The following is a 70,429-nucleotide window of genomic DNA, read 5'->3' as shown; positions in this document are numbered from 1 at the left end:
CTCTCTGCATGCTCTCTATAATCTCCAAACAGATCTTTTGGTGGGGGTAAGACAGTATCAAATTGACCAGTCTGTGGGGAAATGGTTACAGACTGGCCAATTTGATACTGTCTTACCCCCACCAAAAGATCTGCTTGGAGATTATGCTCGCTACTAAATCAGGTGAAGTGAAAAAAAGTACATGTATAGCTAACCTCCCCAGGGCCGATGGTGCACTCATACGGCTTGTCTGACTCCTCCAGCTGTGGATACTTCTCCAGTAACCACTGCAGGGTGGTGCGGTTAGGGTTAAACTCAGGCTGCTGCTCAGGGGGATACAAGAACCATCTCTGGAGAGGAAAAGACCAAATAAGGAACAGTGGAAAAATTATGATTTACAGGATCTTATCATTAGAGAACAACTATAACCAAGGAGATTAAATAGAAGGGGTTAAATACAAGGGGTTAAATACAAGCCTTGAATTTAACCTCCTGCTATAACCCTTGAAATCTTATCTCTTCACACTTTTAAAGCATTCAGAAAGTTCACCAACAAAAATCTTTCAAACTTTGCTGGGCTCATCCTTACAAGTTCCCAGCTCAGGGATATAAATACTGTAGTCTAGATCAAATTTGAGAAAAATTACTTCTCTGTTGTCTGAACTACAGCCAGTTCTCTGCTCTAATTGTATGTCAAAAGGGACTCCGGACAGATTTGAGTGCACTTTTTTTGTATTATTACAGTTAACATGTATTAAGCTGCTATATTTTAAAATTCCATACCTTTCTACCATAGATGACCTCACCAAAGCCTGGTCCATGGAAATGGAAGGGCACTCCTGTACCTGCACCTGAAGAACAGAATATTGACATTCTTAACATTTTCCATTTTATAAATTCTCTACAGTTTTTTTGTCCATGTTTAGAGAGTTGATGAACCCAGGATCAATGAATAAAATTCATAGAGAAAACAAAAAAAGTGCATTTAGTTCTAGCAAAAGTTCTATGTTTACTTTCTAGGACACTATCAAATTCCATGTGACTGAGAGATTCTGATCAGTAAAGACAGAGTCTTACCCCATAACAATCTGACAGGAAAGTGGAAGAAGTATAAAGAAGGAGTGGTCTGGTGGAGAAAACATAAAGAGATGGAAAGGACTGTGCGGCCACATAACAGGCAATCAAAGGAAAATGTTGGTGTCTTCTTATAAGTATTATTAACCTTACCACATTCACTTAGTCACTTATTCACCCATCCTCTCATCCACATACAACCCACTCACTATTGATGATTATGATACAAATTATATGCACTACTATGGAAGGCAAATATGTTCCAAGTGTACAAAATAGTCAATACAACAATTATGCCATAGCAAAATCATACAAACACATTGTGTAATCCAACAAAAACTTTTAATTAACACATTTTTGTTCATCACTACTGTTAGCAACTATGGAAAATATTCCTAATGTTGATACGTGTACTATATTGACCCACCTGCTAGTCCAAAGCTGAGAGCACCCGTGTGTCCAGGTAGGTAGTAGGGAGGCTGTATGTACTCATCTAGCAGTGGTTTCCACTCGGTGTAGTTCTGGTCTCCAAACAGGTACAGAGTTTCTGACAGGTGTAGGTGAAAATAAAAACATTAGTCATCATCATAGTATATTAGATAACCCTAATATGACCCCATCAGGGATAAAGTATGGGGAACAGAGGTGCTGGGGTAGGGCAGGCAAGCCTACAACCTGTGTGTATAAAATCAACCAATCAATCAATCAATCGAAAATCAATCAATCAATCAATCGACTTAATTGCTCAACAACTGTAACTGGTACAATGTATGGCAAAGAAGAAACAACAGGGGTAGATACATGAACTATGCTAAAATAGAATTCTGTCAGAGCTAGTCTATAGTGATACTAAAGCTAATCTATTGTGTTTTCGTTAGAAGAGTATTATTAAATTTTGTGATTCAGGAGATATGTCAGTTTGTCATAATATGGTGTCGCTTTTGTAGTGATTCAGATATGAATCAGTACAAAAGCGACACCGAATTAATGAGTACAAATTGTCAAGAGTAAATTATAAGTCACCTTGCAGCTTGCTTTCAATATAGCAATGACCATATGTATGTCAATCATTCTTATCATCAACCTTACCATTGCCGAGTGTGTTGGCATCCTGAGGTTGTAGAATCTCCTCCACATAATGCTGGAAACTGACTGGCACTGGGGAGAGGCAAAAATACATACATGTAAGTTCATCTGCAACAGTATTATTATTACTTAATAACATTAAGTGTTCTAAATTTCAGACTAGTCAAAGTTCTATCTCAAGTGCTCAAGTTATAAGTAGTTGCACTGGTTATTACTAATTATTCTATTTGTTTTCATTATTGCTTCTGCATTGATTCAAAAATCATAGAAACCAACATTATGCAATGTACATTGTACATTGATTGCCTTAATTCATGTTAAGGAAATCTTTTGTTTGTACATGTATATGAAATGTAATGTTCACCTTTTGTGTAGGAATAAGTGTTTGCAGAGCTGAGAATGACTTCCTTGCTTCCATAGTTTTCTACTAACAAAGACTTGGAGCACAGTTTTCTGAAATTCTGAGAAAAGATGAAAGTTATTTTCAAATCAGACTAAGTGTAAAAAAATTGGAAAGTCGAATCTGACCCCCAAACTCATTATATTCAAATGTATGTATTCTGGATTTCTTGGTTTTTATCTTGAGTTTATTATAGATACTTACGGAGTTGTCTGTGACACTTCTGAATATGACAGGTGCTTTTTCAGCATATCTGAAAGTTGGAAATACATACATAACATCATGCTATGATAAAAGCAATAGATCTAGGATTATGTCTTTTCTATACTGATCTACTACCGTATTGATAGCTGTGTAGTACACAGTATGAATGTACATGATCTTAATTATATACATGTATTGCAATTACCTACTTCTCTATGAAGTCTCCCTGTGTGAGAGAGTTGTCCCTGATGTCGATGTTGCAGGGTCCAGGCTGGGCGATCAGGTTCTCTGTGTCCGTATACCTGGCAGAGGGGAGGAGAATAATGTCAACATGTAAACAATTGTTGTCTAGACCATTGCTTGATACCATATCGATGTAGATGTAGATGTAGATTCCTTCAGGCCAGGTAGGAATATCTTCCAGTTTGGGCCGCTCTTGACTTCAGCCGACAGTCATCTCAGGTCGCATGGGATGATCCAGGGCTCTGTAGTTGTATACTACTGGGTGTAGTCTCATATGTTTATCAAATCTGGTTTTGAAACAGTTCACGCTGGGAGCTGTAATCACTTCTTCCGGTATTCTATTCCACCAGCATACTGTTCCTATGGTGAAGAAATAAAGGTGGTGAAGAAATATCGAGGTGTGTTTCAGGTTATGTCAGGGGACTTCAACTTTAAAATTGACGTATTATCTTCAATGCCTCCCGCTCATGCGTTTGCACATACAACCTTCGAACCGTACTTGTAGTATATCTTCAAGCTGGAGATTTTAAGGTGTTACTTCTCCTTCTTTTGTTAAGAGGCGGCGGCGCCTTCACAACCGAATTATTGAAGATTCTGCCGCCTATGCTCTGTTGGCCATGGTGCTTCGCTGGGAAGCAAATTTCTTAATATTGTCTCAGTGGAACTGAGCTGGATTCAAAACAACAACAGAGAATACATCATTCTGTATTTTAAAACATCATCGTGCATTATAATTAAGGATACTGCGTGTTCACACACATACGGCACAAGCCAATGGGGCAAAGGTTAGTAATAGCGCAGGCGCAGAGGGCCCAGTTTTAGTATATAGAGATGGCAATGTAATGTAGAGTGTAAAGAAGTCTTTTTCTAGGGAAATGTTGTTGTTTTGGACTTGGATGTTATAGGTAAGGGTTGTAGTATTTTAATTTTGGTGAAAAAACAGACTTGCAGCCATGTTTGTGTTGTCTGGCTGGCTGAAGAAGATATAGGTTTACATGCGGTCATCAGCTGTCCAGAGAGGTCAGGGGTCACTTCTCAATGTTTGGGTAGAATTCTCGCATGGTTTAGGTGCGTAGGATTTTGTCATTTTTTGGGAATGGAGACTTGAAAGGTTGGCCTACCCTGCCAATGTATGTTCTTCAAGGTCTAAAACTCAGGTATATGAATGTTGACCACGTTGTTTTGACATAATTCCCATATATTAACATAGGAAAGCCCTATTACTGTGCTGTGCCCAATGGGAAGACCGCACGTGTGTTTGTGTACTGTGGGCAAACCCGGAAGTAAGTTATAACGACACATGTTCGCTTAGGTCTCCTATTTCTACCGTTCTAACCGGTATATTGTAACAATAAAACGTTCCTCACCATCCTCCGTTCGAGTATAAAAGTTTGTGTGCGTCCGCGTCCTCTGACCTCACGCAAAACTGGACGGAAATCACGAAAAACGCTTCGAACCACCGGCAGAAAAACTTCACGTCCGCCATGTTGTTTACATCAGCAACTACACGTTTTGCCGCAAGACGTAAAATATTGGTTTTGAACTCTCGTCTCTTAATTTCTACCGAATTGCAGTCATTTTAACCATCACAAAATTAAATCTACAATCTGTCATCATTTGTTGCAGATAAAACAGGAAAAAACACGCTGAAATCGTTCACATACGAACGATATTTTACGACAGAAGTGTTGTGACGTTTTCCGGCTGAGGTCAGAGTTCATTTCTTAAGGCGCGTGCAGGAAGAAATCCCAACCAAACGTGCGGCATGTTTACGCTGGTAGAAATGACTGATACTGTCAGGATACCGCCTCATCTCTTCCACATCAAACTTAACGACGCAGTCATTGAGGAGCTCAACAACAAATTTGCAAACAAGGTGTTGGTTGCGCTGTTGCTTGATTGCTTTCTTGCTTGCTTCTTTCGTTGGTTGGTATAAACTCCTTGGTTGGTTGCTTGATTTGTTTGGTTGTTTTCTTGCTTGACTGCATGCTTGATTTGTTAGTTGGAAGGTTGGTTGCTGAATTTTTTTATTCTTTGATTGTTGCCTAAATGAAAAATTTTTGACAGGACCATCCTGTCAATAACAGAAGAAAATGCATGATACAATGTAGGATGGTCCTGTCAATAGACACTTCCTTGGTTGGTTGTTTGGTTGGTTGGCTGGCTTTCTGGTTGGTTACTTGGTTCTTTGGTTTGTTGCTTGATTGATAGCTGCATCTATTTGATTTTAGGAGATATATAAATTATATAGTATTATATAGCATAGTATTATTAATACATATAAATGTTTGTTTAGCCTGCTACACCTGTGTGTTATTTCCCCATGCCCAGGTTGTGTACAATGTGGGCTTGTGCATAGCTCTGTTTGACATCACAAAGCTGGAAGATTCTTTCATTTTCCCAGGAGACGGGGCATCTCACACAAGAGGTAAGTGACATGTAGCCTCCATAGCAGGCTTATAGAACTGGGGGTTTGGTGGTCTTTGGCTGTAAATGGAGGTAATTAAACCAGGCCGGCTATGTTGTCTATATGCAATCAGAAAATAGCACATAAAAGTTCCCAAAGACCATGAAGACCCCCAAAACCCCCAGTTTTTGATTGCTATATATGGAGGCAAGGTGACATAATGGTGGACCATGAATATGAAAATGTAGTTAGTAATTAGTCTCAGCACTAATCCTACATAATGTTATAAAGGACCACCCCTTAGACTATAGCTAGTATACTCACTCTGTGGATTATAGAGAAAATGTCATCTTTGGGGGTTAAGGCAGCCAACATCAACTTGCCAATGACTCTGCCAGTACACTGGTGATTTGAAATGAATCGCCAAGTCTGGACTGTAGAGTTTGGACCATCACACACTGCACTGCCTCAACTCCACACTTTTTCAAAAGGTGTGGTGGGTTCTTAAACGTGCGTGGGGTGTGGCTCTCCCCAACACGGGACCTTCACTTAACGTCCTATCCGAGGGATGTCCCTAACCTAATGTTTTATTTTTTTGTTCCAGTGCATTTCAGATACGTGGTGTTTCGACCCTTCATGGATGAGATCCTACAGGGTAGAATACGGAGCTGTAGTAGGGAAGGTGTTCACGGTAAGTAGACTAGACTAGACCAATTCTATTTACCTTTGAAAATACACATTGCTTTTTGGTCTGTTTCTTCTTCTTTGGTTGAAACATCACTGTTTTCATACTGTTTTATAAGATGACTAGCCTGGGTACCATCCTGGTTAGTTTACGTCCACCAACGTTTGTAGGAGCAACTGTGGGAGAGGACATTAACTAACCAGGATGGTACCCAGGCTACAAGCTACAAGATGACACCATGACTCTTTTATATTCCCCAGTGTCTCTAGGTTTCTTTGATGACATCCTGATCCCACCCGATGCCCTCCAGCAACCGTCCAAGTTGTATCCTTGTCTGTATTATAACAAGGGGCTTTAAATACACTAGCGTATGTCAAACGATGCTGTAGCTTGAGTACCAGTCTTGTTTGTTTATATTCACATGTGTCTCTATCCTGTGTATGCCTAGGATATAGAGGCAAATGGCAGGCTGCCATCAAGACTCAGCATCAGTATGCAAGCATGTCTAACCCTCGGGAGATGGGGAACAACTGTGTTAAACTGCATCTGGGTAGTAAGTGTGAGTGATACACCAACAAATCACATAAAGTGTGCTGTAAGGTTTACACAAAGTATCCATAAATTGTTTTAGACAATATGTGTCAGGTACATACTTAGTAGCTACCTTATTGTGCAATAAAGCAATAAGGTAGCAATATGAAGCAATAAGAAGAGCTAGAAAAGCTCAGCAACAAAAGGACGGACTGATTACACTGGAGACTCGCCATACTCTTCTCTGCAAGTGGCTGTCCACATCACACATGTAATGTGTACAACACCGGCAGTATTTGCCTTAACTGGTGCTCAGTGATGAAAGTGAGCAGGTGTGGGTGTGGGAGTACGAGACAGAGGAGGGAACACACGACCTCTTCATGGACATCAATGAGGAGATTCGCTTCCGGGTCGTGGACGAAGTGTTCGTAGACACGACCCCTACGGGGCCAAAGGTCAGCGAGGCAGCCGAGTCTGACAAAGAGGCGAAGAAGTCGCCATATTCACTGGTGGTACGTTTCAAAATATTTCTTTTTAGCTCATCTTTTCTCATATTCATACCAGTCACCCTGGTCTTCTTTAGTAGACTGACCCAGTGAGGCTTGTCACATGGCTTCTTTGACGTGTGACATCAACACTGGGTCAAAGGTATCTGGTGGAATGCTCTAGGTGAGAGAACTTCTTTGTGTTGGATCAAAAGTTTTAACTTTGAATATGTAACTACCAACACAGATGAACTTTCATGATAGTAGTAAAATCAGTTTGCAATGAAGCACTGCTTATCCTTGACTTGAAAATCTTTAATTTAAAACACCTCAATTGAAATGGCACAGTCTGAACCATGGTTTCTCATTGGTGGGGTTGTTGAAGCTTGGGACTTTCCATTCTCTATATTGAGGATGTTTCTTTCGATAAAAACACCTCAATCAAAATGGTACAGTCTAAATCATGGCCTCTGATTGGTGAGAAGTTAAAGCTTGTTGGGACTTTCCATTCTATATATTGGGGATGTTTCTTGTTTTATTTTGCAGGGCACCATCAGTGAGCCAGGCCTGGGACTACTGAGCTGGTGGAACAGTGTTGGATAAAGGCCTTTGTCTATTTACTTGTTTGTTTGTTTGTTTGTTTGTTCAAATTGATATGTAAAGATTGTGGATATGTTTTATGTATGCTTAAAGTTGTTCTGAGAAAAGAAACAGTTTCTAGTTCAGTTCAGTTTGTTTGTTTGGTTTGTTCAGTTATTGACATTGTTTGTATTAGGGTCAGTTTATTGGTTATTAGCCTGGTTACCAAAACTATTTTAGCTGCCAGTGATAAAATAGGTTTGTAACCAGGCTAGATTTTGGTTGGGGAGGTAAAAGTTGGTGGAAGGAGAGGGATGGGCTCCACCCTCCAATACGGTACAGTGGATGAACAACCCACTTTTCAACCCTGAAAAAGGCTATGGGACTACTAGTATGTTTACCTACATGTACCTCTATAAGAGGCCATAAGATATCTTATAAGATATCTATAAATATTCTGGAAACTTCATGCTTCTACAACTAATTTAGTGCGAATTAACTCTGGGACCATAAATTCACAGGTGCAAAAGTAGGTAAAGAGGCCCCTAGTCTAAAACCTCCATATAACTCTTACTAACACGTCTGTCTCTAGTGAGCTGACCCCTTTCTGATTGATTAGCCCTGTGAGGAACAAATTAATTAACAAGGCCAATTAATCAGGAAAAAAATGCAAGCTTTAAAGGCCAATTATCAGTCAGGGCAAGGTAAGACAAGATAAGATCTCTGTAGAAAATACGTGCCGAAAATGCCTTAATCTGAATTGATTTTCGTTGAAGCCGGAAGACTTTCAGCTTTAAGTTGATACATGTATTTAGAGCCACAAGGTGCTTCCATGGACGGAAAGAAACGGTGTCATGTCATGTTTTTGCAGAGTCATCGTCAGCAGAAATAATACATCGTATCATGCATAACTGCATTGCGCTCACAATGTTTGTGGGATGTCGCATAATTTTGATGCCCCAGAACTTTCAAACAGGAAACAACAGAATCAACAATGCAACCAATTTTTACAATCTTATTTATTTCTAAACACATTTTTTTTTAACAAGGGATAGCCTCGAGTCCTGAGATATTTTACAATCACTGTAAACGTCTCAGTATATACAACATACCTATCGTCCCATCTATATACCGGTACCTATATTAACGACTCTGGTCATTCATTCGTCCGTCAGCATAATGACCCTACAACATATGTATACAATAGTCACTGTTGTATAGTTCTGACTATTAACTCCCTGATTATATATTGGACATAAAACACGCACTTAAGATAGTTTAATGATTAATATTACCTTTCAAGAAGGCAAGGATCTGAAGTCATCGAACGACAATCCATAAATCTACAAACAGTACGTTTGCCCCTGAAGTCCCTGAGATGGCTTGGAGCCTATTTTCATTTTGATTCAATAAAAACATTGTGCGTGTTATAGATATGATGTAACCTACATATTGCCATTGATAATCTTACGTGAGTTATTCCTCACTTCAAAACGTTCTGAGGATAATGTTGTTCCTGTTCCTATGATTCATTTCCTGTGACATTCTCGGACATACACATTACATACTAGACGTACTGTGACTAATATCAAATTACTAGATTGGACACCAAACGTCATGTAATAACGCGTGATTAATACAAACTATGATTCACCTAAAATATGACTATTTTCCGAAATAAATGTCCTATCTTAAAGACCCTTGTTACTACAGGAGCCTGATTATGCAAAAATATTATCATTTGCATACTTTATTCTATCTCACTCTACGTTTCGTTTCGTGCATGCTACATGTATATCTATGTATATACGCATACACTTGATGAAACATATTTGCAAAGTGTTCTATTATAGCATTAAACACGTATCTTTCCATCTATAACTTCATGGCTAAATCCTGACTTCAAAGTGTGTTACTATGTATAGTAACTGTCATCTTTGATGGCTTTCTTGGGCAATGTTACGGCTTTGGTGGTTAAGTTTACGTACGGTGCGTGACCATAAAATCACTGAACATCAAAGGCTCTTCAACGGCCGTGAATGACAGTGGATAACTTCAAAGGAGGCCAAGCTTTAGATTTTTACGTCCATGTCTTTAGGGGAAATCATTTAAGAGTGCCACAGTATACGAACAGTGATTTGATCGAACTTTCGTAACCTCATTGAATCTTTCATCCTGAACTTATATATTACTGATTAACCACCATATTTGTAGCTTAACACACCTGTACTGTTCAAATTCGTAGAGTTGTTTGGTAGATTCAATAAGAAATTGCCTTGGTACACTGTATAGATAAAAGCTTCCTGTGTTACTCAGAGTAGGTAAGCTGGTGTGTTACGCCGAAAGGCGGTTATACCGGCTATACAGATACAGAGTCATCACACTGATGCGTGCCCAATGCCCACTTTATTCGAGAGGTATGACGGATTTAACGAATTGTTTGTTTCAACGTACGTAACTGCCCTCCTCAAGCTAGGCTCTGCATCTTCCGACTCACTGGCATTATTAATATTCCTGTTAAAAGACTGCAGCGCTACCACATACACGTTCCTCGTGCTTGTAGGCCCCTTTCTCATGCTGAACGCCGTTGGCCCAGCTTCTCTGATCTTGCGAAACGTTCTACAGATCTGTTCCCTCACTTTTCTGTCCGTCAGAGCGTAGATGACGCCGTTCATGCTGCTGCTCGAGTGCGCGATCACTAAGCTTGAAAAATGAACCCCACCGGGCCATCTGTCGTCGTAATCGGCCAACACAATCACGGCGTATTGCAGCCAGCACACTACGAAGTAGATGCACAGTACGCTGAGCGATCGTAGCGCCTTCGTGCCTTGTCTTGCTTGCGGTGGCGTCCTGTCTTGGAGGTATCTTCTCAGGTTGTTCTTGATCTTCACGACGTTGAGGTACAGGGCCGTGTTGAAGGCGAACACCGTCAGAGTCGGGAGAAGGTGTCCGACGAGTAGAAACACCAGAGTGTAGGAGGTCTTGGTTCGATCGTACGCGCAGTTCATGGTCTTATGGTCGTAGCGAAAGCTGCCCCAACCAAACCACAACGGTAACACGAACCCGAGCCCGTAGGTCCACATGCCCACCACGATAACCGCAGCGCCTCTCTTGGTGAAGACGTCGTCGTGCGTTTGCCGTTTGCAGATGAAGAGGTACCGGTTGACGGAGATGACGGCGGTGATGGCTAGTGAGATGACGCAACCGGCAACGCACAGGCTACCTGTTGTTGTTTATTATATATATATTGAAGTTTATTGCAAATTCATGCCCGGGGGGCTAATTGCAGATTACAAACAGAAAAGAACAATGAAACGTAGTATAGAATAACTAAAATCTACATTAAAAGGTAGTTGTCTAGAGCTATAGCTATGTCTATAACTATGTCTAAGGGGGTTGACTTCTCTTTTATAGGAACTTCCAATTAGTGACAATGCACCACTACTCTTCCTGGAATCCTCTTTCATTCTAAGATACAAACATATAACTAGCCTCCGTAGCATGCCAAAAACTATGGGGTTTGGGTCTTCAGGGAGATTTTATGTGCTATTTTCTGATTGCATATAGACAACATAGCCGGCCTGGTTGAATTACCCCCGTTACTAGAACTGGGCTAATCAGAAAACAGCCGAAGAACACCCCCCCCCCCAGTTCTATAAGCCTGCTACGGAGGCTACACTATTTACATTCGCCATCTAATAACAAGCAATGCTAATGATATACAATAAACGTCTTTAAAACCACATTAAACAATATCACATAAAATGTTAGCCTTGATTATCATTTGCTAGGTTTTGAACAGTAACCTACTCATTTAGCACCAATGAATAGCATCAAGCAATTTTACATTATACAAGTTAACCAAAAATTTGTCATGTTGTACCTGTGATGTCACAGACCGTTGAGTTTGAATTCTGTGCGTCCGGTCGGTAGAACTCCGGCCAGGCGATCCCCAGGACATGTAGTGTGTCCACTACAGTGGTCACTAGCAGGTCCACCGCTGTCAGGTTGACCACGTACACGGTAGCGGACGTTCGGATGTCCTTCCGTCGGTAGAGAACCCACAAAAGTAAGAGGTTTGTGGCTGTACCGAATATTCCTAGACATCCAACCAGCATCGCAAGACCCATACGAACGTTTGTAGAATACATTCTCAGGTCCATTTCCATGGTTAATCGTAAAGTTCTGTATCAAACTGTTGCGACAATGTAGATGCACCCTCAGTTGAACGGAGCGATCGCACGTGGAATTACAACTTAAGACGGAAGGACTAGCGTATAAATACGGTTAGCTTATTGACAGTCATTGCGCACGGCCTTCGCTAATTATACAATAAATTATTCAAGAGGCGTTACCCGAGAACTGGAATAACTTTACGGATGAATCAAATAAGCAAAAGGACGTGGCGTGAGTTGTAAGTGGACATTAGCAGGTGTCAAAGTTTTCTTGCAGGTCTTTGAAACTTTGAAACTTTATTGGAATAACCATTAGCGGTGGACCCTAGGGTCCACCGCTAGTCTTCCTGGTATTCATACATGTACATACAGACGATACATTATACAAACATAGTGGACAACTGGACAAGTCACAAACACATCTAAATCAATAACATATTTACAATATACATAATTTTAAAAAACTGACAATCCTGTCGAACAGTGCTTGTGACCTACTGATGGAGGTATTTGTGCAAACCCTCCTTAAAGACTCTCAGGGATTGTGTGGACTGCATAACAATTGGAAGGTTATTCCACACACTAACAGCCCTGTACATGAAACACTTCTTCCGTGCGTTAGTTCTAGGTTTGTCTAACAGAAAAGACTGTTTAGCAGCAAAACGGGTTCTATAGCTATGCAAGTTGTTGACCGAACGCAGTTGCCTACTGATACAAATGGGTTCGTTAGTGAGTGTTATCCTTTTAAATGTTGTCATGGTGTTTATTAACAATCTCGTGTGCACAGGTTTCCACTGTGGCTTCGACTGAAACAGACGAGTTGCCTTGTTCTGCATTCGTTGTAGAAGGTCTCGCTATTGATGACTGATGGAGCTATGTTTGCTAATAAGGTGCTTGCACTTTTCCTGGCACGGATTCTTTACATGAACCCCGTCTTGCATTAAATCTTCTAGCAATGGCTGTGCGAATTGGGGCGGATTAGCATATATGTAGTACCACCGCATCCTGGATCTCAGCAGGTTTAAGGTATGGACTTAAGCGGTTTTGACGTCCCCGCTAATGCGATTGGTACATGGGATAATGTATCTATAATTCATAGCCACGTGCAGGGTTTTCCTGTTCTTGGAACATGGTGCTTTTTGTCGTCATCACGGGATTTAATGTGTGAATACGACCGTTAACGTCATACGTGTACGTAAGTTCATTGACATCTAGAAGGGTGAAGGCAATTGCAACGTTCTTTTGACCAACACAATACGTTACCGAGTCGGGGCTCGAAATATACTGTACTGTATATCTGTAGCGTGTGCTCCATAAGATGCCATGCCTATAGTATATACGGATTTTAGTTTGACAAATTCAAGTTGCACATATTTTCTGTTGCAAACTGACTGATTTTAAAGCAAATTTAATCTGAGTATTGCCCTCCAAGTGTTCTAACTGAAGTTCCTGATAGTTGAAAGTACCTTTCCTATTTTGGTCAACAGATAGCAGCCCACCCATATGTTGACATCCACAATAGGACTTTGGGTAAGGCTCAGTAATGTTATGCATGTACTAGCCTTCTGGCTTCAGGAAGAGAAGAAAGTGACCAAACAGATTATGCTGTGAGGGGAAAACCGTTCTTTTTTTTTCTTAAACTTTTGTAACGAATTACCTCATATATAGATAAGGGCCTGACAAGAACAACAGTGAGACACACAAGATGCAACGCAACGCAATAGTGGTACAGTGTTACATGTATTTTATTTTTACGACAGGACCATCTATATTCTTCCTCCTTCTCACTTCAACTCCTTCACAGCCAGACCTGCAGAAAGAAAACAGGAAATATTTTAAAGACACAGACCAAAAATTAAAAGGACCATAAAAATTAACAGAAAACATACATGAAAAGCATAGTACTAGGCTATGCTATAAATGTAAAGGATTGTTTCAAAATGCAAGAGAAAAACTTAGCCCTAAATAGCAATTCAATAAACTCAATGACAGAGCATTAGTTACTAGAAAGGGAGATATCAAAAGAGAAAGTCAATAGCAATTATCATCCTGCAATATTCTCACCAACTCCCATCAGAAATACCTGGAACACTTCAATTTTACCTGCATATATTATATTTCACACCCTGTCCCTCCAAGTGACCTAAATTCTTCATACTATCATAGATTGTTCCTTGTTTATACAACTGACCTGGTGGCAGAGACCGAGTTTGCCAGCCTTTTTGTAATTTAAAAGTTTGAACTATCCTAAATGCTTCAGTTTCCCCCATTTTTACTCCCTCCCCAATCCTTAAGATTTGTTCCTTGTGTCTTGTGCTTCTTCTACTGTTCCTTATGTCTTCTACTGATTTGTTCCTAATGTCTTATGACTTCTTAATGCACAGTTAAGTTCCCAATGCCTGTGGACGATTGATTTCCTTCTACTGACCTGGTGGCAGGGACTGCTTGAGTTTGTCAGCCTTTTCCTTGTCGGTGATGACCAGCGTGTACAGGTACCGGCTGCACCTCACCTTGAACTTCACATTGTCCTTGTTCTTCTTGATCTTCACGGCTGTAGGAGGAAAGTACTGAACTTAAGCAGCCGTATAGCTAAAACTAGACTTCTTATGTCAATAAAGGTTAGATATTATGGTCATGAGATACACATAGAAACTGTTAGTGTTACTCAAGCTTCCTTCAAGATTCCTATAGTTACTGAGGAAAAGAATTGGATGTAGTATTATATCTTTATAAATATATATTTTGGTTCGAACTTTGATGGTGGCACTTATATAACTTATTATAAGTGTAATTAACTTGAGTGCGTCGCCATCACAGTCTTGTATTTTCTTTTATGTGCTTCAATAAATAAAAAAAAGTTGAAGCATCTGACAGTTTTCAAAATCTATCCAGTTGCTTGAGAAACTGTTTCCATGTTATTGTATAACTAGACTTCTTGTTACATGAACACGAGGTAAAACAACAGGTGCTCAGACACAGCCAAGAGATAGATGGCTTCATTAGGAAATCAGGAAACCACTTTTGTTCTCCATCATTGCACCAGTCATTAGGACATGGTCTGGTTAGGATTATAATGATTGTGATCATTGATCAACAATGCAATTCAAGCATCATGTAATGGTTGATAGAGAAAGTGAGGGCTATGAGTATGAAATACATACACACAAACTCATTCTTTCACACACAACCATACACATACATACACAATTCACAATGCAAATATGCATCTTTCTGTCAGTTTTGAATACAACATGCACATTGATACAGTTTCTTTGAAATATTTTAAGTTTGAAGCAAGCTTTCCTGTATATAATACCGGTATATGTATATGTGGTGACAAAGTGTAAACTCTCAGACCATGTTTAGCTCACACTACGATGTTTCTATACTCACACTTGGCATCTTTTCTCCTGGCCGTGAGGAGAAAGTCCTTGATCTCGTGGATCTGCTTAGGCTGTGGGAAAAATAGAAACATTAAGTTTCCATTTGAATTTTTACATCTACATTCCTACCCTTTCCTGCAAGAATTTGTACTTCACTGCCTTACCTATATGTAGATTCTTATATGTACATTACACTGTGGCATGCATATTAGCAGGGTGACGCTTTATAATCAAGGGTACTGTAAATCACGATTTTCCGTGGTAGTTTTTTTATACGCAGTTTTCGCAACCACTTCTGTGCCGCAAACTTATCATAACTGCGAACAAGTAATTCGCAAAGTTTCTTTTCCAGCACCTGATGCCACTGTGAACGTATGTATAGTTCTGCGAGCATGTCCATTTTTCTCAGACCGCAAACTTTTGCTTTCGCAAACATACAGTGATTTACAGTATATTAGATATATATTACAGTATTAGATATTACAGTATCAATCAATAGTTTGTGCTTATAAACCTGCATTTCTCCTCTGGTCAGTCTCTCAGTCACTGACGAAAGGTAGTGGATACTTGCTGAAACGTCTGACCGTTTCCAAAATCATATCCAGTTGCTTGAATAACTGCTTTTTGGCGATTTACAGTACTATTACATTATAATATAAAGTGTGTCCCCACCGCCAGCCTACCCAGTACAGTGAAGCAGTAGGGGAGAGCCCTTCCGAGCTGTACTGGGGTTTGAGGCTAACAGTGGAGGTGTACTGCTCTCACACACCCATGACTCAGGCACTCCCGACGGTACAACGCGGCAACGTTGCTGGACCGACTCGGCCCCAGGAGTGGATCTAAGGAAGTGTGTACAGAAGCGCCCCCTGGCTTTCAAACACCAGTATTGCAGGCATATGACCGAAGCTACTAGTATGTTATTATTGAACACTGAGTGACTCCACACTAAATCAATGCTACATATGGTGTATGTAATAAAATTTACATATATCCAAATTAGCATTTCTTTGGATATACGTACAGTCAAAACCCCTACCAGATCTAAACCATATCAAGATTCGCTCTAGTGTTAGGAACCAAAACATGTACATGGACTTGATAGAAGGTAAAGAAATTAGCAAAAGTAAGTACTGTATACATAGATATGTAAAATATTCTGTTCTGGACTCACCATGTTTTCTGAGGAACCAGTCTTCGAAAGGAAGACGAAATATAGCTGGCAACCTGAAGGAAAAGCAGAAAATTTTGTTGTGTTAAAGTTGTAGTTCTGGTAAGTGAAAAACGTTGGTACTGTAAGGGTGCGTTGCGATACATGATTTTTAGGATACCGAATGCCCCCCTCCCACACTTTTGGTGTCAAGATGGTCTCCTCTATCATTCACGTACTACAAGAAGTAAACTCACAGTTGCGTTCCAAGTAAACATATAAGGAAAAAACTATCTATTCATGGCTGTTGTTGGATAACATGTTGGCAAACACTCGAGGTGGTGTGGTAGTTCGAAGCTGCATCGAAAATCTGCAAATCGCAGTACAAAACGCCTACTATAACCACCGCAAGTCTACATGCTGAAATCTATCGCCAAATTGTACTGTTCTGGGAATGGCAGAAGCGAAATATGAGTACTAAAGGGAACGAAAGGACCTTATATCCGTTTCTAATGCTAAAAACTACCCCATGATGTCTCACACAGGAAGGATTACGACTGATTGTGAGAGAGAATTTTACCTTGATCTTTTTTTCAAGATGGCTGCCTGGAAAGAGAGCGAACCTCGTTTTCGTGCCGTGTTTGCTGTTTGCAGTGGCGACACCTACCGGTACTGCGCTGTATTACAGCACAAATATCATGGATACAGACTGGCCAATTTGATACTGTCTTACCCCACCAAAAGATCTACTTGGAGATTAACTGTCTTGTACATGTATATGTATGCTTAATGATGAAATACCTTTATTGTAGATTCATGCCACGACGGGCTAGGTACAGGTCAAGATATAACAGACACATAACAAACGTATATAGAAAATTGGAGACAAAAGATGCACTATTTGACTTAGACATACATACATAAGGAACATATGTGAATCCCAACAAAGACAAAGTCAACGAGCCGTGGATCTTTGGGCAAACAGGTTTTATTCTCATGATCACGCACAGGCCATCCAGTGAACGGATGCACCGTACAGCACCGTATCCGCGTATGTGCCAATGCGAATAACCACACCGGTGGTTGACACGGAGCGCACATGTAGGGTGACTCTGGTTCCCGTGTGGCCTTGGTCCAGGTTTCCCAGCCCCACTGTCACCACCGGAGTTGTAAAGAAGGACCGGCTGAACAGTGCCGTCAGGTCCTGTGTGCGCACCCCGGACCCGTACATGGAATGGGTGGTATGGACTGTTCCGGTCTCACCTAATGCATAGGGGATAGAATGTTGGAAACATGTTGTTTCGTCGTAATCTCCAAAGTCCAAGCACTTTTTTGGCGGCGCAAAGACAGAATCAAAATTGGCAAGACTGTATTCGTTGGCATTCCATTCGCCACAGTTACCATTTCGGTGGCGAATGGAATGGCCAAGGACATTATACTGTGTAATTATACTGTGTATTATGCCCTTGGAATGGCCATTAAAAGATCTGCTTGGAGATTAGCCCGGGCCCGTCAGTATGTTCAAGCATTTACATTTATAATTGATGGCTTTGACGTGACCAAATCCAGACCGGAAGCGAAGATGATCTCTAAAATTGGTATATGTTAACAAGCCATTTTCGAAGCAAAGGACAAGATTTAAATTTACAATAGTACGTCTAGATCTAGAAATGGGTACTTACATCGCCCCACGTAACCCGTGCCGGTAGGGTCTCTCTCCTGGTTCTGTAGTACTCTAATGGATACTTACATCGCCCCACGTAACCCGTGCCAGTAGGGTCTCTTTCCTGGTTCTGTAGTACTCTAATGGATACTTACATCGCCCCACGTAACCCGTGCCAGTAGGGTCTCTTTCCTGGTTCTGTAGTACTCTAATGGATACTTACATCGCCCCACGTAACCCGTGCCAGTAGGGTCTCTTTCCTGGTTCTGTAGTACTCTAATGGATACTTACATCGCCCCACGTAACCCGTGCCAGTAGGGTCTCTTTCCTGGTTCTGCAGTACCCTGGTCTGGAGCTCCTGAACTTCACGCTTCAAGTCCTGCAGTTGTTTCTCCAAGGTTTTAGCCTGGGAGTTGGGAGCTGGGATAGAATATGATCAAGATCAGTCTGTTTCAATAGCACTTCTAAACCGCTTTCTTTGACAGGATGAATGTTTAAATGTCTAGAGCTTTCGACCAGTCCCTCTGGTCTTCCTCGGTAGACTGACCCAGTGGGACTTGTCACGTGGCTTCTTTGAAGTATGACGTGTGAAGAAGACCAGAGTGACTGCTCGAAAGCTCTACGTGAGAGTTTTTGTGTGTTGGATCTTAAGTAACTATCAACACAGATGAGCTTTCATGATAGTATAAGACAGGATGAATGTACCCGGGCCCTTACCTGCTACAACCCCAGTAGCTACAGAGGCTGCTATCATCACGTACAGGAGGCAGAGACAGATGCGAGCTGAGGATGACTTCATCTTGGACTGACTGCGACGCTTTCGGTTCCACAAGTTGGCTTTCTGGTGTCCTCTTTCTTCTTTTCTGATGTACAGGCGGTATTACTGGGCTATTTATCCCGTCAAAGCTAGCTAAAGTAAACGTTACGACTACCTGTTTGCGTACGTTCATCCGCTGATAACGTACTCAAACATACATATCACCCTGAACTGTACATAAAGGCATACACTTTTTGGTAACATTACCCGGAAAAACGTCGCTTAGGCATAAGAAAAACATGATGTGTTTCTGGTTCCAGCCTTGAAAAAATTGTGCTGGCGGGTAGAGATTCTCCTCTTTTTTACTTTTTTCTTATTAGATTTAGGCTGAGGTGATGCAACAAATACAGTTCAACATTGTAAAACTGAACTGCCTGAGGATCAGGCCTGTCTCTAGGAGAATTTGCACGTGGGGAAGAGACTATATACTAATATTTCAACTGATTTATAATTACTCAATGAAAATTTTACTTTTGATCACGCTTTTAATAACGTTTCCAATGGTACTCTCAAAGCAGAGGTTGGTGGGAAAGATTGTGACCTTTCTATCATATATGCCCCAAGCGATATTGCGTATCATGATTGTGACGTTACCCATCTTATTTGACAGGCTTTTAAAACTCTAAACGGGAACTATGCGGCTCCAGATGTCTTACTGAGGGACGACTGCGTGTGCGAGATGCCGGTTAGCTTGAAGAATGAATCCCCTCTGCTATATATTACCCATCTTAGAAGTTATGTAGCATTACCCTTACTGGTAATTACATTTTTGTTAATACGTTGCCTGAAATTGTCAGATGTCGTTGTGAACATTATGCATTATATACTTCCCGGAGGTTTGGCATCTCAGAGTTCTTGTTTTTGTGGTAACTTTTTGAAAACATGTTTTTCCGATCATATGCGAAACTGAACATGTGGGCCGGATTGGGAGCATGTGACCGGAGCTTAAGTTGCGCAGTAGTAATTTCATGCTAGTATTTCTGTCACAAATAGTCACTTTTTTCCCCGAATGTATCGATTCATTCCTGGATCCAATGTATGTGGCCGGAGATGAAGTTGCGCAGCAGTAAGTTTCGTGACAGTATTTCTTGCACAATGATTCAGTTTTCCCCGAAATATTGATTGAATTTCGGAAGCAACAACAACTTTAAATAGAAATTCCTGGAATCAATGTATGTGACCGGACAAGAAGTTACGCAGTAGTAATGTAATGCAAGTATTTCTGTCACAAACAGTCAATTTTTCCTGGAAAGTATTGAATAAATTTCTGTATCTCAATACAGGGAAGGAAGCCATAACTATCTTTAAACAGAAATTCCTGGAATCAGCGTATGTGACAGTGGCCGGACCATAAGTTGCGTAGCAGTTATTTCGTACTCGTAATATATAGCATTTCTGTCACAGTGAGTCACCTTTCCACGAAATATTGAATTTTTGCGAATTTCTGTATGTCAATAATCTTTCCAACAGAAAATCCGAAGCAGCTGTGACAATACAAAAAGTACCCATGCTATTCAAACAAAAATATTTTCGCATATTTTCAGGTCGCTAAGAAAAATCCGTCCATCCGGGGTCTGTATCTGGTGTAACACACCAGCTTCTGTATCTGTATAGCCAGAATAACTGCCCTTCGGCATAACACACCAGTTTCTGTATGTGTATCTGTATAGCCGGTATAACTGCCCTTCGGCGTAACAAACCAGCTTCGCAGGCACGCGGCGCGGCGGCAGCTAGCTACATTACACCGAACGACTTGTTACACTTAGCCTTTGAACATCTAGATCAAAACATTGTTTAAAGCTATCTAATGATAATGCCCCTATCCTACTGTACTGGGTCGATCAACTCTGTCCTAACGTTAAACTGCCCACCCAAGTGTTTGTGAGAAACCCTCACCTACTAGATGTGCACTTTAGCTGTACATCATGTATCTATGGCAACCGTTGTTATGACAACGCTGCTTGAAGTGTAGCCACAGTCAAAACAATACACATTGATATATCGATCCTAAGGACGTATTCCCATGCCACCCACCGCTGGTAGCCTCCACCAGGCCTTTCTACGGGAATGCGGATCGTAGAATTCAGCAAAAAGGAGAGTAAAATTGGCCAAGAGAGTCCCAACCGCGGAAGGTTGTTTTTTCCCTCGGCCAGTCAAACCTACAAGGCAGCCAAAGTCCCCTGGTATTATATTCTCCTATATATAGCCAGCGTAGTTAGTCTGGTAGAGACTACACTGCTGAAAGGTTTTACTGTTGTGAACGACTTTCTCGTGTTTGTGTACACGTCTGTCAAGTAGTCCCTAATGTCGAAATGGACATGATTTATGTTGATCCTCACAATGGGAGCACAAATAAAACGTTTTTAGTTTATTACATCCGTCAACATAAGTAATTACATTGTAAATACCGTAGTATGTGATAGTATTAGTAGAATGAATGGGGGGGGGGGTAGTGTCTATTTTTCAGCCTCAAGTTGTGTTACAGCTACAGTCAAAACTGTACAAGCTAAGTGACCACCTCTTCATAAGGACCACCTGTCCAATGCGACCACTTTTTGGTCCCTTAGATAAGATTCCCATTGGCACACATGTAGTCATTGAGAGCCCTGTCTGAAGTGACGATCTGTCCACATGCACGACTGTGTCGGTCTATGAGCAGTGTTCTTGGGCAGGTTTGACTGTACATATTTGTAGTCTCCACAGCATGCCAAAAACTGGGAGTTTTGGGGGTCTTCAGGATCTTTGGGAGCTTTTATGTGCTATTTTCTGATTGTATATAGACAACATAGCCGGCCTGGTTGAATTACCCCCGTTTAGAACTGGGCTAATCAGAAAACAGCCGAAGACCACAAAACCCCCAGTTCTATAAGCCTGCTACGGAGGCTAGAACTGGGCTAATCTGTAATCAGAAAGCGTCGGTTGACAAAGAGTCGCACGTCGACCAACGAAACTGCCCGTGAATTTTGCGGGACCCAGAGAGACTCAAACAAATCGGCTCAGTTTTGGGACTGAAAAATATAGCTATGGACTTGGCCGGTAAAACACCCCAATACCGAGCCCGTGGGATGGTCGTATGTTATAACCAGTAAAAAAGAGTACACCATGGCTGTAACCTTATGGACTTTGCCTTTGGGATCGTTACGTTTTTGCTAGCCTCTACCAGGCTTCGGGAGGCGGCTGGAAAGTCTAGTCCTTCCAGCCGCCTCCCGAAGCCTGCTAGAGGCTACGTTTTTTCGACGACTCGAGCATTGGGCCTGTCTGAAAACAGAGTTCCCTGTCCTCTCAACGTTCCACCGCCAGTTCTAAAGGCAAGTGCAAGGGGTGACTCACAAAGTAACAAAGACCGTCGGAGTGTTTGCCTTACGACGGCTGCCTGCGAGCCAGCCTTTTCAGCAGCAGTCGGGTGTTACGGCGAAATAACTCGGGTGTCCCGTTTCTATACAGCCGCGCGAGTTTACTCCGTTCTACCCGAGTTTCCACCTTTTTACGGGAGGTTTCAGTCGTAATAGAGAAGTTCAGGGACGACGCGATACTCGTGCCTGAAACCCAACCCGTCTCCGGCGCGTAAAAAATACTCTGACAATATTTTGACGACCGCTGTTGAAAGGAGAGGTGCTCAACATACAACATGACTAAACAAAGGCCCGGCAACAATTATGTTCGCCGCGACAACTACATATACGAGTGTTTCTCTCGAAAAGTTGGAAAACCTGGGCGGTCTTTTGTGAGCGGGAGGGTTTTGAGGGTCTGGGAGTGGGGTTGACATCCCACGGGCGTTGTTACGGCGACCACGGAGCTTCAATACTCCAGGTTGTCACCGGTCATTGGTAGTGTCAATAGCGCGCCTTCCGTAAAGGGACTTGTCTCATTGACATGTCGCCACAAAAGCCGCTACAGTTTTTACACCACACAACCCGCATTCAGCGCCCGTCGACCACGACTGCTCTATTCAAACAGCCACACAATCGGCCAGGATTGCTCACGGCTCTATATATAGACGATATAGTTGGTGTTTAATCATTAACACACGAACGTCTCTCTGTGGTAGCGTAGCAGAGCTAGGGGGAAAATCCGCTTGAGCTGAGTGTACTGAGCCGTGGTCAGATGGTCGCAGAGTAGCAACCGAGCAAACAGAACACTTGTAGCGAGCCGTGAGCACTTCAATATGGATTACCATTAGGACATCTGGGCCACAACAGTGCAGGGAAAAGTACCGTGGGCATGGCAACATCGTCTTGAAGTATTCTTGGGGACTTGAGAGTGTCTGTGCGCGCCCACAAACAACCGGCGGGGAAGGAGAGAGACGTGGAAAGTGTCCACAGCCACAGCCGTCTCTCACGGGGTCTGACGGTGTGCGTGTGTGTGCGGCGATCTTTTGGAGTGCGTTCGTGAGGTTTCGTGGATACTATCGTCAATGTACGCCCATAAAACTAACCGGGGTGTAACGAAGCATCTATCAACCTACGTTTGTTCAACAAGGAAGTACTAGTATACAACTGCTTCGGAAGTTTCTTGTCTTGTGAGATGGAAAAAAGGAACCTTGGCGACGGTGGAACTGCTGTAAGTGAACTGTTGAAATTCAAAACTCAAGGTGACCGATCGTCGCTTCTTGTTAGAGCTACAATCTCGGTGTTTTTAAATACTGAGGACCTTCTTTTATAACCTGATCGGGACAATTTTGGAAAAATGGCGGCGGGAAAAGTTGCGGGGCCCGAACTTGACATCCACCGCCTGTACATGGCGCAGAAGAACAAAATGGAGTTCTGCATGTCAGCCAGACAGAAGGCTTCAGACTCTAACGTGCAAACAGGAGGGGGAGGGACAACCGTCTGGAACCAACACATTCTGCGAAACGTGCCGACGAAACCCGCCCTACAGCAGGGGATAAATCGGCTGAACTCGTCTGCCTTCGGTCGCCTTCGGCCGAGTCCGCTGGGCGGGGGTACGAGAGCAGCCCGTCCCCTCGGCACGTCTCGCAGCATGTCGGCCGCCTCGCGCGGGAAAAGATTCCACCAACTCCAAGACTTTCTCCTGGGGGAGGATTTCTTCCAAGACGACGACGAGTTGGCGTTGACGTGTATGAAGCTTCACGAGGTCGTGGTGGTCGGAACCGCGTCAAAAATGAGCCCCAGAGACGCAGCAAAGCCCGAGGAAAAACCACAACAAAACGTCGTGTCGACTACGTCAGTCTACCCCGTACAGTTACCGGCTATAGAACGGCAGAAGTCTCTGATTGAGCCAGCGGTACAAGAGGAGGCTACAGTCAAACGTGCTACTAGCAGGACAGCAAAACACCTGAGCAACAAACTTGCGCGCAGGCAGGCGCGAAAAACGTCCTCCTCACGGGCATGGGAGCAGCCGAGACCAAAGTCGGTGTGTAGCGAGACTGAGTCCTCCAATTCAGATCTAGACCTCGACTCAAACTCAACACCTGAATCCCAACCGCAGAAAATTGAGAGAGTCACCGACGTCCCCCGACCCAGAAGCGTCGGATTTCTGAAACCCAGAGGAGACCCACAATGTACAGACGACGCTTCGACGGAAGTTTTGACAACTACCAAGTCTCTCTCGGCGCGCACAAACCGAGTGACGCCACCCGTGTTAAAACTGAGCCCGCTGACATATTTCGAAGTGGACAGAAACAACCTGTTCATATCTGACACTCTCAGCACCACACAGGGGGTGACACACAGGCAACCGGCTTTCCCTAACCGTACAAGAAGGGTGTCGGAGCCGGTTATCTCGGTGGCAGCGCCCCCGGAGCCGCGGGCAGAGTCCCCGAGGAAGTCCATCATACGGTCGCGCAGCACCGACGCGTCGTGCGACAGTTCTTCGGAGAGCGACGGGGGCAGGCCCGAGACCAAGCGGTGCGCCAGGACGGTCAGGTTCATGGGGATGGAGGTTAAGATTTACGCACCTGACGCACCCGTTATCGAAATCAGCCATAAGGGGTAGCCTCCATAGCATGTCAAAAACTGGGGGTTTGGGGGGGGGGGTCTTCAGGGTGTTTGGGAGCTTTTATATGCTATTTTCTGATTGCATATAGACAACATAGCCGGCCTGGTTGAATTACCACCGTTTTTTTAACTGGGCTAATCAGAAAACAGCCGAAGACCACCGAACCCCCAGTTCTATAAGCCTGTTACGGAGGCTACATAAGGGGTGAGACAGAACTCTATACTAGCCTGGATGCCAGACCCCGGCTCAACACATTTGGCTGGAGGAATCCACAAGCCCCGATTTTGGGGGTCTAACTTATCTCTCGAGCTCAGAGTCTATCTGAGGCGGTGTCTAAAGTAAAAAAAAACGGAGCCAAGGAGCTAGCCTCTACACTGTCCCTTGGCAACAGTCTGGCACCCAGGCTAAACTCTACTTGGTCTTATTTGTAAATTTCTGGACATGCATAAGAACCTTGCCGCGTTACTACACAACTCGTCAGTGCTTGTGTACGTTTGTCTACTGTATCGACCAGCAAAACGACAGTACTTTTTGAAGTATTCCTGATAGCTAGATATCAATTGTTTGGCAACCGTCATTGGCTTTATTTAATAGATAGAGTGTTTCATAAAAGAAATTTGATAGTATTATATTATAGATGCCACCGACAAAGTCAACCATGTATGATGGAACGACTGCCGGCATGCGCAGATAGTGCGTTTTGTGCAAGTAACTTATTGTAAAAAGTGACATACAAGGACTGTAATGTTTTAATCTATGTATGATTATTCGCCATTAATTCGGGAAAATTGTCCTGTGGACATTGTTGCAATCTGAAATATACAATGACATTTTGAATGTCTAAAATCGCATAGTTGAATAGGCAATGGGTATCTATAAGTTATAAGTTACGTGATAGAGAAGTGTTGTCATATGAGAAGAGTTATGTACAAGTATTTGAAGTAATATTAACTGTTAAGATACGTGAAAGTCGTTTGGCGGGTCCTATAAACATCAGTAGTATTCAAAACGTGTTTAGTGCCCAACCCCTACTTACTCAATGAATTGAGAGTCTCCCAGCGAGGTTTGGGGGGTTCGAAAAATATTTGTTCTCGCCTAAAAGGGACGGATGTTGTCAAACAAATTAAAACCGTGAACAAAAATTGTCTGTTTGCGAGTCTTCCTTTCCCAGTCGCCTTCAGTTTGACGAACAGAGTCTTAGCAAACACTAAGCGATCTAATTTGAGACGCTAAGCGACCTTAAAAGGACAAGATGTCAAATCGGTCTATTGTTAGAGAATAAGAGGGAGACAAGGTTGAATAGAGATAACTTAAGATTCTCTTGTTGTTAAAGTGGCGATCATCAATTTGTCGTTTTGTTGTTGACTCTTTGCTGTTTACCTTTTGTTGTGTGAAGCTAGTCCTTTCAGTTTGAAGCCCTTTGGTAGAGTCCGTTTGGTAGAGTCGCTGTAGAAGTCTCAATGTGGAGCATAGACAAGACACGGTACAACTGACAGGGGTCTAATTAATGAATAAATGAAGACCTTTATTGTACACACATACCCGCTGGGTTAAGTACAGGTCACAACAAAAGAGTGGAATACAGATAACGTTACGTTGTATTTTCCATTAACTACAATTAAGTTAATTTGGATGGTTAAAATGGTAAAAAGGTAAGAACATGTATGCTTCATAATCGAATGTTGCCTGAAGAGAAAGAGACGAGAGTTTGACAACGGAGGATACATGTTGCTGGGTATGACGTCAGTTTGACAAGATTGTCTGGTTTTGTTTCAACAAAGCGCCTCAGCCTTTTACATACAGACGACAGCAACGATTAGTCAATGTTGAACAACAAATTAGGTCTTACAGACTAACTGTAACCTGTACAAAAGAGCTATGGACAAGGGTGTTTTTGTAGAAAGGTGTTCCAAATTGTATGTTTCTTCATACCATTGTAGAGTAGAATCTGTGCTACCACTTGTGAGTTCAACACGCCCGTTTTTCCAGTGTTAGAGTTTGTCAAACATAGCAAAACCGTTGTAAAGATCCGTTTGACCAGGTATTTCAAGGGTTAGGCACTAAAGAAACACAAGAGAAGAACATGCAACACGTTAAGTCCACAACGATTTCATAATCTCAAAACGCAGGCTCCAAAGAAGAAAGATAACATCATAGCAACGACTTGGATCTTTGAGACTACCTTGTAAAGGTACACAACTACAGATCATCTCTTTGGCAACTAAATAGACTGAGTGATTTTGCTTTGTTAAAGTGAGAGACTTGTCCTCGCTCAAAACACACAAGGCGACGACGCCCTACATTTCTGCGCCCTGAAAGCTTCGTCCAAAGGAAAACATCAGGAGGAACGCGAAAATAGCAACGTTTGGTATCTTTACTCCCACATGTGCGTCACACGTCCTGCATCGCTGACGCTGGAACGGGAAGATTTGTGACGGGTACAAAGTAAAATATGAGGACCGCTGTAAAACTTGAGAGTTGGAACAAAGGCCGATGGGTGGGGCGGTTACTGAACAAACATGGCATGACATTTCACTTTCTCCACGACTGGGCGAATGAAGATCTAGAGGTCAATGGCTTCGTTATTACAATCCAAAACATTTGGCCGAGCTTTGTTACGAGACACACACACACACATACACACACACACACACACACACACACACACACACACACACACACACACACACACAACACACACACACACACACACACACTCACACACGTGCACAGAGAGAGGGGGAGGGAGAGAAAGAGAGAGACAGAGAGAGAAAGAGATAATAAAAGTACTAGTGATTGATAAATTGACACAGCTCCATTTTATGTAGGTAGGAAGGAATGTTGTCCCTGATTCTGATGTTTCTGATTGTGTAGCCTTCAAACAAGTCATCTACTTTGAGTGGCTCAATTAAGAAAATGAGGTCAACGTTCTCTAAAGGTCGGCGTTCTCTTTACATCCGATCGAGCGAAAATAACAGGTAGACCCAGACTGAAGCACACTCCTTATTGTTTGCCTTCCATCTCTAGCTAATAGTCTGTTCCTTTATCTACAACACCCAGACTCGTGTTTCTGTTTCCTTGACCCTCTTGTGTGTGATGCTTCGGTGATGAAAACACGTTCCTCTTTTTTTTGTGTCGCGGTGAAACCGAGTCGGACCGACAATTGTCTCCGCAAAAGCCTTCCGGTTAAGCACCTTAAAGAAAGGACCTTTCGACCCCCTTAAGAAGGTACTAATGAGCCGCTGGACAAACAACACTTGTAACGGTGGTCGCAGTCTTTTGGGATGTTACCGAGTGTGACGACAGAACAGCGACCCTGGTAGTTAAGAGTAGAGCAGGGTTAGCCTCAAAAACAGCCTCTCTGGAGGCCACCGTTAGAAACTAAAGCCGCACGTAAAGAGGAGAAATAGTGGCAAATCAATGCCTACCGAAGTCTTTTACAGAGGCTATCTACAGTTATCAAGTGTGACGACAGAACAGCGACCCTGGGTGTGAAGAGTCGAGCGGGGTTAGCCTCAAAAACAGCCTCTCTGGAAGCTACCGTTACAAACTAAAGACTAAAGCCGCACAAGGGAAACGTAGTGGCAACTCAATGCCTGCCGAAGTATTCTACAGAGGCTATCTACAGTTTCCGAGTGTGACGACAGAACAGCGACCATGGTCGTTAAGAGTAGAGCAGGTTAGCCTCTATAGCAGCCTCTCTGGAGGCTACCGTTACAAACTGAAGTCGCACTTATATAGAGGAAACGTAATGGCAACTCAATGCCTACTCAAGCCTGCTTCATACGCTACAGTGTATATACGGTTACCGTACGCGTCCTTTGAATAGTCCTGATAGAAGAACCACATAGAAGAACCACACCTTAAATCATGCATAAATGTCCCGTTTCTTCCCTCGTGTGTAACTTTACGTATGCTTTCATCAGATGTACCTAAATATAGGATTTTGTGCAATGCAATGTTTTCTCATAAAACCACAAAGAGGAAAAACAACCAACTTCGACGGAAGTCCCGAACCCCAACTCACATCAAGGACCATCAAACTCAATTGTTTGCCGGAAGCAATCAGGACTAAAACAATCTTAAGCAGTCCTAAAGGGGGCTGAAAAAGGGACGCAATGATGGGAATGTAAACAGAGGGATACGAGCCTTTTTTCCCGCCCCTTCTAAACTAACTTAACTCTTTTAAGAGAGAGGGGGGGGGTGGGGTCGGTAAGATGTTTTGCTAACTGCTATGGCGTACTTCAAAATATACAATGACAAGAAATATCCCATTACAATTTTTATTTGCATTTTTCTCGCGCCTGTTTGAACAATGTTCAGTCATTCTACCCACTTGCTCGTTGGAGCCAAACGTTTGCCATCACGATTTTATTGTTTCCAGGTTAATACGATATCTTTGCTCACGATCAGTACAATCTCTTTCTTCTACAGGCAGCATTGATGCATTTCTATGCATGGGCGTTCAGTTTATAATGACTACATATGTCTATATATGTGCAGTGGCACCAAAGAGCTAGTCCCAAAACAAAGTAAGCTATGCTAATACAGTTGCTAATAGAAGATTTCCTTAATCTCCAATCACTGTATGTATAACATACATGAATTTCATATTAGCAAATTGCACATATATGCAACTTTTATTACGCCATGAAGTATCTAATACATTAACCATGAACTACGTTTATTGCAGGTAAAATTTTAGTTAGCCAGGTACCAAGTACCAAATGGCTGCTCTTTGCAGGGGATCAGTTGTCTAATATGTGTAACTTGCCTGATTCTTTACCATCGGTGTTGGATGAAATTTGAAAAGTAGCCACCGTATAAAAGATTCTGTGCCAAACAGCATTGAACTGAATATAAAATTAGCATTGATAAGTTTCTACTTACTTTCAGCTAGAAGACTGGTATAAGAGCATTTCTTTTAACATTCAAGTTACATAAAGCTTACTATACTAGCCAAGCTAAAGCAAATAAGCTACGTATACACTACGTACAGACGATTGGCGGAATGGAAGTCACGTGATTACTATCCGTCAATCATGTCCTCGAACTCTTTCAGCACTTCCGCTACTTCTTCTAGCTTGTCGGACTCCGGAAGGTTCCGGATTTCTTCCAGACCGTCAAATTCCGGAAGATCCTGGAATTCTTCCAGCACGTTAGGCTCCAGAAGGTTCCGGATTTCTTCCAGATCGTCAGATTCCGGAAGATCCTGGAATTCCTCCAGCCCGTCGGGCTCCGGAAGATCCTGGGATTCTTCCAGCCCTTCGGACTCCGGAATATCCTGGAATTCTTCCAAAACGTCAGATTCCGGAAGATCCTGGAATTCTTCCAGCCCGTCGGGCTCCGGAAGATCCTGGAATTCTTCCAGATCGTCAGATTCCGGAAGATCCTGGAATTCTTCCAGACCTTCAGACTCCGGAAGATCCTGGAAATCTTCCAGACCTTCAGATTCCGGAAGATCCTGGAATTCTTCCAGCCCGTCGGGTTCCGGAAGATCCTGGAATTCTTCCAGACCATCAGATTCCGGAAGATCCTGGAAATCTTCCAGCCCGTCGGGCTCCGGAAGATTCCGGATTTCCTCTAGCCCGTCAGGCGCTGAAAGATCCTGGAATTCTTCCAGCCCGTCGGGCTCCGGAAGATCCTGGAATTCTTCCAGACCTTCAGATTCTGGAAATTCCTGGATTTCCTCAAACCCGTCAGGTTCCGGAAGATCCCGAATTTCCTCCAGCCCTTCAGCCTGGATGTTGGAGGTGTCCAGGATGTCGGACAGGTCCCGGATGTGCTGCAGTTGCAGGTCGATCTCGTCCAGGACGAGTGACACCTCGCGGGTGGATTCCTCCCCATCGTCGATAGCGTCGGTCGTCAGCTCCGACATGGAGTCCAACATCTATAAAAACATGGAATAGATAGTTATATTCAGCATCAGCTTTTATACAGATAACTTTATTGCGCAACATCAGTTGTACAGGGTACAAAGTATGGCATCTACTAACTTAAGTAAGTACATATCAACTACATTTTCATGTACAATGTAATGTCCATCTGATATATGGTGATGAGTACTCTACCAGTGATAGTTTAACACATGCGATTCGTTACTTACATGGTTTACAGTACATGAACATGGTTTACACTAGTTTAGATAGAAATGTCACGATTATACTTAAAATGCGAATTGTAAACAGATACAAGTATGTACATAACATACATAGATTCGACTTATAGTGGGGACGTCCAATATTGGACACTGGACAAGACTAGTTCCTGAGAGGACTGAAAGAGGCCATTTACATCAGGGTCCATCACCCTTCATTCAACCGCGACGGGGGCCGACATCGTCTACCAGATACCTTTGACCCAGTGTTGATGTCACACTTTAAAGAAGCCACGTGACAAGCCGCACTGGGTCAGTCTACTGAGGAAGACCAGAGCGACTGGTCAAAAGCTCTAGGTGAGAGAATATTTTTGTGTTGGATCAAAAGTTTTAACTTTAAACACGTACTAGTAACTATCAACACAGATGGACTTTCATGATAGAGGGGACATGCTCATCATTTTTAGGCAATTGCTATGTTGGTGCAATCGAGAAATCCCACCTGTCTCAGATGCATGGCGGCGTCCTCCCCAGTTTCCGTCTGTAGGGTTCCCAGGCCCAGGTTCTTCCGTCCTTCTAGTTCGTCCATCAGCTCCCCCGCCGTCCGCTTCAGGTACTGCAGGCCGTTCTCAACTTCCGCCCCGATGTTGCGTCTGCCCTTGTCACCTGTACAACAGAAAATATGCGTTACTGTTACCTGCATAGCTGAACCCCCCGCTCTTACAATGGCTCACACATCTTGCTGTAGACTGCTGGGAGCTTGATTTACGTATACTCCCGTCCCGGTAACAGTCCTTGTCCATTAGATCAAGAAGGCTTAGGTTTGCAGGACACTGTCATAGGAGCAGAGAGGAGATTGTGGCCGAGCTGGTACTGTGGACTCCCAAGCATGGGAGGAGGAAGGCCGGCAGACCGGCTGCAACCTACATAGACTGCCTAAGGAGAGACACTGGCCTGGAGGTGGACTACTTGGGTCAAGTGATGGAAGATAGGGAGTGTTGGTCAGCCATTTTGTCTCGAGGCCAGGGACACCAGGACTCGACATAAGTCAAGTAAGTCAAGTCAAGTCAACAGTCCTTGTACTCAGGCTTCAGGGAAACTGTGGCACAGAAAGTGTTTCATGTCATCTTTAAGCAGATTCTGTGGAGAGTCTATATTGCCAAGCTTGAGTGGGGCGGGCAATGGCCACAAGTGGTGGCCAAAATGACTTTGACTTTGGGATCCACACTTAGCTTACAACAAATGTAGCTATTCTTCCTGTGGTCCTTCAACCCTTCAAGACACACATGATACATTTACAAAACATAAATACATTGGCAATTACATCATCACCACTTCATTTCATAAATAGACCCCCCTTGGACTACAGAATCTGCTCGAAGATGATTTTTTGTGTATCAAAATTCAGAAATATAGATAGGCTTCTGAAGTTGCAGAGCGGTGAACAAGAAGGTTTTTTTAAACATAATTAGCTTGGTAAAAGCAAGACATTCGTGGTCCCCTTGTCTTACTAAAAGGTGATTGACTTACGTGGAGAACCTGTGCACCCAATAGTTACTCTGTCTCCTGAAAGATCATGAAAAAATAATATTAGAAAATAATATATCACAGGACGTAGTCGAAAAGTTAAAAGGCTGAACATCCAGTTGTTGCCTGGAGATTAGATAAAAGAGCCTACATGTACCTGTTTGACAGATGAAGTACTGTTTTGAGTTGCAGGCCAGATCGTTCCACTTGCCGCCCCTGCCGGCCCACAGATGCGCACAGTCCTCGTTCCCGACGTTGTTGGGTTCTCCAGGATACCAGTTCTTGAAGCTACAGCTGTCCAGCGGCACGCCGTCAGACCAATGCCAGCGTCCTTCGTGCTGCAAAGGAACATCACAACACTTCATCTTAAAGGAAAGCCCTTATTTTGATACTATCAACAATACCTGAAAAAAATTGAATATTCTTTTAACCATAACTTTCAACAGACATTGCTATAGTCTTACAGTTCTGCAAGTCTGCAACACAAAATCAGTCTGTGTCCTCATCAGTGTTTGAGAGGGGTCTGCACTAATTACCTCCATGAAGGTAGCTCCATGGAGGTAGAAAATTTCAGCTGCAGGTCTGCACTAATGTTAGTAATGACCTCCATGGAGATCATTAGTGCAGATCCTATTGCAGTGTTTAGACACAGTATCTACAATTAGCTGAAAGGCCGTGGGCGTCACTCCACCGTACAGGGAGGGACGTCGTGTAAAGTGTCTTTCCCAAGGGCACAACATCGCGCATGTCTGGGGATCGAACTCGGGACCTGTTGGTTCCGAGCCGATCACGACGATTACGCCACACGATGCCACGTCGTATGCACTAGTATATACATATGTTTGTACTTGTGTATGTACATGCATAGCTCTGTCCTATAATGACCACGTACCCCAAGATCGTTTAGCCCGATCCAGTAGTTCTTGCTACTGTCCACCGTCTTGACGACCACGGCGGAGATTTCAGCTGTTTTCAGGTCGGCCAGGCTACCGCCGTTCTGTTCACACTTCCTCTGGGCCTCGGAGTACGTCTTCGCTTCATTGTAGACTGTGAAGTGTGTTGTGCCTCCTTTTCCTCCTCCTCCTCCTCCTCCACCGCCACCGCCGCCGCCGCCGCCGCCTCCTCCTTCTCCTGGTAAGGTTAGCAAAATAAGGATATCTCTCTTCATGACATGGTGTTTACGATTGACAGTAAGTTTGCCACTACCACAGAATTTGACAGCTTCACACAGGCTGTATATATATATATATATATATCATGCCATCTCTACCTTACCACCTCCATGTTAGCCAACCACAAACACCCCTATGCCTCGCACAGAACATTGGGAAACACCCCTGATTGTTTAGATTGGTCTTTAGTACTACCGTTACAGACGACTTCTAGCACTTTGTCTCTGATCCGGTCCAAGTCCTCAAAATCATCAGCAGTCGCCACGTAGTCGTTATTAGACGCGATGAGCTATAAGATATGAAACTCTGACTTATGTTGTCTTAGTTTAAAAAAGGCATCGACATAGAAGAAAATGGTGAGGTAGCTGTAATGTAACTTATTATGTTTTTAAAGTACAGATAGGTCAAATAGCCCTTTTCGGGCCGTATAGGGGCAGTGTGTTGTTAGTCCATCGTGTTTAGGGCACAGTATTAGAAGACGAGACCCGTCCCTCTCCTTCCAAACCAAATTTTACCTCCCCAACCGAAGTCAGTTACAGCTGGGTGGAGTGAGGAAAGTGTAAAGTGCCTTTCCCAAGGGCACAACGTCTTGCCACGAATGCAAGGAATGGAACCCGTGAATTCTCGACCACGTGCCCGCTACCCACTGACCCATTCAACACCATAACATGTCACAATAGAATACATGGCCTGGAACAAATATAGGTACATGTATAGATAAATAAAAAGTTAAAAACCTTTCCTCACCTGAAGTTCGCTCAGTTTGTACTTGGCCACGCCCACAGTGAACACGTGAGCACCCTTGTTCTTGACGTATTGCGCAGGCTCTCTCACTTGATCGGTGGCCTTCCCGTCTGTCACTAAGATGATGATCTTCAAAATAATATTTGTGCCATGTTAGTACAGAACAATCATTGGTAAATGAAAGGAAATTATCCTCATATCATATTCATTCTTCTTTTATCATTGTTTGATGCTTGTTGTGGTTTGTTTGACATCTGTGTGTTTAGTTTCTTATTCAGAAACTTGTAATCTGTGTAACTAGGCAGACAATATATTGTGAGTACTGCAAAACAAAACTTCCGCCCCCGAGGCGTCGCCGAAAATAGATAAAAGCCTTATTTACCTTTTCAGCATCATCTCGAGCACCATTTGCCTTGGTGAACTCATTGTAGACCGCCTTCAGAGACTGTCCAGTCCTGGTCCACAGTTTATTCATGTACTCAATCTTCCTGATAGCTCCCAACAAAGCCTGTGTGGAGATACAAAAAATACCACTGTGTCATCATATAGCCATATCACAACAGTTTAAAGTTGAAACTTTTGTTCCAACACAAGAATTGATTAATTGTTCTCATCTAGAGCTTCCGACCAGTTACTCTTAGATCCTCTTCAATAGACTGACCCAATGAGACCTCTCGCGTGGCTTCTCTGAAGTGTGACGTCAACACTGGGCCAGAGAAGTCACGTGACAAGTCTCACTGGGTCAGTCTACTGAGGAAGACCAGAGTGACTGGTCAAAAGCTCTAGGTGACAACAAATCAACCAGTATCTGTTGCAATGAACAGTTTCGCTCTTTTACTCAAATCTGCTTATTTTCTACGACTGTCTCCCATAAGATCAGACAGGCCCGCCTGCGACTCTTTGGCCACTTAGCCAGAGCCGATCCACCCCTGGAAGCTGCCAGTCTACTGAAGGCAGCCACGCCTGCAGGCTGGTCCAGACCCAGAGGCAGACCCAGACGCAGATGGGGAGACCAGCTGAATGCAGACTTCAGCGCAGTGGGTCTTGGTGCAGCCACAGCCTGGCAGAGGGCGCAGGACAGGACCATCTGGAAGACAACTTTGAAAGGCGCGACGCTCCCTGGAGCATGCGGTCCTGAGTGAGTGAGTGAGTCTACTTAATGACGTCAAAAAACATACGCACCGCTCTGTTGTTGTATTGGTTCATCTTAAACTCGGTCTGCATGTCCTTAGCGAACTGGTAGACGCCGATCCTGGCCTTGCCGGGTCCGATCTCGAACCCTGCCGCCAGCTTCAGGATGAACTGCCGTACTGACGGGAAGTTGCGCTGCTGCACGCTCTTGGACCCGTCCACTAGCACATGGATGTCCGCCTTGGAGTGACAGGTGGGCTCTGAAATGGATGATGATGATAAATTACAACCACCCAACCGCGACGGGGGACGATATCATCTACCATCTACCAATGTTGACGTCACATAATCTCCAAGCAGATCCCTGTCGGTGGCAAGGCAGTATCTATTAACCAGAGGAGTTTGCACGGCCACCGAAGCTGGCTAACGGACACTGCTCTGGCCAGTAGATACATGCCTTGCCACCGTATGATCTGCCTGGAGATTAACGTCACACAGCTTTTCAATCTATAATATCTGAACTTTTATTAAAAAAATCTTATTGCCTCCTTGTACTTGTATCTTAAAGTTGTTTCACTCAATTATTGTCTATATTTTAATGTGTTATTTCATATTTACGTCATTATCGGATATACTTCTTTTAACACGTAATCTTTTAACGCTAAAATGTTACAATTGTTTAATGTGAATGTACATGTAATTTACAACACAATTCAGGCTGTTTCAGCCTGCAATGTTGTTTTGATGAATAAAGTTTAAAGAACAATTCGTACCGGGGACGTCCACGGGACCGGAGCTCCACGTGATTCCCACACGGAGGTAGATGTGATGACTCAGTCCGCATCCCCACACGCGATTGGACGACGAACTGACGTAGATCTGGGTGAGGCTTCCTCCGACCAATCGCCAGGCTGTTCCCTGCGGCCTCTGGGCCGTTATTCCTGAGTGGACAGAAATAACAAAAACACGTTAAACATTTTGTATGGTGTATGGTGAATCTTATATTCTACTGTTGCGAATTGCAACACGTGTGTTACACTGCTGTTGCAATATGTGTGCTACGCAAAAAACAGCATTGATGCAGTTCTCAAAACTGCACTTTTCATGCTACCATTAAACGTTGTCAGGGGTTCCTTCGCATGTTATCATTATGTAAAATTGTGCAGTGTATCTATCACATGCCGCAACATTTATATTACAGGAAATCAACAATGATTCAGACATCTAAAGTGCTTTAAAATGTCAGGGATTTCTATATGTTTGTCTATTATGTGAATTTACGGTTAGGCATTATAGTCAAGGTACTAGGAATACCTCATTTATACCATTGAAGATATGGTAAAGTTCTTACCGATCCTGATGAAGACCTGTCCAATCGCGCTCACTCCCCACACCACGTTGTACCCCACGCTGATGCTGACCAGCTGGTACCCCGTGACTTGGACCCAGCCTGTTCCCGCCGAACCCTTACCGCCGTACGTCCCGCTGCGGTACCAGATCAAGCCGCTAGAGGTCACTCCCCACACGCCACAGTACCCGATCGACACGTACGACAGGCCGCCTCGTATGGCCGAACCGCCGGGTACTTGCTGCCAACCCGTCCCTGTACGTGCAGTTCATTATGTTAAGGGCACATTTCCAAACCGGGGCCCGGCCGGGCATTATGGAGCGAAAAGTATGATATAAAAGACAACAAAGTACAAAAAAGTTTTCAACTTGTTAGATTGATAATGGGAACTATTTGGTATATTGGTATATCAATTGTTGAACTTTCGTTAATCGAAACAGCCCGGCGGGGCCCCGGTATTGAAAATGTGACACCAGCGTTAGACTACATTCTATCATGCAATTGCTGATTCATATTAAAGGGGTCAACAACCTCATCAGTATACCGACATCATTGGCCGCCATCTTGGTAGGGTGGATAGATCCAAGATGGCGACCGATCATTCGGAATGCACTTTTATAATGAATTGGCAGGAGTCTTTGACGTTCTCCATACTACATAGCCCCGGATCCAAGAGAGAATTGGTAGCGTAATAGATACTTCAGCGTTACAAAGGTTGACCCACCAACATTATGGCGGACACTGTGTAACGTCATAATCACGTGACACCCTCCCTACCAATGAGGTTTCCGGTTGTTATGCCCGTCCTTCTCCAGACGGTGCCCGTCGTGCTGACACCCTAGACAGAAGTCTTTAACATTCTATTTAGTACTTAACAACGTAACCAATAGAGAATTGGTAGCCAAACGGTTAACCCACCAACATGGCGGACACTAAGTTACGTCACAATCACGTGACACCCTACGCCGATGAAGGTTAGACATCCAGGTAATACGATATGCCAAAAAGCAGTTACTGAAGCAACTGGATATGATTTTGGAAACGGTCAGACGTTTCAGCTAGTATCCACTAGCTTTCGTCAGTGACTGAGAGACCAGAGGGGAAAGCAGGTTTATAAGCACAAACTATTGATTGATATGCAAATAAAGTGAAGACAAATGATACCCTCCCTACCAATGAGGTTGCCGGTTGTTATCCCCGTCCTCCTCCAGACGGTGCCCGTCGTGCTGACGCCCCAGACGAAGTTACTGGAGGAACTGACGCACACCGACCTCAGCGGCTGCCCTGTCACCAGCCTCCAGTCCTTTCCGTGCGATACCTTTTCCGTGATGCCTGGAAACAACAATAAGATAATAAGGACTTTGTTGCACGACAATTGCACATGGTGCAATGTATGGCAAACTACATAAAGAGAGTAACAAACAATAAAATGTGTTGAACAAGACCTAATGTCGAATAAAAACCTAACAAATCGATATCATAATTATTCAAATAAAAGGGATAGCACAAGTCTTTGATAAAGTGTTACAATCGAGTGGGCTAATCAGAATTAAGTTTCGGAATTTTTTCTAATAACAAAGCATTCCTTTATATATCTAATATGAAGAACTGCATTTTCATCTCGGTTGTACGGAATGCTCGCATCCCGAGTTAAAGACACTCATAGTTTAATATAGATATAGAGTTAAGTTCTGAGAGGCCAAAGTCGTGAATGTGTGACATCTGCTTTCAGCTCGGTTAAGGATGCGATTACATCAAAATGTATTACATTGGCTGGATTTCTGTGCGGTCAAGATGGAAAATAAGATAAAAAAGGTACGTTTATGCTTGGTTCATGGGCTTTTAGATACTGATATTAAACTATTAAGCAAAATAAAACAATGAAACGTCGGCTCGTGACAAATAAATGGTTGTGATCAAAGAGCTTTGCTATTCATTCGTTTACCAACCTGGTGAAATTATTTACGGAGAATGAAACAGTATTGACAACATAACACATCGATTAAAATGCTTATGTTTTCGCTTGATTTATGAGAAGTATTATACTTATATACTAATAAGTCTGACTGGACTGAAAAAAACTCACAGTCGCCTCCAACTAGGAACCGACAGAAGAAGAACAAGAAGACTGACAGAATAGGACAGTATTGGCTACTCTCCAAGCAGAGGTTGATGGTGGAAGATCGTTTGCTTTTTATATATAGCCCTTCAGTTTCGCAAGTTGGTGGTGGTAGCGACAAAAAAAAAACGGGCCAAATATAAAAAGCAAACGATCTTCCTCCATCAACCTCTGCTTGGAGAGTAGTATTGGGGACATAACTGTTAATTGTGTAATCGTCTTCGAATATGTCTTACACTAGACGAAAACCGACGTATCCGGGTCGTATACTCCCGTACACACGCCCGGAAATTCCAAATATACGGACATTTCCAGGTGTGCGCGACCCGTACACTTGGCGTGTGCAGGCCTGCACACGGCCCGGATATGAACCACTCAGGTGTCCGGGCCGTGTACAGGCCTGCACACCTCTGCACACGCCACCCGTAAATCTCTGCACATGCCCGGATACGTGACACGTACCTCTGAGTGTGTGTATGAAATATGCATAAATTAGCGGTAATTTTCACCTAATTATCTTCCTCATTATCAGCTCGTGTACGGGTCGTACACACCCGCACACGCCCCCCCCCTCCAATATGCCTTTTGTAATGTAAAGTAGCATAATAGCCGTTTATCCCCCCTTCTTGTTTGCATAATTTTGTTTTCTTTATTAATTGTACATGGTGCTTGGGCTTTGTGACTTTTTGTTTGTGTTTTGTGTGCCTCCAATATTTCCAGTGTACTTCGGCCGGTCTTTCAGCTCAGCTGAAACAAACTGTACGTCTCGTTCTTCTGTGTCTTGCCTTGACGCAGCTACTGAGCTAGTCACGGGAGCAGATATTAGTCTCGTCTGGGCACCAGTCGTTAGAAGCCGTCCCAAGCTCTTTATTCCGCGCTGTGCAACAAGCCTCGCTGAGGCGGTGACCCACGGGCCGAACATCTTGTGCCACAGCACGGCCTTGAGTCGGGACACAGTGTATAGTCCAGAGGGGTGTACATCGGTCCTCTGGTCCGGTCTAATACTCTCTTGCACGCGGACTATCACTCGCCTATGCCCGCAGCCTGGTTCCCAGGATCCTGGCTACCGGCTTTCCAAAGAACGAGGTATACTCTGACGTTCACAATCTTCCCAATCAACCTCAGCTTGGAGAGTAGTCTTGTCCCAGTTCGTCTTGCCAGTGTCCCACGGCGTTCTTGTCTTGAAAACTGCTCCAATTTACGTAGAAAGGCGCAATACCGATATTCCTGTGTTGATGATGAGATATGACACAATCTCTCACCATGGACCCTTTTCTACCTCCATGCTCTCACTAAGTTCCTTGCGTAACTTGCTTGTGTCCAGGATAGTTGTACAATGCACGCTCCACAACCAGGCATGTAACGGAAAGATTTCAAAAATAATGACCCGAGCGTTGATTGGCCCTCTTTTCAAACCCCAACAAAGAGACATGCATGCAATTGGCTGGTCTGGTTTACAGGTCACCGCAGGAATAATGATATACTAGTACAAAGAGTTGTGAAATGTCCCGCTTGTCTATTATGTAAAAGTTGCACGCACACTAATAAAAAACATAGGCTATAAAATAGTCTGGAATGTTATCATCAACACATAATTTGCAGTTTACCCGTGTAATGTTTTCAACTTCGTGTTCTTAAAGTATAAAAATTAAATATAACAAAGGAAGTTAAACCTCTCTTATATAAAAACAAACAAACAAGGTAAATAAGACATGGGCGCCGTCTCGTCTCTGACCATGACACCACAATACACATCTGACAACAATGTACAAGTAAACCGTGCATCTTTTGCCTCTTCCAAAAAAATTATTTTTACTACTAAAGTGGGCTGATATTTGAAAAAAACACCAGAGCGGTCCCTCTCATTACCAAAGAAAACGACCATGTTTCCAAAGGTGAAATATGTCAAGGTCGAAGGTTCCCAATAGACTAGTTTGGTAAAATTCTGATCAGTAATTGTGTTGTTGTTTTTGCCCACTGTAGATTCAATATGGTGCCGGTATAATGAGGCGTTAATATATGCGGGGAGACGATGGACCACACAAAGAAATCTACTCATTGTTCATAGCAAGGGTTATAGTTACAAATATATACAGGGATACACTTAGACCCCATTCATACCAAGGACGTTATATCATAACCTAGTTGAAGCTGCATGTTCATATAAAATCCTTGTTCATACCAAGCTTTATATATCCTTCTAGATTCTTTAGCAGAGTTTATATAAGCCTGGCGTGGCCCAAAAGTCAACCAGACTCTGGCGAGGGCGAGTTTATAGCAGACATCGGCTCCCAAACAACAATTATTCTATTCACCAACTTTTAATGTAACGCTGATTTCCTCTACCATCCAATCTAGATGTCTTGTCTTTGTGTTGCGTTGCCTGTTACCTACAACGCTTTTAGATAGTAATTCGGTTCATGGAACGAACTCATGTTTAGGTAGATTTCGGGAGTGAAAATAATATTGTTTTCTAACCAGCATTTTGCCCGTTCTTCTTACCGGCTTTGAAAACACATGTGCACCTCTCAATTTACGCATTTGCGAAACGATCTACATGTATGGTGACCCCTTATTGTTTGGCAGTACTTGCGACGTGTGACGTGTGCAGGCCCGTATATTCCCGTACACACGACTAATTACCAAGTGTCCGGGCATGTCCGGAGGTATCACAGACCCGCACACGCCGTGGCCGACATTTCCTGCACACACCCGGACACACCCGGACACGCCAAGTTTCACGGGACATGTACAGGTCCGGAAACGTCCGGATATTCCGATTTTTGAGCAGTGTTAATACTAGTAGTGTGTTTGCCTATGTTGTTTCATGTGCACAAATAATTGCTGCATGCTCTATGTACTATGTAATAAGGGCGAAATTCGGGTATTTGCCCGCGAGAGCCTTACCGAATACAATTTGATTTGATTTGATAACATACCGATTCGCACATAGATTTTGCCTCTTGAGTTGACCCCCCAGACGATGCCCTTGCCGGAACTGATCTGGGCGAGGTTCCCGTCTATCTGCTTCCACTCCCTCCCGAAGTGGCCCTCCTTCCCCGCCGTGCCGACCCGGTAGAACACAACGCCGCGGGAGTTCACGCCCCACACGCCGCTCCAGCCGATGGTGACGAAAGAAAGGGACCCTGGACACGTGTCCCAACTCGAACCTAGATAAAATATATCAAAAGACCATATTCACAACAGAAAGTGTATCAATGTATAAGTATTTCCGGAAAATATATGATAATGAGAGAGGACAAAAAACAGGCATTATCATATAGTCAGAAGTTGTCGACCAATCAGAAGTCAGTCCTCGTTTCATATTCGTTATGGCGCCAAAACCTCACCAGTGGTGATACTGGTGAATAATGATCTGAGACTCACAAAATGATGGTGGGGTTAAACCCATAAACACCCCGACCAATAGGGTCGACCAATTCACATGACCCTGGGTACGAGATATTAAGGCCCTGTCCGCCATCTTTGTGTTTGCCGTTTCACTCGATGATATATTCGATGGTTATAAGAAATGACTTTTAGTCTTTAATTATGTGCAAAAGTAATATGCAGCATGTAAAATAGACTAGAACTTACCTACTATTTCAGTAGATATGGTTCCACCTTTAGAAAAAGGAAAGAAGATATTGATGTCATGTAATGGTAGAAGCACCTATGCATCTAAGCACCATCTTTACCTAATTATAAAAAAAAACTTCCAAGTGTTAAAGTTAAAGTGACAATAAACAACTCACTTGGTTCGGCCTCACAGGTAATCCTGCTGTTGGTACACTTACAGATTTTGTTCCCAGTTCTCCACACTTCATTTTTCTGATAGCAAATGCACAAAAAATAATCGTAAGGAGATAAGTTGTATAAAAAATACTTGGCTTCTTCCTTTTGTCACCTCAATGTCAAGCATTCAGTATGTGGATTTGAGAATTCCATGAATGTGCAAAGACTCCAACCAACCAACCAACCAACCAACCAACCAACCAACCAACCAACCAACCAACCAACCAACAAACAAACAAACAAACAAACAAACAAACAAACAAACAAAACAACCAACCAACCAACAAACAAACAAACAAACAAACAAACAAACAAACAAACAAAACAAAACAAACAAACAAACAAACAAACAAACAAACGTTGATGACCAGCAAACCTGGTAATAGTTCCCGTTGCTGGAGCACCCACAGCTGCTCCTCGGTACACAGACGGACCCGCTGAGGACGTAGCCCTGGTCACACACGCACGACTCAACACATATCCTGACGCAGGGCCGCGGGTTGGGCTCGGCACATGTCAGTGGGCAGGCAGAGCCGCACGGGTTGTAGCTGCTGTGTTCAGGGCACGGCATCGCTGCAAAGTGGTAGAAACAGAACACATAATATGAAGATTCGATGATCAAGACATTTGTCTTTGGTATTTTGTGATATCTTATTCTAATAAGCCATTTGTAGTGACTGCGCAGGACATAGCATCGCTGCAAAACGGTAGAAACACAATGCAGAATGCTGAGTGATTCAATGGTGAAGATAATACTGGCTGGACTTTGGGTTCTCGTTGGTAATTTGTAATATCTTATAAACGTTACATTTAGTAGGTTTTTCTTTCTTTTAACTCCATTTGAAACGCCTCAGATGTTTCATGATAACTAACACCTTACCTTTGTCATTCAAACATAACAACAAAGTCACTGTTGAATATATATAACAAATAAGGAAAGCCGCCGAATTCTTACAGGCATAAATTATGAGCGCTTCAATAACCTTTGTCAGATTTCATTGCCCTTTTTAAGTTCATTCATTCATTCACTCATTCACTCATTCGTTCATTCATTCATTCATTCATTCATTCATTCATTCATTCACTCATTTCAATTCCCTGCCAGCATAAATGTACTTACGGCGTAAGACACCAGCTAGAGTGAGATGGGTGATTCATGAACATTGTATAGGGGTGTATAGATACGTGAGTAAGGTTTCAATTTTCGTGCTGTAATTGATTCACATTTATCGCACAATCCGGTTACTATTTTTACTGTCTTTAAAGTTTCTCAATTCTTGAATAAGTTTTCAACGGTAATGTACTTACGGCATCGGTTTGCAGTCCTCCACCTCCCGGGCTTCCCCCCCGCCGCCGTGCAGTCGTCGCTGTAGGCCTCCAGATTCTCACATAACATGTCCTCATCCCCGCGGTAAGCCGCCATGTCGAACACGCAGGACTCGAAATACGTCGACGGGTTCAGCACTGAGGAACAGGCCTGAAAAAGGACGCCGCATTGGGTATCTTAGATTCAAAATCACTGAATGCATTTTTGGCGACACCTACGACATAATACTACGAGAGATGATTTAAGCATGTACTTATCCAGAACCGTGCCTATCTACTTTATGCCCGAAAGGGTTAGAAATAGGCTCAGGAACGCGATTGAGGATAGTATAGTCTCCGATCCAAGAACGTAGATTTGACTCATGCATTTGTATTACTATTCGGGACCGTGTCTGAGCATTGTTCTTGAAGAAGCACGGTTCCGAATACAGCACACCCTCCAACATCTTCTGCCAAATTGTCCTTAAGACTTAAGACGATCCCATACACTTACCCCGAATGGTCCATTTCGTTGCTGGAGAAGGCCGCACTTATCAGGCCGCCCGTACAGCTTTCTGTCTCCCGCGGTGATGTCGTTGGAGTCAAAGTTGTCTTGAGGTCTTGTATCGGGGCACCTGTCAGAAAAAAAATCTTTCAAAATGTCAAACTGCAGTGTGCAAAACCAAATGTTTTGTCGTGTCTTGTCAGTAAGACAAGCTCTTTGTAATAGCCACTTGCTAGTTGGGTTACCCTGGCTGTGAGGGTTGAACAGCCAAGCCAATAGATAAATAAACAGATAAAACATTCAGGATTATACGTCATGCCTCTCTTGACAATATCAGCAGCACTTGGCAGCCAATGAAGACAATTCTTAGGCTTTAAAACATGTAAGTCAGGATCATTAACCGACGGGGGTAGATATAGACTTCTGGTCACCTCCGACCCATTACTGACGTCACTTCCGCATAAAGTCACGTGAAAGACAGAATTGTGGGTCAGGTTCCCTGAAGATGGTCAATGATAGGTCGAACTCTGTGTTTTAACCTTCAGTTTGCTAAAGTATCTGTTAGCACCAAATCATTATAAAGAAGACAGAGTCGGTTCTTAGTGGCAAATGTGCAGATCTTGGCACATCGGCACCAAATCTGTCTGTGTCCTCATCAGTATTTGGACACAACTATTAACGATTATCCGAAAGGCCCGGTGGGCGTCACTGTCGTGTATAGTGCATTTCCAAAGGGCACAGCATCGGTTATGTTAGGGGGTCAAATCCGGAATCTCTTGGCTCCGAGTTGAAAGCTCCGACCATTACGCCACTCGATGCCACAGTAGCGGCAGGAGACGGTTTAATGAAGTTTCAAACATGATGTCGATCACTTACGTCTCATCATCAGGGGCGATCCAGCTGTTGCCGAACAGAAGGGAAGTGGAGGCGACCTGTCCTGTCGGCATGAGGTTGTCGTCGTTCGGTCGGCCGTTATAGTTTCCGCACATTCCGCTAACCTGTAGGGAGGAAGAGAAAGAGCTAGAATGTATTACAACTAAGGGTAGCCAAACATACTAGCCTCTACCAGGCTTCGGGAAGCAGCTGGAAAGAGTAGAAATTCACCAAATAGACGGATGATATGCCAGGAGAGTTGGTCCGCGCTAAGAGAACAGTTTGCCGCCCCCGATCTGTCCTCTAAGCCCGGACCAACCCTCCTGGCATATCATCTGTCTCTTTGGCCAATTTCTACTCTTTCCAGCTGCTTCCCGAAGCCTGGTAGAGAGGCTAAAAGATACAGCAGTTCAACAGCAATACCTCTTACTAAATTACATCGTGCAAGTTATCATATTCTAAATCTAATTCTCAGCCAATCATCAATGTGTTAGATCTTTATGAAGCAAGTTTTAAACTGTAATATCCAACACAATAAATTGGACTCATCCAAGTTTTTGACTTTTAGATAATGAAGATGTTAGTTCATATTTTGGCTTACAAGGACATTGTACAAGCTTTTAATGATATTAAATGTCCTTGATGTGATGTGTTCTGTGTTTACCTTGCCCTTGTACGCCGTAGGAAGCCTGACAATGACGCTGTGCCTCCCATCTTACATAATCTCGTCTATATGATCGAGCACATTCATGTACTTGCTATGATATAGCCGTACCTTGCTCTTGTACGCCGTAGGAAGCCTGACGATGACGCTGTGCCTCCCGTCGTACAGGACGGACAGACACTGGTCCGTCTGGATCAGCACGTGTTTCCCGCTCACGGAGATGGCGACCTTCCGGCCCAGGCACGCCGGCAGGCTGCGGCGGTACCCGTTCACCTAGTTAGAAATTGTAGGACAGTTTATGCATTGTAGTTTTACTGCCATACATTGTAACAATTGTCTAACGAATAAAGGCCTGCATCATCATCAGAACAAGGGGTCTCAAACCGAGGGCAATCTTAGGATAATCAAAACATGTATGGTTGTCTAACAATCATATTTCATCATCATATTGCCTAAGAAAAAGAAATCTCAAACCGAGTGCAATCTTGAGGTAGGCATGCATATGTACTGCAAAATGTATCTGTCTTGCTACAGAAAATGCTGTCTACAATCCTTGTTTGTGGTTGGTTCTGTCACAGCCTGCTTGAAAAAATTCTCCTGCACCAATGTCGCATGTCGACCTACCTACGACAGTGTGGCCGAACAGATACATTGAACAACGTCCGCCAAAAAGCAGTTACTCAAGCAACTGGATATGATTTTGAAAACGTCAGACGTTTCAGCTAGTATCCACTAGCTTTCGTCAGTGACTGAGGAAAGCTAGTGGATACTCAGTCACTGACGAAAGCTAGTGGATGCTAGCTGAAACTTCTGACGTTTTCAAAATCATATCCAGTTGCTTGAGTAACTGCTTTTTGGCGTATCGTATTACCTGGATGTCTAACCTTCATCGACGTATATAGAACAACGTAGTTTTCAACTCACCAGTACTTCCTTGCCCGTGCCGCTGCGGATCTGTATCTCGTAGTTGTGGACGTTCACCTCCACGTGGTCGCAGAAGGACACCCGCTGGCTCTTGCCGGGACGGTGGACGTTACGGACTGCCACCGTGAAGTCGGCGTGACGCACAAGGACGTACTTACACGTTCCCTGGAAGTCGTGGCGGCGGTTGTCGAACGTGATGTAGTGAGGATCGCCCCACGCCTTGCACTGACCCGCTGTGTGAAAACACAACACAATATGTATCTGTATCGGTATACCCGGTATAACCGCCCTTCGGCGTAACACACCAGCTTCGCAGGCACGCGGCGCGGCGGCAGCTACATGTAGCTATATATCACCGAACGACTTGTTACACTCAATCTTTGCACATTTGATGGCAGGAGTTGTTTAAAGCTTCTAGTGATGATGCCCCAACTGGGCTTGGTGGCAACGAGTTCCAGTCTACGATAGTTCTGGGGAAATACGAGCGCAATAGATATTGCAATCATATCTTATCTTAGTACATGTACGGCTTCAAAATCGTACGATGGCTTACAACTATATCTGAATGTGGTCCCTCCATGATACAAAATGATGAAAACTCGCCTTTTGTTTATGAATTTTAATAAGACGTAAACTATCATGGACACGAAAGCAACTTACGTCTGCCAGGACATCTGAGGTTACCCAGACACACGGGGTTGACAGGAGGCGGTTCTGAAAAATATATCATTATAACTTTAAACATCTGCCAATCTAATGATCATATGCACACTGTTTGAAAAAATATTTTATTTGTATATTGCTTTTGTTGTTATCAGTTTGCTGGCCTTGAATGTTAAGGTGCTTCGTACACGTATAGGGTTTGCGGGAAAGGGGAATTAGTAGTTCACTGTATTCTGCTGCTGCAGTAGCTCTGCATCCTGCAGCATCAATCAGTCTTTCTTCAGTTCTCTCCACTTTGTCCTGTTCATCGCGAGCCTCCTGAGCTCCTGGAGTTTTCTTTCTGACCGCAATGGTCCTAGTCCTCTTTCCTTGAGGTCTGCCCTCAGCAGACTTAGTAGGTTACTGCAGTGCCTTCCCTTTCTGGGTCTGTAAGTATTAGATCCTACCAGGGCGAAGGTCAAGGCTTGCTGTGCAGGTGTATCTGTCGGCATTCTTAGAATGTGTCCGAACATGGTCCATCTGGCACATTTCACTTTAGTTGACAACGGGCCTGTATTGCACAGTTTGTACAGTGCTTTGTTTGAGATTAGACTGTTTGGCCATCGATGTCCTGTGATTGTTCTTAGATGTTTCCGGTGGCAGGCATCTAGCTTGTCTATTGCTGTCTGTGGTGCTGCCCAACTGTTGCAGTTGTAGAGCATGATTGACACGCAGGTGGCATTGTACAGTTGCAGCTTCTTTTTTAATGGAATTTTTGATCGTCGAATCCATATTTTCCAGAGGGACTTAAACGCTATGTTGGGAATAAACCACCTTAAAGCTAAGTTTTAGCACACTTCAACAGTTTTCGTGCTACACTCACCTGTCACCCTCTCACACTTGATATTTTTGTTCGGCAGACAAGTACATCTCTCGTTTCCTGATGTCCAGACTTCATTTTTCTGGTAAAGTAAAAGGACAACATTTTTGGAAAGAGTGCTTGCAGGAAAGCGACGAAAAAAGCGTACCGAAGCTAAGAAGGCTAGCATCAAAACCACAACACAGCTGGTTTAAACGCAAAACATCAAGATAAGGCACCAAGAGCATGCCCCCGCTCACACATTAGGAAACGGCTCGCGCCTTTCGGAGCTCGCTGGTCCCTCAGACAGTGGGAAGAACCCATCCCACAACGCAAACTCCTGGCTACGGGCATGGTTAAACAAGGACAACAACAGCAACAACAAGAATTCGGAGATCTCATACCTCCATGAAATATATGAGTTTTTCTAAAGGTTTTTTTTACACAGTACACTACAGTACAGAACGAAATAACACAGGTTTTTTGTTTCAAACACACAGTAGCACCTTTGGCCTGGATATGGTCATGTAGGCTTTTCCCGTGGAAGAACCTCATTAATCAAAACCGGGTAGGCGCTGCCTCCACCCCGCACATCTGTTTTCCCTGCCACCCCGCACATCTGTTTTCCCGGAAGTTCTGCTGCAGTACCAAGGTCACACACACACACACACACACACACACACACACACACACATACACACACATACACACACACACAGACGCGCCAAAAACAATACCTCCATTTTTCCTGGAGGTTACAACATGAACATGTGCCAAACCTCATACAGGTTCCCGTCCTTCACGCATCCGCAGCTGCTCAACGGCACGCATCTTGCGCCACTGAGGACGTAGCCGGTATCACAGACGCAGGACTCCACGCAGTTCTTGGTGCAGGGCCTCGGGCCGGGATCCGCGCACGTGCGGGGACAGGGAGAGGCGCAGGCCGAGTAGCGGCTGTTAGCAGGGCACGGGACCGCTGGGGGGAAGAAGTGGATTTGGTTAATTAGTAGCTGTGAAGGCAAAACATTAAGCAACCTTATTAATTACATGATATGCAATTCAGTTTTAATTCGTCCTAGATCATATAGAGCCCATTATTACGCTTTTTGGCAACGACACAGTGGTGGGCCCAACGAGGTAACTCTTCCAATGTTTTCGATTGGATAATGCTTTTTGCAATTACCTAGCTGTATTTGATATAAATGATTTAGCTAAATATATAATACTATAAGTATTAAATTTGAAATATATATTACTATACGTTATTAAGTTTTTAGTCGGTGGGGTATCGCCAAGTAATACTATAAGTTCTAATAATGTTTTGTTTTTGTAGCATTGTCATAGGGATATGTACGCAACTGTGCTCGGTCATGCAAGACAGGAGCATGTGGAGACACCTTAGTGGCCGTGGATGAACTAAACTAAACGTACCACAGAAGCCAGGCCTCCTCCAATATTGGTTAAGTGTGTATTCGGTGAGGTATACATGTCGTTAAGTAATGCTATAAATTCTAATCATGTTGTGTTTTTGTAGCATCGTCACAGGTAACCGCCTCCCTCAACTTGGTCCCGCCCTAGAGGGAGGCCGAGGCGCACCAGGACCGACCAACTGTCCACCGACCTCCAGACTGCAGGACTAGACATCACCACCGCCTGGGAAGCAGCAAGAGACAGGCAGTCCTGGAGAGCCCTATGCAGAGGCGCTACGCCCCCAGTTCTGCGGGGCATGCGGAGCTGAGTGAGTGAGTGAGTGAGTGAGTGAGTGAGTGAGTGAGTGAGTGAGTGAGTGAGTGAGTGAGTGAGTGAGTGAGTGAGTGAGTCGTCACAGGGTACGTACCACAGAAGCCAGGCCTTCTCCACGGTTGCGGTTTCCCCCCTGCCGACACGCACGCGTCTGCGTACGCCTGCAGGTTCTGACACAGGACCACCTGTTCTCCCCGGAACGCAGCCAGATCAAACACACACGTATCCACGTACTCAGTAGGAGGCAGGAGGGCATTGCAGCTCTGGAGGATCGAGAGAAGGTTTGTCAGTAAATCAATGAGAAAGGGCTTGTACTAAGGGGTTGGTGTTGTGCCTGGTCTCCCCGGAACGCCGCCAGGTCAAACACGCAAGTCTCCACGTACTCAGTAGGAGGCAGGAGGGCATTGCAGCTCTGAAGGATTGAGAGACCGATAGGTTTGTCAGGAAATCAACGGGAAAAGGCTGATGCCGAAAATGAGATTTTAGCCATGGTGCCTTCAAGTTTTGAACAAACTTGAAAGAACCATGAGGAGATAATATGTAAGATAGAACCATATTACTAATTAATACATGGAGATCCTCATTTAGGAAAAGAAAGACATATTCGTTATGTGGCTATGTCGTCTTTGTCCCAAATAGCATCGGGCAATAACAAGGGGATTTATTAAGTGACTGATACATATGAAGTGAATTGGTCTATAGCTACTAGATTAGATAAAAAGTACAATGTAACATACGCGGAACGGTCCGTTCGAGGCTTTGAGGAGTCCACACTTGGTGGGATGCAGGTACGTTCCCCGGTCACCCGAACTGATGTCACCGGGTCCAAAATTGTCCTGCGGCCGCGTGTCAGGGCAGCTGGATTGGGAAGATTTTGCGAAAGGTTAATTTCGTACATTTCTACCTATAAAAATGTTTGAAAAACGTCCCTAAAGGCCAGCACCATAGATATTTGGATGCTATGATTCATCATTGCAACGTTTTTTAAAGTATGGGCGAAGACACTCTTAGTGTGTGTGGTGTGGGGGGGGGGAAGGTGCAAATTCGACAGGCCCTGCAGTCAATCGAGACGGGGGAAGGTACAGGCTTCCATGTAAATTTGAAGGAGTTACTTGAGTCGTGTGAACTAGGATCCAATCCTGCACGAAGACTTAATTCGAACAAACGTTTGATACATGTTCTTTGCAACTTATTTGTGTAGGGTTTAACTTATGAATTTCAAATCTATATACCGTTTGAAATCATCTGACTGAAGAATTAGATAACTTCGAGCCATACGTTCTGTCATCCGGAGCGATCCAGCTGTTGCCGAACAGAAGGGAAGTGGAGGCGACCTGTCCTGTCGGCATGAGGTTGTCGTCGTTCGGTCGGCCGTTGTAGTTTCCGCACATTCCGCTCAGCTGGAGCAGCAAATCACAGTAAAAATGACTGGATACATGTTTTGTATCTATTACATTGAATTTACTGCACTCACTTGGTGGCTTTATTCTGTGGTTATAGGGTTATACTGACAAGGCTTTATCACACCATATTCACCTCGGGGCGGGTCATTAATCCTTAAATAATAATAACTGCCTCTTGCAGCCTACCTTGCCCTTGTATGACTCTGGAACGCTGATCTGAACACGGTGGTTTCCGTACCTGGGGTCGTATTATAACTATGAATGATAACTGCGCCTTGTAGCTAGCCTATACCTTTCCCTTGTACGACTCCGGAACGGTGATCTGCACCCGGTGGTTCCCGTCGTACGTCAGTGTGAAGCAGTGGTCGGTCTGGACCTGCACGTTCAGCCCGCTGATGGAGATGGCGACCTTCCGGTTCAGGCAGGCTGGGAGGTTCCGCCGGCGTCCGTTCACCTGAGGAGAGATAGGCAATCCTTTACAGCTATAAATCCTTTACAAATGCTAATGGCAATGCGTCATAGGGGCACATTCCGATGGCTAGGGGTCGCCAGGGTCGATTGGTTGCTCTAATTCGCTCCCCAAAATCCTGCGCTGCCAATGGGTTAGAGCAATTTTTGGAGCAGGCTAAAGCTAATATATAACTTCGGGCGGGACTGCAGGTTATCACTAGGGCCGGCCAATTATGCAGCCGCATCATGGAATACTATGTACACATTCGCCAAACCATCCGGTTAAATACTTTCAGTTTATCTTAAATGCATTGTAAGCTACGTTGTACTCACCAGAACCTCTCTACCGCTCCCGCTGCAGATTTAAATCATTGGGGCAAATGTAGCTGCATAATAGAATGCTAAGAATGTGCATATTCGCCAGATGATTCGGTCAAAGATTTTCAATGCCTTGCGAGCTACGTTGTACTCACCAGGACCTCTCTACCGCTGCCGCTGCGGATTTCAATCTTGAACCCGTACACAGTCACCTCCACGTGGTCGCAGAAGGCCACCCGCTGGCTCTTGCCGGGACGGTGGACGTTACGAACTGCCACCGTGAAGTCGGCGTGACGCACCAGGACGTACTTACACGTTCCCTGGAAGTCGTGGCGGCGGTTGTCGAACGTGATGTAGTGAGGATCGCCCCACGCCTGGCACATGCCCACTGCAAGAAAAGGTAAGGAAAATACAGTGATGAATATAAGATGAGATTCTTTATTGACACAACAAAAAAGTACAGAGACTTTTGTATGGTCTTCTACAACTTAACTAAAGATCTAACAAAGCTAAATACATGTGTGAATAACGTTATCTTACGTACAGGGTATATGTATGATGTAACAATAAAGGTTAACTATTCTCTAACATGTGTTCTCTAAGATGGAAACATTCTTTAATGTATTTTCCTATTTGAACACTGTCAATAAGAGGCGAAGAAGGAATTTTATTGTTCTGCATAGGAGGGAACAGTTTCTATTTGATTCTACCAGAGAGAGGGCAGACTGGAACCAGACTAAACATGAAGGAGATAAAAGATTGTGGACTATTTCGATCGGCATTCATAATAGACACACACACACACACACACACACACACACACACACACACACACACACACACACGAATTATGGTAATATAGAGAAGAATAGATTCACAAAATGCAATATACCTTTTGGGCAGGTCAGCTGGCCCAGGCATAGGGAGTTGACAGGACCTGGTCCTGGTTATGTAAAAGATACACAATACTTTTAAACATTCATCCCATAACTAGGCCATCGTATCGAATGCAGAATTTTTTTAAAAATCAAATTAGGAAGCGGAAACACATTTTGAAGAAGCAAAAATATCTATATGGTTAAAAGGTGACATTGTCTTGGATTTTGAAAGCTTATGTTGTTATGGCAAAACACTTGGAAGAGTAGTGCAATAGAAATTCAAGTTTACATACCTTTAGGCCCACCTGAATCGTCAAGAGAAAATGACAAACATAATGAGATATTCAACATAATGTAATATTTTCATTCAATATTTTCTGGACTCAGATACTATGTCTTTATGGATACAATATTCAATGATGTGATGTTTAATGAATATCGAATGGGTATGTATGGTCGTATTCCGTCTTAACCAATGTTAGAGGTTAGAGCTCAATGTACGTTCGTGCAGTATATTGGGTTTGCCGAGTGTAGTGTTACTTCTCTCGTGAGTAACTATAATATGTAGCTATAATGTAATAATATATTCGGAAGCGTCTGGAAAGAGTAAAAATTGGCCAGATAGACAGATAACATACAAGGGCAGTTGGTCCATTAAGGATTACATTTGCTTCCTCCCTATGCGGACCGAGTCCCTTGGCATTTTATCTGTCTATTTGGCAAATTTCTACTCTTCCATATGTTTCCGAAGCCTGGTACGAGTAGAGGCTAATTGTGATGCACCTTTATCTTAACAGAACGCACCTCCTGTCGTGTTGTACACGGACATCTTCCTGCCCAGCTGTGTAGGCTTGTTACATCACACAGAACGACCTGTCACATTCATTTGCATACCTTCTAGCGCTGTTACCATCTCTCAATGAGAACGACCTGTCACATTCATTTGCATACCTGCTAGCGCTGTTACCATCTCTCAATGAAGTAGTATTTTAGCTACTTACCGGCTATTTTGTACACAGACAACAGCCATGTTCCTCCGCACTTCTCGCTAGGGTTCCCCCGGCAGACCTTGTTGCAGTACGAGTCTGGCACTTTGAACCTTACGATGTTCTGGAAGTTTTGATCGGTCCCACAGAAACACTGGTGCGAGTACTGTGTGCCTAACACAAACATTCGAATAAAATAAAAAGAATGTTATCATCTCTATTTCATGGTGTGAGTACTGTGTGCCTAAGACAAACATTCGAATAAAACAAAAAGAATGTTATCATCTCTATTTCATGGTGCGAGTACTGTGTGCCTAAGACAAACATTCGAATAAAATAAAAAGAATGTTATCATCTCTATTTCAATATTATGCAATTCAAAACACTATGCAATAGCATCTTTTTTCACGGAATATCATAACAGATTCCAACTAGAGTTCCACATCTAAAACATAACCTTCTCGGCGAAGGTAATTATACTTTCTTAGTCACAACCATACTTTTAGACAAGGAAGCAGACATACTCCACTTCTTCAAACATGTAGCTGATTGCTGATGGTATGTTTTGTAAGTAAAATTCTGTCACTTCTAACACAACATTGTATTTCAAGATCTATGTATTTTGTGTTGTCTATGTTGTCTATGGGCTCTGCCTGATTCAAACAATAAATAAATAAAACAACAGAGAATTCGCGTTACCTGCATAGCTGAACCCCCTGCTCTTACAATGGCTCACACATCTCGCTGTGGACTGCTGGGAGCTTGATTCGTAAGCATTCGGGAACCTGCGAGTAGGCGCGTCCCGGTAACAGCCCTTGTACTCCGGCTTCGAAACTGTGGCAACAGAAAAGGATTTTATGTAATCTACAAGCAGATTATGTGGGACAAGGAGGGTCTATATTGCTCAAATGGGGCGGCCAATTGCCACAGGTGGCCAATATAAACTCCCCTTGCCCTACAGAATCTGCTGGAAGACGAGTTTCTATATGATCTATGCAACAATGTTATCAAAATTCAGAAATACATCTGAGCTTGTAAAGTTTAAGAGATGAACAAGAAGGTTCTGTAATAACATTAACTTGGTCAAAGTCAATAATTTCCGTATTCTCGTTATCTTGCTCAAAGATTATTGGCTTACCTGGAGAACCTGTACATCCAGTAGTCACCCTATCTCCTGAAAGACCATGAAAATAATATATCAGAGGACGTAGACTATATAAACTACTAACGTCTACCAATCACATCTATGTTCGGTTTGCAGGTGATGAATTAGAATAGAAGCATAGCATAATAAACCTTTGAAATTTCAAATTAGAGTCTAAATCTATGATGATAAAGGAGCTTACCTGTTTGACAGATGAAGTACTGTTTTGAGCTGCAGGCCAGGTCGTTCCACTTGCCGCCCCTGCCTGCCCACAGATGCGCACAGTCCTCGTTCCCGAGGTTGTTGGGTTCTCCAGGATACCAGTTCCTGTAGCTGCAGCTGTCCAGTGGCACGCCGTCAGACCAATGCCAGCGTCCTTCGTGCTACAGAAGAACATCAGCAAGAACACTTTGACGCTAAAGAAATGCCCTAATTTTGGTACCGGTACCGACAAAATCCCAGCACAACAACACTCTTGTGATCCCTGACTCCCACACTGCATAAAAGCTTTACTACCATCAACAGTAGAACTTTGGAACAATCTACCGGACACAATCACTACGATTAGGGACAGACAGAAGTTTAAATGTGAAGTAATTTTTTCCTAAGCGCATAACTCTGACATCGTTCTGTCTACAGTCTAGGCAGTCCCGCCGACTGCTAATGCTGGGTGAGAGGAAGAATCACGTACATAGAGGTCATTCAGCCCGATCCAGTAGTTCTTGCTACTGTCCACCATCCTGCCGACCAGGGCGGCGATTTCAGCTGTTTTCAGGTCGGCCAGGCTACCTCCATTCTGTTCACACCGCTTCTGGGCCTCGGTGTACGTCTTGGCTTCATTGTAGACTCGGTAGTGTGTTCTGCCTCCTCCACCTCCTCCACCACCACCGCCGCCTCCTCCTCCTAGTAAGATTCATAAATTTGCAAAAAAAAGTAATCCCAAATCCATGAACATAGACAGTTGGGACCATATCCCTCTGCATCATAATGTGTAGCCCACACATTATGATGCAGAAAGATGTGGTCCCAACTGTAGGCTGTACGACTATATGTTCATGGACTTGGGAGGACTGTCCCTCCCATTATAAGCTTCTGACATTCTACAGCCCCACATTTTCTTTCACCTCGATCGACGATTCTATTAGGGGTCTAAGGTGCTGTGGAGATGGCCGTCATATCATACACATGTGTGGCACTGCCGTGTACCTTACCTGAAATCACGTAGACCGACATCCGCCATGTTCCTCCACAGATCTCTTTACTGTTCCCTTTGCACCGTTTGTTGCAGCCTCCTGAAGACCGCAGCCTGGCAAACTCCGCCGCCGTCCCACAGAAGCACTGACTTGCGTACTGTGTACCTGTAAGGTAGGTTACGGATATTATCACATGCATTAAAACACCATTCAGTTTTAGTAACGCTAAATCTAACGTCATATGACCATAAGACCTCAGTTTTGCGAACCACTGGTATTTTTCCAAACAGCCTATTTTCTGTGTGGATGAAGGTTAGACATCCAGGTGATGAAATACACAAGAGATTTGTTACTCAAGCAACTGGCGAGTTTTCACAAGACTATTTTCTGTTTCCCATGTCGTCCGTAAATCGATCCCGAGAGATTGCTAACAGCCCTGGACGGACGGACGGACAACGCTTCTTGTACCGAGGAGAACCTGGCATGCTCGTTTTAACGGTAGACGAGGCAAACATCAATGGCCGATCGATATCTGTGACTCTTAGACTTGTTATTGTTGTTAGCAAAGCCTTTTCAACTTGACAGGTTTTAGCAAGGCTGTGGCATTTGACCAATATTCTTCATTGGATCATCAATCTAAGTGCATATGTACATACTTATTGAAAGAATATGAACAAAACCTTCCTTCTTCTCTCGCACAATCCCCCAATGGAACGCCTTGCCTGGCCCGGTAGTTATGGCTCCCACCGTTGAGTCCTTCCGGGCCAAGCTGGAGGCCTGCCCGCCTTCCCCCCCCTAAAGTGCCCCATCAGGGGCTATATGGGGTGTGGCCGGGGCTCACATAACATCTTTGAGCCCCGGCAAAGTTGAAGAAGATGAAGAAAACAAGCCCTCACTGATCACCAGTGTCATCCTCATACAGACTCGTACCTGCGTAGGCGTACCCATTCCTCCGGCAGTGGGCCACACATACAGCTGTTGTCATGCTGTTGGAAGACGTTTGTGCATGTGGGAAAACTCGGTTTCTTTGGTCCACGTAACAGCCTTTGTAGCCTCCTGCAAATGTGAAAGAAAAAACAAACACACTCAGCAGACGTGTTTAAAGTTAAAACTTTTGATCCTACACAAAAAAATTCTCTCACCTAGAGTTTCGACCAGTCACTCTTCCTCAGTAGACTGACCCAGTGAAGCTTGTCACGTGGCTTCTTTGAAGTGTGACGTCAACACTGGGTCAAGCTTCACTGACGGTCAGTCTACTGAGGAAGACCAGAGTGACTGGTCGAAAGCTCTATGTGAGAGAATTTTTTGTGTTGGACCAAACGTTTTAACTTTACATGTAACTACCAACACAGATGAACTTTCATGATACACTCAGCAGACGTCTTGTTTGTGTCATTGTAAATGGTAAGGTTGCGAGCATCACCGTGGAACTACCACAATACAATACAGTTAGCTGGAAGATGAAACAGAACCACAACATACTGAAGATAAGTTAGCATAATCTATTACCCCTTGCGTTGCCACCACTAACTTCATAAGCTCTCTTCTTACGTTGATGGGTTGCGTAAATTCATTCTCATTCTATCTCAACCATACAGACTTCTTGATACCACTGTAAGGCAGATTATGCTTGCTTGCAGTGGTGTGAAGATTGTATAACCAGTCAAACAAACCTGGTTGGTACACAAGCAAACCATAACGAAAATGTACCTCGTCCACCCTCCTCAGATGACGATGAGCCTCCTCCTCCTCCTCCTCCTCCTCCTCCTCCTCCTCCACCTCCTAGTAAGATTCACAAATTTGCAAAATAAGGACGATTTGTTTTTTGCCTGTTTGTGTTTGTATATATGTTTGTTTGTTTGTTTGCTTGAGATTTTGTTTTTTATGGCGTACTCAAATGGATCCTCTGGCAGTTTTTCATTGAGGTCATGAGGAAAGAGATCAATCGGGATCAAACAAAATTCAACAACATACGGGTTACGCCAAAGACAGTTACGGAAACGCTACCTGAAATGTCCGACAGCTTCTGAAAGTTGGCAGTGCAAAGGACCAACAAACACAACTTTGCTTTCACCTCGAGGGCTCTATTTAAAGTTTTTGATGCTGTGGAGTTGACCGTCATATCATACACATGTATGGCACTGCCGTGTACCTTACCCGAAATCACGTAAACCGACATCCGCCATGTTCCTCCGCAGATCTCTTTACTGTTCCCTTTGCACCGTTTGTTGCAGCCCCCTGAAGACCGCAGCCTGGCAAACTCCGCCGCCGTCCCACAGAAGCACTGACTTGCGTACTGTGTTCCTGCAAGGTTAAGGACATTACCAAATATATTTTTTATGTATCAAATTTAACGTAACACTAAATCTAACGTAATATGAGCACAGGGGTGTTTTACCGGCCTCAGTTTTGTGAAGAATTGGTCTTTTTAAGTACAGGCGATTTTTCTAATTCTTGCCTTGTCCATTAAAATCCCGGGAGTGGACGACGCTTCTTTCACCGAGAAGATCCTAGAATGCTCGATACAATGGTAGAATTGGCAAATCAGGGGCTGTTATGTGGCTCTTAGACTTGTTCTTGTTGTTAGTAAAGCTTGTTTCAACTTGACAAGTTTTTGACATTTGACCATTATTCTTCATTGGATCATCAAACCCTGTGTAGATGCTTCTAGGACGAATGTGAACAAAATAAGCCCACATTGGTGATGACAAACATTTTGTGTGTTATGTTCGTACAACAGACCCGTACCTGCGTAGGCGTACCCATTCTTCCGGCAGTGGGCCACGCAAACAGCTGTTGTCATGCTGTTGGAAGACGTTTGTGCATGTGGGAACACTCGGTTTCTTTGGTCCACGTAACAGCCTTTGTAGCCTCCTGCAGATGTGAAAGAAAAAAACACACTCAGCAGACGTGTTTAAAGTTAAAACTTTTGTTGATCCAACACAAAAAATTTTCTCACCTAGAGTTTCGACCAGTCACTCTGGTCTTCCTCGGTAGACTGACCCAGTGAAGCTTGTCACGTGGCTTCTTTGAAGTGTGACGTCAACACTGGGCCAAGCTTCACTGACGGTCAGTCTACTGAGGAAGACCAGAGTGACTGGTCGAAAGCTCTAGGTGAGAGAATTTTATGTGTTGGACCAAACGTTTTAACTTTACACATGTAACTACCAGCACAGATGAACTTTCATGATACACTCAGCAGACGTCTTGTTTGTGTCATTGTAAATGGTAAGGTTGCGAGCACCACTGTTGAGCTACCAGTTATACAATACAGTTATACAATACTTGCCTCAACTAACTAGTTAGTTAGAACATGGAACAAAACCCCAACTACTGAAAGGAACATACTGAAGAAATTAGTTATTACCCACATTTTATTAAATTTAGTTATAACCAAATTAGTAATTAGCAACATTTATTACCCACCCCTATCCCCATGCGTTGCCACCACAAGTACAAGTGACATAAGCTCTCTTCTTAAGTTTTTCGGTTGCGTACGGGCGCGTCTTAAACATTCTTGATGCCACTGTAAGACAGTTTATGCTTGCTTGTGGCCATGTGAAACGGTTATATCTATCTAATGGTTGGAAAACAACGAAGCCATGAATGAACACGTACCTCGTCCACCCTCTTCAGATGATGACCTGTGGCTGCTATGACTGTGTTTGCCAGAATGATGGCTGCTGTGACTGTGTTTGCCAGAATGACGGTGGCTGCCATGTTCACCAGAATGATGATGGCTTCCGTGGCTATGTTTACCATGGCTTCCATGGCTGTGGCCATGGCTACTGTGGCTGTGGCCACCGGAATGATGGCTACTTCCACCTCCACCTTTTCCACCACCTTTACGCCAAGCCCAAATGGCCTGTGTGTATAATGCGTCGATGATGATAAGCCATCCAGGTTAAAAGATATCAAAGCAAGAGATACTGCTTATTCAAGCATCTGGATAGATATTTTGACTTTGAAAACGGCCAGGCGCAGGTAGCATCCACTGTCTTTCGACAGGCACTGAAATGCTTCAGGTATCGACAAAGGGTAGTGGACTCTCCCAGAAACGCCTGACCGTTCTAAAGTCTATCCAGTTACTTTGGCAACCTGTTTAATGGGAAAACATATTATCAAGTCATTTCTGACAATGTGTTTACGGCAAAACTAGGCAACTGTTAACTAAAATTAAAGCAAGGCGATTCTTATAGCATTGAAAAGGTAACATAAGATTTATGAAAAATCGTGATTATGATATAAAATCAGGTGTTTATAATGTGGTATAATTCCTCACCTCAGCCCGAAAATCCACGATAAGCATCAGGAGCAGCAGCACAAACGTCAGCCGCAAGGTGGCGCTCGAGGACGCCATGATGGGGAGGGGGGCGAACAGATCGATCTACAAGGTCACACCTGTTGGCATGGCAACAGTCGCGTCAACAAGCAGAATGATGTCATTCAAACACTCAGGTTCACAAATTACGAAAAAAAAGTAATTCACTTGCCTAGCATTATCATGCTTCAAGATTACTGATTGCGTAATTAATACTAGATAGATCTCTTTTAATTTAAATTCAGGGTTTCTGTGTTTTAATGTGGCGGTTTCAGAGTGTTCCAGAAAGCTGATATCATAACTGCTCAGATCACAGGCAATGACACTGCATGTTCAAATGGTCAACGATAAACCAATTGTTTGATTTAGAACTGCACTGTGGCGAGGATTACTGACAAAACGTAGCCTTAACCTTGTTGGGTGGCGAGTTTATTTTCTTTCGGTGAGCGACGAGAGTTATTCCGCGAAGGGACGATTTTGTGGCCGAGTCGGGGGCGCGAAACCTTCTCTCTGCGGCAAAACTCCCTCGGCGGCAAAACCGTCCCTCCGCGGAATAACTGTCGTCGCTCACCGAAAACAAAAGTAACACCGCCGCTCAACAAGTCTAGCCTCCACCAGGCCTTTCTACGGGAATACTGATCGTAGAATTCGACAAAAAAAGAGAGAATAAAATGAGCCAAGGGAGTCCGGCCGCGGGGAGGTAGTTTCTTTCCCTGCACGGCCAGTGAAACCTACAAGGCGGCCAAACTCTTCTGGCAAATATTCTCCTATATATAGCCAGCGTAGTTAGTCTGGTAGAGACTACAACAATCCTGCGAAGGAGGCTAGACAAAACGCCCATTTAATGAGATTGTTTGGTGTGTGCATGAACAAACCGCCTTTGTTAAAGACTGCATGACTAATCCTTTCCGTCTGACCCTTACCCACACCTTTCATTGTCTAGAGGTGACATTGAAAGCTATTGAGATCCAGAGCCTTTAGGGCATCGCATCTGTGTGTTACTCAGGCGAAAAGAGGGGCGGGGTGCGGTGTTCAAAGCTTACCACTTTTCATGTTTTAAACGCATCCAGTGCAACTTTAGGACTTGGAAACCTGATTTTTCAAATTCAAGATTCTATGTACACACTACGGTTAAGCAGCACTATCCCAATGTCTATAGACATACAAGAAGCAAAATTGTGATGAAAAATGGTTACTGAAAGGATCCAGGGATGATTTAGCTAGGGTACCACCCAGGAAATAATGGGCTCATCCTGGGACTTGCCTCTGCAGTTTTAAATGCCCAAAGTATAGAATACTGATTCAAATGTGCATGCCTCATTCGAAATATTTCCAGTCTTACCGCCATGAAGTTGCAGTGGATGCCTTTAAAGGCAACGACTGGTAGGTCGTTTAGGCCATGTTGATTTGATTATATGGATGACATCCGCGCGCGCATGAATTTTCGGCCGTTTCCAAAAAAAAAAGTTTTCAACCATACTGTAAATCATACAAAACAGTTGCAAAATGAACAAATTTATACCGTAAGTTGCAAAAAAATATTTGAAAACGATACCAATGTCGTAGAATGCCAAAATCAAACAAAAAAAGACGAAAATGTAAAGAAATGAATTTGAAGAGTAGATTATTCGCCAAACGATACTCTGTGCCCTTTGTTCAACCTTCATGACCACGTAGATTTCATAATGAAAGCTATTTTTTTTTGCAAAACTTTTTTTTATTCGCACGCGCGCATCAGTTTTGGGGTTCCCAGAGGATGTCATCCATATAATCAAATCAACATGGCCTTCCTACGTATGTTGTGCCGGGGCAGGTTGGGTTGGGTAAGGGTTGGGCACGTCGCTTTGAATTTGATTTCACTTGATTAGATTCACGAAATTCAGAAATCTTTTCGTGCGATCGAACCAGTTTTAGGGGTGTTTATAGACGATGTTATCCGCACAATCAAGACCGTGTGAATGTAGAATACACATGCACACACACACACACAAACACACACACACACACACACACACACACACACACACACACACATACACGCACACACACACAGACATACACACACGCACACGGACACGCACGCACACACACACACACACACACACACACACACACACACACACACACACACACACACACACACACACACACACACCTTCAGCTCTAGCCTGGTCTATCGTGATTTGGGCAGGCTCTCCTCGAGGCTGTAGGAGTTCCATGCCGCCTGGCCCAACTAGGTCCTCGGTAGGAATTTGCAGTTAATTAGGCCCGATTTACACGGGGCAAAAATATCATTTGGCCTGCGTCGACGTGCGACAGATTTTTTTACGCGTGTAAACAACCTCCGCCACCGACGTACGGCGCCCTTCGCTCCAACTTGCCCAACAACGATTAACTCCTGTGGTGTGCCTGACTGAGCCGGATACCAGGCTAAAATGTAAACGAAAATGCTAAAATGTATGTAGCATTATCTATTTTAAGCCTCCACTCTGTTTAACTAGCTGGCCTGGGAGCCATCCTAGTAAGTTTTTACCCTAGTAGTATATGTAGAAATCCAGCAGGATAACACCTAGCTTACTGTAATTAGACAACGAAATGCGTTTTTAACCTAGTCTATAGATAGTAGTCTGAGTGCCAGACTGTTTCCAAGGTCTACATAAGTCAGCTCCTCGGCTCCAGGGCCAACATGACCTCTAGGAAGTTATAGACAGAGTTCGACCCTGAGCCTAGCCTGGGTGCCAGACTGTTTCCAGTGCTTACACAGGCCAGCTCCTCGGCCCAGGGCTAGCCTAGGTTCCAGATTGTTTCCAGGGCCTACACAGGCCAGTCCCTCGGCTCCAAGGCTAGCCTAGGTTCCAGATTGTTTCCAGGGCCTACACAGGCTAGTCCCTCGGCTCCAAGGCTAGCCTAGGTTCCAGATTGTTTCCAGGGCCTACACAGGCCAGTTCCTCGGCTCCAGTACCAACATGCCCCCAAGAAAATTATAACACAGATCCGTTTGCTAACTCGGAGCCCTCACCCTCACCCAGGCTGGCCTGGGTGAGGGTAAGGGCATGTTCCTTTCCCCAAAGGGTATAGCTTAGAAGGGATTTGTGTCGCCTCGCGTGCTACAGGTCGCGCATCTAAAGATAAATAGATATAGACACCCAGATAACCAGAACAATGAAAGAGATCTAAAGATACCTTCAAGCAAGGACAGTTCTTTAGATTTCAGAAGGCCAGGCCAGCGATTAGACCATGCCGAGGTCAGGACAAAAATTCCTCACCACAGAACAAAATTAAAACAGCAAAAACACATTCCGTAGACATGGAATTAAACTGTCGTACACAGTATAGCGTGGCCAAACTTCCCTCCAAGCTATGCACACAGATTAACGAGATTAACACCTGCCCTTACCCAAAGCCTGTTGATCATAGCTAGCATATTCCTATTTACTCTGTGGTTATCCCGCGACGCTTGATAAAACATCATACACTTATAGCAAACACTTGCAGGGATCTTATGCGTGGGGGACATATTCGTCGGAGGACGTCGTTGTACGACTTTGATGACGGAAACTTTCAGCAAGCAGGCTGTGATAAAACCAACAGCCAACAAGCTATAAAGGGTCTAAGACAGTCTTAGTCTTTTCCTTAACTGAATTTTGACAGCCAACAAGTCAGCCTTTTCCGTAACATCTGTGTCCATAATATCACCAGGGTCCATAATATCGCCACCTTGAGAAACAGTGTGCTTAAAGATATTTTTACTGTAACATACCCTAGGTATGTACACTTGAGGTGTGCAGGAGTGCATACCAAAAGTATGTTGCTGTAAAAATATCATAGAAGAAGATTCTTTATTGACACAACAATTGTAAAAATATCTTTAAGCACACTATTTCTGAAGGTGGCGATATTATGGACCCTGGTGATATTATGGACACGGATGTTAACAAGACGGCTGAATTTTGCATGACGACATGTATCCCCCCAGAATGCCCCCAGTTCACGATCGTGCGACAATTGCACGATGTATATGACCGGGCTCTTAGATCGTGAATCGCTCACTTACAACCTATTCCTATCCTAGCGACGACGGGGCCGACAAAACCGACATCTAATACCGTCTTTGATACGACCGAATGCCACACACCTCACGAAATAGCTAGCGTTTCAAACATAAAGTTTCAATGCCTATTGAGGTTAAGTTTTGTATCTGCGCTAATACAATAGCCTAGATGCCAGACCCCGGCACGACACAATACTCCCTTCGGCTGGGGAAAGCCACAAGCCCCGATCCCAGAAATAACTCCCAGGGTCTAATATCATCTCTCGAACAGGGTCTAACTGAGAGGAGTCCATGGTAAAATTTCCTTTAGAACATGTTAGTCCTGATGCCGAGGAGCTAGCCTGTATGTTGGCCCTGGCAACTGTCTGGCACCCAGGCTAATATTACACAGACGAACAAGCCAAACTTACCGATTTGCAGACGACAGACGCTCGGAGACCTCCTCAGTGGACGCCGCCTGCCCTCCGAGTGAGGGACGCTAGCCTGTTCGGCCTGGCTTAGCCTACGGATACATGAACCGTACCTTATTGGGTGTAGCCAGTCTATTAAGGCACAGGGTAGCCCTAGGCGTACCCTAGACAATAGCCTTCAAATTCTCATTTACGTGTACGTGCCTTCTGTGTGTTTGGGTGTGAAACTTTTGTAAGTCAAATCTCGTAATTTCTGTAAAAAAAAGAACGACATCATGTGATCAAAAACGCTCACAACGATCTTTGTTTGAACCTTCTGCAATATTGTCTAAGAAGTTTGATGAGTTAACCTTCAGTTTTTAAAAGACGGCGTTAGTTTTAAAAGAAAAAGGACTGAGTTCACAGACGAAGGGACTGTACGGGACCTGCACAGACGATGTGATTTGTGATAAAATCGTCTGAGCCATAATTCCTCATATCACATCTTATATCAGTTTACTTAGCTGAGCCTTATCAGTGTTAGTGACTAAACCATTTAGAATCGCTTCTTTTGTGACATTAACAAGCTGCTAACTCTGTATCACGAATTTTTGTCATTTTTCCTGTCACTCTCCATGATTTATTGTAAAACACGAAACTTGCACTTTCACTGATATTTTCCACTTTAGTTTGCTGACAAAAAAGTGTCGCCTAAGGGAAGGGAGCAGTCATGGGGCTTTAAGCGACTGATAGAGAGATAACTGACAACCAAAACCCTTTGTCTGGTGATGTAAAACCGGTCTTAACTACTACTCTACCTCCTGTTGTCGTCGTAATTGCTCTGATCTCCTACTGTTTCGCACACGTCTGTTATTAAAAATGTTCACACAGTTAAGAAGCCGTCGGTGGGTATCGTTGAAATTTTGTAGATCTATTGAGGTGTTGTTAAAGAAAGTTGCTGTGTGTTTGGCGGGACTTCAAAGTTGTACTGTGATGAGTTAGTTGGTGACATGTGAAGGACAAATAGATCTATCAATCAATCCTGTCGTGTCACTGAAGTCAAAGATAGGACGAAGATACGAGTGTTCGTGGTCTGTGTCAAAGTATGACAGGTTGTGTGTGTTTGTGGATGTGTATCAAGCTGTCTACGCGTGTATGTGCGTATGTGGTGTGTGTGTGTGTGCGTGTACCTGCGTGTGTATGTGTGTGCGCAAGCGTGTGTACTAGTACGTCGTTGCTTAAGTGTGAACGTGTGTTTGTGCGTGTGTACGTGTGCGGGACGTGTGTCCATGTGTATTTGTGTGTACGCGTGTGCATAACTTGTGTCTGTCACGGTGTGTGGACGTACGTGTGTGTGGCCGGTTTTCCTACCAAGGAGGTTAACCTCCTTGTTCCTACTAACCGTGATAGTGAACAACGACAACAAAACGATAAATAGAAGAATATAGAATACTTTATTTCCCGTCATGCCTATCGTGTCAGCATTACCACCCTGATGTTTCTTCAAAATTGCCTGTTTCAAGCTTACAACTCATCATCATCATCATCATCATTGTACCTAATCGTGCCTGCGATTCCCACACTCAAACTACACCAGAGAATGGAACTTCCGACATGCACTGCGCCAACCGACAGGAAGGTCAAAGGTCACAACAGTTAAAAGGCCAAAGGTTACACCAACAAAATTTGAAGGTCAACGACACAATTACAGTTGTTACACCAAGGTCATCAACGGTCAAAGGTCACAATACTCCCGAGGACAAATTCACGGGGACGCAAAATAAAGGTCAAAGGTCATTATAACTTTAGAATAGAAGGTCAGAAATTTGATGATAGATTTTTCCACAGCCAAAGAGATGTGGAGAAATGTATCAAAATATAAAGCCTGCCGCAAAGGTTGATAGTTCGAACTGTTCAACATATTTTTAACAACGTCAAAATGTCTGCTTCGGGGAAAAAGCACATACGCAGGAATTTGTTTCTTTCCTTATGAAGAGAATTTGGTTGTTAAGAAATAACATCACTTGATATTTTTCATTTAGTATTGCAGCTGTTACAACAATATCAAAGCATTACAGACACTAGTATCTCAGGCATGTTGACGGAGTATCGTGATTTAAAGACGACGGGGCAACGTGACAGGCGATTCAGCATGAAGACTTTGTTACAGTTAGTTAGTGAGTTATTGGTCTGCAGTCGATTCGAATTTCACCTGGTGGTTTGAAGAACAGTGACGTAACTTAGATATATAGTACATATTGTACCTTTCTTTTGACTCGCAATCTAAATATAGTATAGATTGTGAGTCAAAATAAAGGTACAAACGCACACGTACGAAACACACCCGACAATTTGTGCTACTATACCTGCCGTATAACTGACAAAGACTGGAAAACAATCTACGTTTCTTGATAAAATTATTTGATTAACTACATTATCAAGGTCAATCTAATAACCCATTTCACCATCAAACATCTGCCCCATTGCTAACAGAAAAAGGTGGGAGACATTGTAGGCTAAACTAATACCGTATCACTACTGTTACAATCATAAACAACTAAAGACATACAAGTTACAACCGATTAGACTCCATAATATGTTTAAACGTTTAGGGAAAAAATTATTAATCTCAAATATTCAGTTAAGCTCCATCTATTTACAATAACTTTCACAGAGTGCACAACCTCCCCCTTTCTGCATAAAATATAGGAAATCAATTTTGTGAATAACAGGTTCAACCCTTGATAATGGTAGTATTTGGTAATGTATATATATATATATTCTCATGTATTATGTTACAGACGAGGTGTTTGGTACCTTATTTACCTTGGCATGACATATTGCTTTAATTGGCAACCGTTATACTAAATACATATCAAGATGTTGGTTACTATGTTACATTCGCAACGACGATCTATCAACTACGTCTCTTGAGAGAGACTGAGGTACGTACAGTATACACCATTCCTTACCATAAACAAAAAAGTACCCAAAAATATTCCTTTGGCATATATGTGCCCACGGGGTAGATTCTATTTACATCTGCGATCCTGTCACATCTTCATCCGACATGTACATGTAGCAATACCGTGTAAGAAAAAAAACTTGTGTTTGAACAAAAAAATGTTTCTGTATAGTGTATGACTTTATACAATGCACTTGGACTTGCGTTAGAGACTGAGGGATTTTGTTTCTAGTGGAACACATTTTATATACAGGTCTGATCATGATACATGATAGGCGAGGATCCTGGCATCTTTCACCTTCATCAGGTCAGTCACGTGGGGTTTCCCAGGTCTGTCACGTGGTCTTTAAGGTAAGTCACGTGGTTTATCAGGTCTGTCACGTGGTCTTTAAGGTCAGTCACGTGGTCTGTAAGGTCAGTCACGTGGTCTTGAAGGTCAGTCACGTGGTCTGTATGGTCAGTCACGTGGTCTTTAAGGTCTGTCACGTGGTCTTTAATGTCAGTCACGTGGTTTGTCATGTCTGTCACGTGGTCTGTATGGTCAGTCACGTGATCTGTAAGGTCACGTGTAAGATATGAGTAACTATAGTTTGTAGTACTGATGCAGTTTTGAAGACCTACCAAAATGCACCAAAGCTGGGACCATGGTAAAAGTGGGTTCTATGGTTCTATCTGTACCGTTATCTAAGCTGTGTAAATTTTCTTTGGAATATAATAATATATGATCGTCCCTCGGTCAAGAACATTTCATTTGTGCCTGGCTAATTTATAGCGGTGATGGCATTGAGTCTCCCGTTCCAGAATCAGTCATCTCACTACATAAAGATTAGCCTAGGTGACATCCTATCTGTATACTCGCTGTGTATGGGAAACCAGGTATACAAATAGGATGGCACCCAGGCTGCATGAAGATGAGATTCGCACGATTAAAAACAGGAAGCGTTACTTGTAAGTTGTAGATGCGAAGTGCCTTGGATTCCATGGTCACGCAATGGTCATCTTAATCTTTTTTGGAATTATAAAAATGGTGTGAGGGAGGCCTTCGCGCAAGAGAGAAGGCCTATGTGGTTATGAAATATCCGTTGATGTTAACAAGATTATGATAGATCTAGATAAATCTATGGCTTATATTTACTCCAGTTCTATGACCTGTTCTTGTGAACTTCGTCATCAATCTCCATAGCAACGATGTTTGCGACTCCGTTCTTTTCCAAGTTTCCGGTGTTTTCCGGATTGTCGGCGAACTTGTCCCCGGCTCCGGTTTCCGGATTCTTGTTCTGTCCCGTCGCCACGAGCCAGAGCCGGAATATTCCGGTGACGGCCAAGCCGAGCACCACCAGGAAGGGCGCGTACAGCATGGGGAAGACGAGCAGCTCGGAGAGGAACTGCTTCTTCTTGGCGAAGGTGAGCTGGATGATGGCGACGGCGAGCGTGACGTGCTGCACGCCCGTCTCCAGGGCGATGGCGCGGCGCCGCGGGTGGCTCAGCCGGAGGAAGGGCGCGCTAGAGACGCCGTAGCCCAGCACGCCACCTGCGGAAAAAAATACATAAACACACGTGATGAGCACTCATATATAGCCCACTCGATTGCAACACTTTATCAAAGACTTGTGCTAGCCCTTATTGTTTGAGAAATTAAGATATGTTAGGTTTTATTCGACATTAGGTCTTATTCAACACATTTATTTCATTGTTTGTTATTTTCTTTATGTAGTTTGCCATACATTGTACTTTGTGCAATTGTCGTGCAATAGAGTTATTTTTCTTCTTTTATATACTCTCCAAGCAGAGGCTTTGGCTTATTTTTGGCGTGTTTTAGGCATTTTTATTGGGCTTTCTTTTTTTGTACAAAGCCCAACTCTCTCCTTGGGGAGTAAATTTCTGTAACTCTCTTCTTTACCCCTAGCCTGGGTAACATCCTTTTTATATACTTTAGCTCCCATACTCTGCATTTTAGGGAGCGCGCATGGGAGCCCCGGTATACAAACAGGATGGCGCCCAGGCTATTAGTACCTTATCTCTACCCTAGTAACAAACAAACAAACAAACATTATGTAATCATTTTGT

General features: G+C 43.6%; 7 protein-coding genes and 1 long non-coding RNA gene across 8 annotated transcripts in view; 2 read left to right on the top strand and 6 right to left on the bottom strand.

The window, feature by feature from the left end:
* LOC109462880 (jmjC domain-containing protein 8-like) overlaps positions 1–4,489 on the bottom strand; it is a 4,988-nt gene extending 499 nt beyond the window's left edge. Inside the window, exons 1-8 of the mRNA XM_019759518.1 lie at positions 4,354–4,489; positions 2,953–3,045; positions 2,744–2,792; positions 2,504–2,600; positions 2,143–2,211; positions 1,481–1,600; positions 763–830; positions 195–329 (exon numbers count right to left, since the gene is read on the bottom strand). Coding sequence (XP_019615077.1) covers positions 195–329; positions 763–830; positions 1,481–1,600; positions 2,143–2,211; positions 2,504–2,600; positions 2,744–2,792; positions 2,953–3,045; positions 4,354–4,472 — 750 coding nt within the window. The 5' untranslated portion in view covers positions 4,473–4,489. The remainder of the gene's footprint in view (positions 1–194; positions 330–762; positions 831–1,480; positions 1,601–2,142; positions 2,212–2,503; positions 2,601–2,743; positions 2,793–2,952; positions 3,046–4,353) is intronic.
* Positions 4,490–4,691: 202 nt separating this feature from the next.
* Positions 4,692–7,795, top strand: LOC109462834 (DNA-directed RNA polymerase III subunit RPC8-like). The gene is made up of 6 exons (XM_019759466.1): positions 4,692–4,862; positions 5,318–5,414; positions 5,998–6,084; positions 6,339–6,402; positions 6,926–7,121; positions 7,641–7,795. Exons 1-6 carry the CDS (start codon positions 4,752–4,754, stop codon positions 7,695–7,697), a joined length of 612 nt encoding a protein of 203 aa, XP_019615025.1. The 5' UTR covers positions 4,692–4,751; the 3' UTR covers positions 7,698–7,795.
* Positions 7,796–8,288: 493 nt separating this feature from the next.
* On the bottom strand, positions 8,289–11,842 carry LOC109462676 (rhodopsin, GQ-coupled-like). The gene is made up of 3 exons (XM_019759237.1): positions 11,557–11,842; positions 10,211–10,896; positions 8,289–8,294 (listed from the first exon to the last, which is right to left on the bottom strand). The coding sequence occupies exons 1-3, from the start codon at positions 11,840–11,842 to the stop codon at positions 8,289–8,291; spliced, it is 978 nt and encodes a 325-aa protein (XP_019614796.1).
* A 5,504-nt stretch (positions 11,843–17,346) lies between these two features.
* On the bottom strand, positions 17,347–18,916 carry LOC109462841. The gene is made up of 3 exons (XM_019759476.1): positions 18,759–18,916; positions 18,333–18,461; positions 17,347–17,641 (listed from the first exon to the last, which is right to left on the bottom strand). The coding sequence occupies exons 1-3, from the start codon at positions 18,838–18,840 to the stop codon at positions 17,379–17,381; spliced, it is 474 nt and encodes a 157-aa protein (XP_019615035.1). The 5' UTR covers positions 18,841–18,916; the 3' UTR covers positions 17,347–17,378.
* Positions 18,917–22,890: 3,974 nt separating this feature from the next.
* LOC109462813 lies at positions 22,891–24,842 on the top strand. Its single transcript, XM_019759432.1, has one exon. The coding sequence runs from the start codon at positions 23,545–23,547 to the stop codon at positions 24,811–24,813; it is 1,269 nt and encodes a 422-aa protein (XP_019614991.1). The 5' UTR covers positions 22,891–23,544; the 3' UTR covers positions 24,814–24,842.
* A 7,138-nt stretch (positions 24,843–31,980) lies between these two features.
* LOC109462675 (IgGFc-binding protein-like) lies at positions 31,981–60,996 on the bottom strand. The gene is made up of 38 exons (XM_019759236.1): positions 60,919–60,996; positions 60,726–60,734; positions 60,255–60,479; positions 59,832–59,890; positions 59,385–59,536; positions 58,794–58,940; positions 56,135–56,337; positions 55,646–55,826; positions 55,438–55,473; positions 54,999–55,133; positions 54,315–54,473; positions 53,607–53,618; positions 53,328–53,378; positions 52,591–52,823; positions 51,960–52,121; positions 51,543–51,664; positions 51,002–51,122; positions 50,359–50,527; positions 49,301–49,497; positions 48,546–48,624; positions 47,681–47,734; positions 47,021–47,253; positions 46,208–46,369; positions 45,436–45,557; positions 44,569–44,689; positions 44,058–44,226; positions 43,126–43,322; positions 42,710–42,785; positions 41,894–42,124; positions 38,009–38,167; positions 36,261–36,428; positions 35,539–35,747; positions 34,739–34,864; positions 34,360–34,485; positions 33,808–33,901; positions 33,333–33,475; positions 32,598–32,778; positions 31,981–32,012 (listed from the first exon to the last, which is right to left on the bottom strand). Exons 1-38 carry the CDS (start codon positions 60,994–60,996, stop codon positions 31,981–31,983), a joined length of 5,133 nt encoding a protein of 1,710 aa, XP_019614795.1.
* On the bottom strand, positions 56,660–58,388 carry LOC109462892. The gene is made up of 3 exons (XR_002139785.1): positions 58,347–58,388; positions 57,567–57,692; positions 56,660–56,801 (listed from the first exon to the last, which is right to left on the bottom strand). It is a non-coding gene; the product is annotated as an uncharacterized LOC109462892 (long non-coding RNA).
* Positions 60,997–67,978: 6,982 nt separating the features above from the next.
* LOC109462817 (ileal sodium/bile acid cotransporter-like) overlaps positions 67,979–70,429 on the bottom strand; it is a 19,506-nt gene continuing 17,055 nt past the window's right edge. Inside the window, exon 6 of the mRNA XM_019759444.1 lies at positions 67,979–69,893. Coding sequence (XP_019615003.1) covers positions 69,505–69,893 — 389 coding nt within the window. The 3' untranslated portion in view covers positions 67,979–69,504. The remainder of the gene's footprint in view (positions 69,894–70,429) is intronic.

This window comes from Branchiostoma belcheri, unplaced genomic scaffold (genome assembly GCF_001625305.1).
Source record: "Branchiostoma belcheri isolate BF01 breed outbred unplaced genomic scaffold, Haploidv18h27 scaffold12, whole genome shotgun sequence".
Classification (NCBI taxonomy): Eukaryota; Metazoa; Chordata; class Leptocardii; order Amphioxiformes; family Branchiostomatidae; genus Branchiostoma; species Branchiostoma belcheri.
The sequence above is the reverse complement of the archived record's forward strand: the minus strand, read 5'-3'. Positions and strand labels throughout refer to the sequence as shown.

What these genes read in the sequence shown, in the direction of transcription:
- LOC109462834 (XM_019759466.1), top strand. Translation starts at nt 4,752, where the DNA reads ATGTTTACGCTGGTAGAAATGACTGATACTGTCAGGATACCGCCTCAT. An exon ending in TAGTAGGGAAGGTGTTCACG is followed by an intron (nt 6,085 to 6,338) that starts GTAAGTAGACTA and finishes TATATTCCCCAG; the next exon opens with TGTCTCTAGGTTTCTTTGAT. An exon ending in AGTCGCCATATTCACTGGTG is followed by an intron (nt 7,122 to 7,640) that starts GTACGTTTCAAA and finishes TTTATTTTGCAG; the next exon opens with GGCACCATCAGTGAGCCAGG.
- LOC109462676 (XM_019759237.1), bottom strand. Translation starts at nt 11,842, where the DNA reads ATGGAAATGGACCTGAGAATGTATTCTACAAACGTTCGTATGGGTCTT. An exon ending in AACGGTCTGTGACATCACAG is followed by an intron (nt 10,897 to 11,556) that starts GTACAACATGAC and finishes AAACAACAACAG; the next exon opens with GTAGCCTGTGCGTTGCCGGT.
- LOC109462841 (XM_019759476.1), bottom strand. Translation starts at nt 18,840, where the DNA reads ATGAAGTCATCCTCAGCTCGCATCTGTCTCTGCCTCCTGTACGTGATG. An exon ending in AGCTACTGGGGTTGTAGCAG is followed by an intron (nt 18,462 to 18,758) that starts GTAAGGGCCCGG and finishes ATTCTATCCCAG; the next exon opens with CTCCCAACTCCCAGGCTAAA. An exon ending in CACGGGTTACGTGGGGCGAT is followed by an intron (nt 17,642 to 18,332) that starts GTAAGTATCCAT and finishes CCTATGCATTAG; the next exon opens with GTGAGACCGGAACAGTCCAT.
- LOC109462813 (XM_019759432.1), top strand. Translation starts at nt 23,545, where the DNA reads ATGGCGGCGGGAAAAGTTGCGGGGCCCGAACTTGACATCCACCGCCTG.
- LOC109462675 (XM_019759236.1), bottom strand. Translation starts at nt 60,996, where the DNA reads ATGGCGTCCTCGAGCGCCACCTTGCGGCTGACGTTTGTGCTGCTGCTC. An exon ending in GAGAAGGCCTGGCTTCTGTG is followed by an intron (nt 49,498 to 50,358) that starts GTACGTACCCTG and finishes TCTTCCCCCCAG; the next exon opens with CGGTCCCGTGCCCTGCTAAC. An exon ending in TACCTGTGAGGCCGAACCAA is followed by an intron (nt 42,125 to 42,709) that starts GTGAGTTGTTTA and finishes TATTTTATCTAG; the next exon opens with GTTCGAGTTGGGACACGTGT.